Genomic DNA, 70,575 nt, shown 5'->3' with positions numbered 1-70,575 from the left:
CATCTCAAAGATCTGGAAATTCGTATTTATTCCCAAAAAGTCTTATGGATATCAATGAATCAATATCCTGAACAAATTGTTTAGATTTATTGATAACTCTACCATGAAGTTTTTTTTTTTGTTTTTTTTTTTTTTTTTACCATGAAGGATTTTTTTTTTTTTGGTGGATAAAATACCATAAAGTTATAAAATTCTTATTAATTTATTGATAAATAAAAGGTTTAGATTTTGCTAAAACCTCAATATTTAAACAAACATTTAATATCATTTATTACTAGTTTAAAATCTTATTTAATATTAATGACGTGACCAAATTTAAACCACTAATTTATTAATAAATTGTAAAATTTTAAGAAGTGAGTGGGAGAAAATTTGGTAGGAAGATATACCTGCGTGCATTCATGAGTAGCAAATTACTTCTAATATACCAAATGGCTCTGTTTTGTAATGCTGGTGCCTTTTTATTCTGGAACGTATTGTTTCCGGATGCTTTTGGAATACGAATGAAAGTTCGTAGTTTGGCTTTCAAAAAAGAAAAATTGAAGAAATCCGTAATAAATTTATCATAAAAATTCCAAATAATCTCAATGGAAGTTTAAAACGAAAAATTATATTATAATACGGTTTCAAGTGAACTTCTCTCCTAGTATATGTGAATTTTATACATGTGAATTGTAGTTATTGTGAGAATATGATATTGTAAGTTCGTCTTTATCTCTCATACAATAGTGACTTAATTTATTACGAATTAACTTTACTGATAAAGTCTTTTATAATCGAATAAAAGATTTAGAATTCAAACTCCACCTACACCAAAATTAATTAGTATTTTAATATACAATAAGAAAAATCAATATATTCATACGTTGAAATTCTATTATATCCATTAAAAAATAAGTATGATAAAATCCAGGCATTACGACACTCTATTCAAAGGACAGCCAAGCTATTCATGCTTATTGGATCATTATATTTAAAGCTATGATAAATGAGAAGTAATATTGCAACAACCAATGACTAATGAGTAGTAATATTGTAATCGAATAAGATATTTGAAGTTCAAATTTCGACTACACCAAAATTAGTTGGCATCTTAACATGACGATAAAAAAATCATTATATTCATACGTCGAAATTCTATTATATCTATTAAAAAATATGTATAATGAAATTCGGGCATTAAGACACTCTATTCAAAGGACGGCCAGGCTATTCTTGCTTCTTGGATAATTATATATAAAGCTATGACAAATGAGAACTGATATTGCAGCAACCAATGATATCTGGTACAAACAATTGGTCCTCTCGCATGTGGTAGAGCCATCAAGGAATTCTTTAGGATAGATGTATCATATATGGGTCAAGCCATCAAGGTTTCAGCTCTTACAAGTTAGTATATTGCCAAAAAAAAAAAAGGGCAAATCACATGTTCCTCAATAGTATGATTGGAATTGGATACAAATAAACCGTGAATTTAAAAAAATTCATATTTAATTTTATGAAATTATTTTTACTTTTATTTCTGGTAGAAAAAGAAAAAAAAAACTTAAAGAGGGGTAGGCAATTCCTACACGCCACAAATACATATTATAATATCTTTCTCTCATTCTAACTGTCTCACACAAAACGTAAACCTTATGTACCCAATCTATTAATAAGATTTCTTTTGACGTGAGATGTTGGTAACTGTCATAAACCAAGTAAATTCAATTTCGAGATTGAAGTAAAAGCTCAGCTGGAATTATATTTTTTGTGGAGTTTCATATCAATAGTTAAAAAATAAAAATAAATAAAAAACTTGACTTGATCAAGAAACCTCCTACCACTCTAATGCCCCTCTTAATCATAACTTATAAGCTCATGTTACCTGCAAAGACAAAGAAACAAGCTCCAAGCAGACTACCGAGAGAACCAAAAAAATGACATTTAATGCATATACACGATGTTACAAACTAGTTAATAGAAATGGTGAAATCTCACTATTTGCTTCATTGGAAGATCGAATTGCTAACTATTTTTGCAAATGTGATTCCAAACAATAGTTTCCAGTATTAAACACCAAAAACTATGGTTCTTAAAAAAAAAAAAAAAAAAAAAAGTTTGGTAAATGTATTTTTTTAGGAGTGTTTGAGTTATATTGCTCATTTTAGAGTGTTTAAATACTAAATTTGGAATACTTACAAGTTTTTAGACTTTAAACAACATTGCTCAATGGTATTTTTGTAAATATTTTGAAAAATATGGGGTCCACTTGATTAGACAACACATAAATTTGGTAAAGGTATTTTTTTTAAGAGTATTTGAATTACATTGCTCATTTTAGGGTGTTTAAATACTAAATTTGGAATACTCACCAATTTCCAGATTTCAAACGACATTGTTCAACGGTACTTTTGTAAGTATTTTGAAAAACTTGGGGTCCACTTGATTAGACAATACATAAAGCTTCATTCTTCAATTCCAACCAAGGGGCCCACTTGTCAATTTTTTTTTATATAAAAAAACACACATATACCAAACACACAATTATGTTTTTTCACACTTTGAAATAGGGTACCATACACATTTTTTGCTTTATAAATACTGTAAATACGTGTTTTTACAATAATTTTTAAACCACAAATTTTAAATCATTTTAAACAATGATGCTGAAAATCTCCAACCAAACAGGCCTAAATCTGTGTTTGATTTTAGCATCACTTTCAACGCAATTCTCAAAACTCAATTCACCTTTCTCAAAAGTCAAAATGCTATCCCATATCTCATATCTTATCCTCCATTTTCCTCTTATTTTGAAAATCCAATTACCAAACGTATCCAATCATAAAGGTTGTCATTACTTAAAATATGGAATCATTGCAATTATTCACCCTCGAGTATAGGCTTATATGTAATTCTCGTCTTATATGACAAATCAACACCCTATTTTCAAAATTAAAACATCTACTTGTTTTCAAAATTAATAAATTAGTGGACAAATTGGGTGATGGGATAACTAATAAATTAGTTACCAATAATTTGCAATGCCCAACCCATAAAACCTCACTGTTCCTTATTGTAACACTCATTTGAATGACGCCATGTATGGTGTTGACTGTAAAAAAAATATAGCTTATACTGAAGATTACAAATGATCCCATGACATAGGATAGATAGCTGTAATTAACTTTAATATATACCAAAAAATAAAAAAAGATAAAATTTCCTTCAACAATACTTGAAGGTAATTTGATCTCTTAAAAATTTTGCACGTTCCAAAAATCAAATAGTTTTGCTGGCTTTGACATGATTTGCCAACTTATGACCAAAGTTTGGCCAGCCTAATTTTGAAGGTTTCTCATAATTTGATCCAATTTGCCCAACTTTCATTATCTTTTCAACTTATAACCTTGGAGCCCATTTGGTAATATTGTTCTAATAACGTTATTTAAGTATTGTAAAAATATGTGTGAGTGAAAAAGTGTTGTGAAAATACATGTTGTATCATTTAAGTAACGAAAACTGTTATTTAAATAACACAACCAAACAGGTAATCAAACTCATGGTTGACACTGAAAAAGTTTCATTTGTGATATTGTTTCTTCATAAAATCTAATTTAAAAACCAAATGACAATTAGCAATACTTAAATACCTTGCATTTGGTTGATTACAAATCAAATATAATTTGACCCTACTTTCTTTCTTTCTTTCTTTTTTTAATGAAAATTTTGATCCTACTTTCTGTTGTGCCGCATGTCTCATAGGAAGATGAAATTTTAAACTAATTCATTTGGGTCATTGTCTAGCTTGGTTCAATGTTTATTCATTGAAAGGAACGGTGATGGGCCACAAATATAAGATATTGAAAAAGACATACCCACAACAATTGAGATGATATCTATTAGTCAAGGAGAATGGTTGACAATCATGTGACCAATAGTAGTATTTGTATAGAATTGTCTATAGTTCAGATCACGTGACCCTAGCCCCAAGAAAGGAAAAAGATAAGGTAGGGGCTGACAATAGGGTTAGAAAAACAAAAAGCATTAGTTTACCAAAAAAAAAAAGAAAAAAGAAAAAAAAACAAAAACAAAAACATTTTCCAGATGTGGTTTTCTGTTGTCTTTATAATTACGCATGAGAAAAGTCCCGTGGTAGCTCTTAGACTACTTGTTAGAAGAGAATTAGGTTTGATATGTACGACTAGCCACCCAACACGACTCTAGATATGATCTTGGTTGAGATGGTGAAACAAATGAAAATATAGAAAATGTAAGAATGATTGAAATATGGAAGTATAGAAAATGTTTCAGTTTCTCTTACGTGTACAATGGGGACTAGGGGGATGATTAAGTGAAAATAAAAATATTGAAAATGTAATTTGCATAAATTTATTTTTCTTGCCTAATTAAATTTGAAGCAATTTTTTTTATCATTAGCATATAAAAATAATTTTCTTTTCTATTTTGTTATATCTATTAAATTACTGAGATGAATACGTCCCATTTCTTATGTTATATTATTTACCTGTCAATTTTATACAATAAAAATTGTTATCAATTGAAATAAACACATCACAAAAAAAAAAAAAAAAAAAAATCAACATATTGTACAAAATAAAAAGGCAATAGAAATACATACCACAACAATATGATAATTCAAAAAAAACAAATAAAATAGAAATTTCAAAATAAAAACCGTTAGGAGGTCACAAGTTTAAAACAAATATCCACCAATTAAATACGAGTTTTACAATGCTAAATAACTCTATTACTAGTAAAACCTACTACCGTTACTAAACATAGCTCCATCAATTCAAATAAAGCTCGATCTATTGAAACTGGAATTTTTTATCCATCAAACAAGTATCAAAAGCTTATTTCGAAAAGCTGAAACTTGCACAGTGACATGAAGAACCTAAGATGCAATCTTGTCCATACAAAATAAAATTCTAAACTAGATACAAGATTTAATTTGCTCATGGTTAACGAACCTAAATCTACAACCTAACAATAGGAAATTGCTTGAGAGAAGACCAGGTTTGTTAAATCGTGTTTATCTGCTTTGCAAGGACTGTAGGATTGTGGACTATTCCATTATGTATACATGTCTTGCTTGCCAGTTGCCATAGCTGGTACAGATGCAAATAACGTGATGCTATTTTCTTCATTTTTATTTGTGCCCAAGTATTTTGATGGAAAAGCAATCATTTTTATCCACTCATTTACTATTAGTTTCATGCAAACAAGTCGAGTTCAAAGAGACTTTTTCAGCTAGTCAGTATTTCAAACCAGGCTTGAGCATTATAGATTTTGGCCCAATTCATCATTTTATTACAATCAAATTTTGAAGTGTCAATCAATTGTCCATCAAAATTTCTCACCAAATCATTACACAGAAAAATTTTTCCATTTTTCATTCCCTCATTTCTCTGGCCCCAAAGAAAAAAAAAAGGGCTTTTTTGCGGAAACCCGAAAGTGGAATCTAAAAGCTGGATGGGCTAGTAACAGAGGAATCGGAAATAGGATTTGAGAAATTATTGGGCGGTGACAATAAACTTTTTTGGATTGTAATTTGTAAGGTGCTTGGACTAGCAATAAACTTTGAACAACTTTGTTTGGGCTTTACAGTCTTACAAACTCCCATAAGTGGATTGTGTTGTTGTCTTGAGGCTGCTTTGGCACAATCTTTGTTTTGGGCATTTAGGCTGTACTCAACTAAAAATTACAATTGCATGAAAGCTCTGAAACACTAATTTTTAAAGTGGATTTAAGAAGCATATTTATTTTAAAAATAAAAATAAGAAATTATATCCATTATTTTCTGCTTTTCTTTCTAATAGCTTTTATGGTACTTTCCCTCCTTGGTCTTAAGCTCAATCTATTTTTGGTAATCAATTTATAATAGTATTTTTTTTTTATTGCTCGTAAAAAAAAAAAAAAAATTGGTTCTTGTTCTTAAGTGGTTTTTCTAAAATTATTATTATTATTATTATTATTATTATTATTATTTATTGTTTCACTGCAGATCAAAGTGCAAATGGTGGAAACCTAGTCAATCTAAAACAAACTCGTAGAAAAAGTGAAAACCCATTCATTTAGAAAAATAATTTTGAGTTCTTTGTGTTCGTTATTAGACCCTTGAAAAACACACGTTGTTTAACCTAGTTTAATATTCAAGTTGTTACTTAGATTAATTATGCAAACCTAGATTAAACATACTTCACATGCAATCAACACAGCGGAAATTAAAAGACATAAGATTTGATGACTTGGGAAAACTAATGAAACAATCGAGTTTGAAAGTAAAAAACCTAGAAAAGATTTAACATAAACAATTCACAAGGCAACAATTCATTAATAGAATGAAAGTCTTTATAATAGACTTAACCCTATATCTATTGCTACCTCATGTAATACTTACTCACGTGACCACACGCAGCTCCAAATCCACATACTCTTATATTATGAATATGTTTCAAATAAACACTCTAGTTTGTGACTCTTTAGCACAAAGATTTAGATTTTTAGCACCTTTGATGACTAGTGATGGCAGCATCTTTTACAACATTATATCTTGAGTTTCTTCAAAGAATATTGCCGGTAAAAGATTTGAGAGAGTTTTGGGTACAAAATACCTAGATCTACAATAGAAGGCACAATATGCACTCTTCTCTATCTTTTAAAACGTGTCTTAAGGTTTCCATTAAATAGTATATGAATTATATCTGAAACTCTAATCACTTATTGGAAATGAACTGTTGGCCTTAATTAAATTCTACAGATCCATGTCTTAATCGGTCGAATCTGGCAAGTTTCGAATTTTCTAAACATGCAGCTTCCTTGTTCTTGTGTTCTAACATGTAGCACTTTGAGCATTGTTTAATTGTACCTAAAGACTTAGGAATCTATATCAAGATAAGTTTGTGCTCACGGTTTGCCAATTATTCTAAACTTTTAGAACCTAACACTTTGTGATAAAAAATATGAAAGATGTGGGTCATTTGGAAATAAATTTTATTATTCACAATTTTGAGCTTTTTACAAGGGTTATGAATAAATTTTCTCAATTTATATTGCAAATAAACTCCTAAAGATACAAGAATATAACTCATAAAAATGCCAAACCTATCAAATCTTTTTTAGTGCGTTTTCTTTTCCCTGAGCGGCAAGGCTATCCTTAATCCTTGCCTTTCTTGTACTACGTCACCTTATGCAATAAAGGACAAGACTCATTAGCCCTAGCTAGTGGGCTTCAGATAAGTACGAGTCCAATTAGAGTATAAATATGCCTTAATTAGCTTACTTATTTTGGGTTTCCAACAAATTAGATTCCACTAAACTTTGATCATTTAATGAATCTTTTATTTTATTTTATTTTATTTTTTTTATCACTTCAGATGTTGTAGAGATATTTGGAGGGGTTGGTTTTACCTTAAAGTTATTCGATTAGTTATAGGTAATAAACGGCTTGCTAAATAAGTGATAATTGGGTAGTTGCATGGATTTTTTTTATTAGTTACTAGCATGTAATGCACAACAAACTTTAACTTAATATGATTTTTTGCTCTCTTTTATTTTTATTTTTTGTTTAAATATGATTTTTGCTTTTAAATTTAAACTCTTAGAAACTCTCAGACTATTTACTTTTAATTCAAAATTCCACTACTTTAATACTCCTACATAGATTACAAGTTCGTGTTGCTAAACCCCTTTTGTAAATATAAAATTTGATAACTATTGTAGTTATTAATATACATTTATCATGATTGTGACATTGTTTATTTATTTATTTAATGAAACGAAAGGATTTTCATTAGATTAAATCAACTTGTACAAGTTGCACGTCTTTTCTCATATTGTCACAAAGGAAATCAGGTTCATCCTTATCCAAATAATCACGATAAGATGGTCTTGAGAATTCCTAGTAGGATGTACTGAATGATACCTAAAACCATAATCAAGAGATCTAAAGAAATATAATAGGAAACCCCCTCCCCCCCCCCCCAAAAAAAAAAAAAAAGATTTGAGAATCAGAGAGATAATAGCAGAAATTAAGTAAAGAAACGAAAAAAGAAAACTACAAAAAACTGAAGAAAAGAAAAGAATATAAAACTAGGAAACCCTCTCACAAGCCCAAGACCTCACTATAAATTTCTTTTTCTCTTTCCTTCTTTTAAATTTGTTTGGAAGCTTAATTAGAAAGGAAAGAAAATACTAAATTATAATGGAATAGATTGGAATAAGAAGGCTTAAGCATGTTCAGAGTTTAAGAAAATAATAATGAAAAAAAAAAAAAAAAAAAGAGGAAAAAGGAATAACTTTGTCTCAACTAATCAAGCAAAAGAGGTGTTCAATTCCATTTTTTCCTTTGTTGTGTTTGTTTTTTCAAACAAAAGAAGGATTCCTTACTTTCACCCCTCTCAAACATATATTTGTCTCATCTTATATTGTTGTTCATCAGCGTAAAGGAAAAGTTTAGCATGCTTGCTTTACTATCTATTTTGTCATGTTTTTGGTAAATTCTATGATATAATGATATAGTTATAATTTGATGAAATTGTAAAGGGCGTTGTTGATCCTTACAAAGTCACAGCCATCAACTCTTTGCATAGTTTTTGGATGGAATGAATATAGAAAGAAATGACAAATTCTTTATTTTGGAGGTTATAAACTTATAATAGCAAAAGGAATGGAATTGTTAAATTTGTTCCACTCCCACCCTCAATTGTTTGTGGAAAATGTGTTAATGGTACAACAAATTTCATTATAAAAGCTTTACATAATAACATGACAATAGATATCCAAAATAACACAATAACAACATAATTTTTTTTTAAATTTAAAAATTTGATACATCAACTTATCATGTAATAGTGTATTGATTAAAAAAGAATCTTGGATGCATATCTAAATCTAACTTATATGCAGTAAAATTTGCATTGCACCTTTAATCACTCATTTAGTATTGCCAGTGGGAAAAATAGTAAAGTATTTATGAATTAAGTCAAAATCAATTGTTAACCTATTCAAATAAAGCATAGGTAAAAGAAAAAGAATTAAGACGACATTAAAAAATCTCTCTCTCTTTCTCTCTCTCTCCTTTACATTTAACATCCAAAGAAAGAAAGAGATCACCAAATATAAGAATGATAAAAATATGGAAGTATAAAAAATGTTTCAGTTTCTCTTATGTGTATAGTAGGAGAGATTTTTTTTTTTTTTTTAGAATCAGGCCTGACCAACCAGGCCGAAAAAACATCATTTTATTACTGGAATATCAGATACAAAAAACCTATAAATATCCGAAGGAACGGATTTCATCCAAACTGAAACAAGAAAAGACAATCTCGCCCATCATGCTAAGGCATGTGCTAAAAACGTGTATGAGAGAAAGAATAGTACTGCAACATATTGACTGAAGACACGTCTTTAACTAAGTGACCCACCACCAGGCGCTGAAAACAATTCTTTTTGATAGCTAAAATAGCCTCTTCAGAATCCCCTTCCAGAATTGAACCACTGAAGCCAAGCTCACGGACAAACAAAACAGCCCATCTAGCTGCAATTGTTTCCAGCGCTACAATGGAGGAAGGCAGGGGAATAATCTCAGACAAAGCGCCAGGACTTCACCAGAGGAATTATGAACCATGGCTCCAATCCCTGCTACTCCCAAGTCTTCAAAGACCGCGTCGTCAAAATTCGTTTTCAACAAACCTACATCGAGTGGCTTCCAAATGACTTTCCTCGGCAGCCTCTTTGATGCAGGTTTCGCACAATGTTGCTGAAAGTCCGCCAAGTACTTATGTGCCAGCTCTGCGGTCTTCTCAAGAGGTGCGACTGCCTCATTTAATCTGGTTTTGTTACGCCGATTCTAGATGAACCAGCAAACCATGATAAAACCTTCAGCTCCACAGGGATTCTGCAGCACCAACTGAAAAGATCAACAAAAGATAAAGCTTGATTTGTCGCAATATGCAACTCATCAAAGTTAGTACCCCAGACCACCTTAACCTTCTCACAGCCCCATAATGCATGAATTACAGTCTCAGGCTCTCTATTACAGCTTGTGCACCAAAGTAGGAAGTGACTCAGTACAGGCCCGCCACGCAAAGGTCTTAATTTTATTAGGTTTCAACCTCTAAAGGCCTGACCACATTTTCCTATTCACCACATCAGTTGACCCTGAAGCTGCACCACTATTTTCCCTTGCACACAACAGTTGGTAGCCAAGCTTTACCAAGTACTGACCATCCTTAGTTTTTGGCCAAATCAACGTATCTTCCTGAGGAGTCAAACAGAGGGGGATGGACTTTATTTTTTGTGCCACAAACGGCAGAAAAACTCTTTCCAATAGATACACATTCCACCAACCCAAATCAGCATCAATGAGGTCTGCTACCTTCGCATTAGCAGATAGCAAGGAGGGAGGCGAGATAACCATGCCTGACCCTTCTCCTGGCAGCCAGCACTCCTGATAAATCTGAGCTGTTTGGCCATTACCCACTTTGTATCTAGCACCTCCAGCAACTAAATAACGAGCCTTAAGATCCGCCAAGCATAGGACCTGGATTTGACTTGAGCTAAAAAAATATCACTCGAAGGGAAGAACTTAGCCTTGAAAACCCGGTAAAATAGGGATTCTTTATCATGGACCAGCCGCCACACTTGTTTGGCTAACATGGCATCATTAAATTTCCTAAGCTCTTTAAAACCCATCCCACCTTCAGTTTTTGGCAAGCACAAAGACTCCCAATTTTTCCAATGAATCTTCCGCCTTTCACCACGTTGGCCCCAAAAGAAATTCTTTATCATAACCTCAATTTCATTGCAAAGACTCATAGGTAGCTAGAAGCAACTCATAGCAAAGGTGGGAATTGCTTGAACAATGGCTTTCAATAACACCTCCCTTCCGGCTTGTGACAACAGTTTCTCCTTCCACCCTTGGAGTTTCCCCTAAATCGTCTCCTTTATATAGATAAAGCTTTCCTTCTTTTTTCTTCCCACCATTGCCAGCAACCCAAGATACTTTTCATACTCCTTAATTTCCAATACACCTAGGAAGTTCTTCAAATCTGTTTTGGTGCTATCAAGGACAGATTTCCCAAAGAAGAGGTTTGTCTTGGCGCCATTTATTTTTTGCCCGGATGCTCTCTCATATTGGGCTAAGGCAAATTGAATTGCTTGCACATCACCCATCTTTGCATGACAAAAAATCAAGCTATCATTGGCAAAGAGGAGATGCGAAATTTGTGGCCCATTCTTACAAAGTGAGAAGCCCCTAAGATCACCCGCTGCCATGGCTTTTTTAAGCAGCCCATTTAAATCCTCCGAGCACAACAAAAATAGGTAGGGAGATAGAGGATCACCTTGCTGAATCCCTCTTGTTGGCTTGATAAAACCACGAGGAACACCATTGATCAAAATGGAATATGAAACGGATTTTATTGTTGCCATCACCAACTCTATCCATCTACCATGGAAACCCATCTTCCGCATTAAGCTCTCCAAAAAAATCCACTCCACCCTATCGTAGGCCTTGCTCATATCCAATTTCATTGCCATATACCCCTTCTTCCCCCTTTTTTTTTATCTTCATGTGATGTAACGTTTCAAAAGCCACCAAGATATTATCCGAGATAGCTTTATCAAATTGAAAAGCACTTTGGGATTCTAATACAACATAAGGTAAGAGACTTTTCAAACGATTAGCTAACACTTTAGAAATTAGCTTATACAAAATGTTACATAAAGATATGGGCCTAAAATCAGAAACTCTTTCTGAATTTTTTAATTTTGGGATAGGGTGATATAAGTATGATTTATACTGGCTGGAATAGTACCTGAGTTAAGACAAGAGAGTACTGCACAAGACACATCATTGCCAATGGAATCCCAATAATGTTGATAGAAGATGGGGGGCATGCCATCCGGGCCTGGTGCTTTCAAGGGCACCATTTGCTTTAAAGCCATATCCACCTCTTGCTTCAAAAAAGGTTTAACCAAATCAGCATTCATAGAATCCAGTACAACATGGAAAATAGTGGCCAACACTTCCTCCAACTAATTCGGATTTGAGGTTGAGAAGAGCTCACTGTAATAATCAATAAACAACTGAGCAATTTGGTCATCCCCTTCAACCCATACGCCATTAGAATTTCTGAGGCGTTTGATGCCATTTTTCCTACACCTCTAAGAAGCTTTACCATGAAAGTAGCGAGTGTTTTGATCCCCTTCTTTAAGCCAATGCAGCTTGGAGCGTTGCTGCCAAAGCTTCTCTTCCTTGATGAGGAGTTCTCTCAATTCGGCCTTCAATTCATGTAACCGGTTTGCATTACCACTTCGCACCGCTTCCCCTTCCGCCGCCTTAACCTGCTGCTTCTTCTCAACTAATGCCCAAGAAATATTTCCAAAAGAAACCTTACTCCATTCTTTCAATTTTCTCTGATGGTGATTCACGTTAGCCTCAACCACTAACATAGGATTAGATGAAAAAAATGAACTTTCCCAAGCTGCTGCCACAATGGTATGACATGATTAATGCAAAACTTTTTGATTTTTTAGGAGAATTAGTGTAAAACTTTAAAATGATTTGTCTTAACTTTCATAAATTGCAAATAAAATAAAAAGCCTGAAATACATTTTAGACCTTTCAAGTTTGAGGTTATTATCATTTTAGCCCTATAAATTTTAAAATTCTCATTTCACATTTGATTCAATTTTTTGTTTTGCTTTTTCCATTTCAAAATTTTTACTTTGGTCCATCATTTTAACCCTTCATGAACATTAAAATTGTGAAACGTAAGAGACCAAACAAAAAACTAAATCAAACATGAAGGGTCAAAATAAAAATTTTGAAACATAAAAAACTAATATAAAAAAAAAAAATCAAATATTAAGGGTTAAAATAAAAATTTTGGAATGTAAATTTAAGAACCAATGTAACGGAAAACCTATGAGAATCAAAACTTGTCTACTTCAAGAAAAAATAGCCTTGAATTCACAATGTGATAATGTCTAAAATCCACTAGAGAAACTGAGAATAAACTCTAAATTTTATTAATCTGATAACTAAAATGTCTTAGAGGCTAGAACATGTTTAAATAGTAAAATAAAAACCTAGGGCGACTAGGAAAACGCCCACTAAATCCTAATTTGCACTGATCACAAGATGAGGTGGCAAAATAGTAAATTTTACCAAGAACAACAAAATCGAGATAATTTCAGAATTAAAAACTACTTTCTCTAAGGGACATCCTAAAATAAACGAGACAATATTCTGAATTTTAAATTAAAATTTATAAAGGAAATAAATATTACAAAAAATGGCAAAAAAGGAAAATTTTAGGGACTGCCCGAAAAGTGGCTTCAGTTGTGACCTAAGGTGATGATTTGTTTTATTCTAGTGTTATATTTCCCTACACGTCACCAATTTTTACGCGATTTTGTCTTTATCGTCGATGCTTTTTACTAGTACTTTTTATTAAATCGTTGTCACTGTGTATGTGTTTCACGATCAAATGGTCTTACTTGAGAATCCCTAGAAGTATGTACTTTTGTGATACTTGAAACCATAGAATCAAGGGATCTAAAGAAATAGAAATGAACACCCCCCCCCCCCCCTCCNCCCCCCTCCCAAAAATAAAAAATAAAAAAATTAATATTTTCCCTTATATATATATATATATATATTTGTCTCTCATCCTTTAAAATATTTAGATATTGACCTACAAGAAAATAAATAAATAAATAAAATTCATGCCCCTTTAACTACAAAAACAAAATAAAAAAAATAAATATGGACTAAACAAAAATCGCAGATAAAATAAGAAACACTTATTTTGTATGTTATACTTTTTTGATATGTTTTATAATATAAAATGTTTAAGAAATACTTATTTTATATGTAGTGTTTTTATTGAATATGAAATAGATGTTAGTTTTTATTTTCATAATTTTTTTTTTTTTTTTGTTCTAAGCTTTGGCCCCCCACAGGTATGAATCCTGGTTCCGTCCCTGGAGTTTAGAGAGGAAAGAAAATATTAAATTAAAATGGAATAGATCGGAATTAAAAGACTTAAGCTAATCTCCATATTCAAAGTTTAAGAAAATAATAATGAATAAAAAAAAATAAGGAAAAAAGAATAACTTTGTCTCAATTAATCAAGTGAAGAAGGTATTCAATTCCATTTGTTCCTTTGTTGTTTTTGTTTCAAACAAAAGAAGGATTTCTTGCTTTCACTCCTCTTAAGCATAAATTTATCTCATCTTATATTGATGAACATGAATAATAAATAAGGAAAAAAAGAATAACTTTGTCTCAATTGATCAAGTGAAAGAGGTGTTCAATTCCATTTGTTCCTTTGTTGTTGTTGTTGTTGTTTTTTTTTTTTTTCAAACAAAAGAAGGATTGCTTGCTTTCACCCCTCTCAAGCATAAATTTATCTCAACTTATATTGGTGTTCATCATCATATAAGAAAAGTTTAATATGTTTGCTTTACAATTTATTGAGTCATGTTTTTGGTAAATATTTTGATAGTATAATCATTATAAAATGAATTTGTAAAGGACGATGTTGATCCTTGTAAAGTCACAGTTATCAACTCTTTGCATGGTGTTTGGATAAAAGGAATGTAGAAAGAAATGACTTATTGTTTCTTTATTTTGAAAGTTATAAACTTAGAATAGCAAAAGAAATGGAATGGTTAAATTTGTTCCACTTCCACCCACAATTTTTTATGGAAAATGCTAAAGGCACAACAAATTTCATTATAAAAGTTTTACATATTAACATAACAATGGACATCCTAGATTACACATTAACAAGATAATTAAGATATATATATATATATATAAATGATACATCAATTTATCACATAACTGTGTTCAGATTAAATTTTTTTTTTCTTGTATACATATTTGACTTATATGTAGTAAAATTTGCATTGCGCCTTTAATCACTCATTTTGTATTGCGTATGTTCAAAATAGTGCATACTTATTAATTAAGTCAAAATTAGATGTTTATCCCCATTCAACTAAAGAACAAATAAAAAAAAATAAAGAACAAAGGTGACATTAAATTCCTCTCTCTCTCTCTCTCTCTCATTTACATCTAACATCCAAAGAAAGAAAGAGATTACCAAATTTACAAGTTAAGTTTTTCATTCTTTCCCACTCTTTTACACTATCCAAATTCTATTTTGAAATCAAAAGAAAGGAATCATTGGTGTTATAAATATAGATCTACCCAATATAAATTATTCATGCAATTAACCAAACTGATCAGTGGTTATATACTTTAAAAGAGCCAATAATTGGTAGCTTGACCAACGAAGTTTTGAAGCCAAATCCAAGTTCTTGATCAATTCCTACGTGAGTATTGCTAGATTTTATTTTTTTAAAATAAAAAAATAGCTTGTTCTATATTATAGAAGTGAAATACAAAAAGGTTTTGTTGCTATTTTGAAATTAAAATTTATGATAAGTTACTAGGCATTCTTCTTTGCTTATACTCCAAATTTTTTTTTACTAAATTGAGAGATCCAAGCCCTATTTCATTTGGAGATGATCGTCCTTTTAAAATGCAGGCAGCATTTTATTGAAGTGTACAAAAATTTGTACTTGTTGGAAGAGTTCATTTTCCAGGTGAGTATCCAAATAATCCATTAATACTTATTTATTCACATACATATAGAACAATACCTAATCAAATAAAAGTAAAACACACACAACGTATTGATTTTCATTTTATACATATTGATTTTCATTTTATATCGCCAGCCTTTAGGCAAAACATTACTCATTAACTCAGTCAAAATTAGATTCTTTACCCCCATTCAGTTCAAGTCAAGGCACCGAAAAAAAGCAAAGATTATAAATGATCTTGAGTTCTATAATTTTTTTCTTTTTTGTTCCTTCTTTTACATTTAACATCCTCATAAAAGAAAGAGATCATCTGATTCCTTTCTTTCTTAATTATTTCATACACTTTAATTGTTCAAAACTTAAATTCAACTACTAATTTGAATAATAAATGAAATTCAATCAAAAGGTTTGGACCGTCGCCAAACATCCCTGCTCAATTATATATTGATGATAAGAATTATTGTTTTTTTTATAAATTTATTTATTTTGTGCAAAACTAAAATATCTACACAGTAACTTGAACCTAAAACCTTTCTGAAGAAATATGATTTAAGAACAAGACACCAGAAACCCCTAACAGCAAAAGATTACCAGGCGAGGCTTCCATAATACAAACAATAGCAAACTTGACACAAATATTTATTAGTTGAGTCAATTTGCAGACATTCACCATATTAATAATCACTATTATTTACCAGTATTGGGGAAAACAGTACAATACTTCTTCTTAAGTCAAAATTAGATGTTTACCCCATTCAACTAAAGCACAGATAAAAACAGTTAAATTTTTTTTTCTTTCTCTTCTGTTTTTTCCCTTACACTTACCATCCAAAGAAAGAAAGAGCTCATTTGATTCCTTTTTTATTATTATTATTATTATTATTATTATTATTATTATAAGTTAAGTTGTCCATTCCTTCCCACTCCTTCACATTATCCAAATTCTATTTTGAAATTCAAAAGAAAAGATTTGACAAAATGGAGGTTTAAATAGAGATCTTAGCCAACATAAATTCATGCAATCAAACAGATCAGTAGTAATATATTTAAGAGAGCCAACTTGGCAGCTTGACCAGAGAAGTTTCTAAGCTAAAACCAAGTTCTTGTTCCTACGTGAGTACTGCTTTGCTATTGTACATTTTTCTATTAAAAAATTTATAAATAAATAAAAAGTAGAGTAGATTATGGTGTATTATAGAAGTGAAATGATATAAGTATTTGTTGCTATTTTGCAATTTGAATTTATGACAAGTTAATGGGTATTTTTACTTAGCTTAAACTCCAATTTTTTTCACTAAATTGATAGGTCCAAGACTCCAAGTCTAGTTTCATTTGAAGATGATCTCCCTTTTTAGTTCAAGGAGTGATTAAAGGGTGCGTTCTGTTGAAGTGCTCGGAGAGTTATACTCGCTTGTAGCGTTCATTTTCCAGGTGAGTATCTATAATAATTCTTATTCACATATATAATATAGAACACCTTTTCAATTAAAAGCGAAACACCCACTATCAAGTCCAATAGACAAAAGTAGCTAGAGAACCCACCACTTCCAACTCCTGCTGACAAATTAGTTGTGTGTGTGTTTGAGAGAGACACAAAGAGAAATAGAGCTTCAACATTTCAGTGATAGTTATCCTCTTATCTTCAACGAAGTTTCAAAATGCCATTCTCGGTGGTATAATGAATGAGATTGAGACTTGAGAGAGTGGTTTGGGTGAGATTGAGAGAGTCTAAGGGTGAGTACTAAGGAGAGCGATTAAGAATGAGTGAGAAGGAGACCTGAAACCTAGGTCGGGTTCCTTAAAAAAAAAATCATCGGGTCAATCACTGGGCCGTTATAAGCACTCGAACCCAACCCACAACTGACCTAAAGTTGAAAATAACTCAAATGTGAGATCCTGGCACCCAAATTGAACAAACTCAAACCCACCCAAAACATGTTGGGTCAAGCAAGTGGGCCGTATTGGTTAGATCCTGCTTAGCCCTAATTAGATTAGGATAAAATCATAAAAATGACAAAGATAATCTCCATGTTAAGGGTAACTTTTTTAAAAGAATAAAAATGGAGATAAAAGTATAACTTCTGTCTCAATTAATGGGGGGAGAAAAAGGGATGTCATTTCATTTTTCCTTAGGTTGGTGTTTTTTCCTCCAAGGAAGAGAAGGATTCCTTGCTTTCATCCCTCTCAAGCTAAAACTCTTTCCATAACACCGTTCATCATGCAAATATAAGTGAAGTGATCACAATATAGTTGCTTTATTATTTCTTTTGTCCTTTCTTTTTTGTAAAATCTTTGACATGATTGCATAATCATAATTTAATGAAACCATAATGGACAGTGTTGATCCTTGCAAAAGTTCGTCTAATTACAAAGGGTTTTGATTGAAAGAATCTAGAAAGAAACAATCGCATGTGAATAACATATTGTTTACTTATTTTAGAGATTATAGTAGCAAAGGAAACAAAATTGTTGGATATTACCCACCTCAAATTTGTATGAAAAATATTAATGATAATGTTAATTTTACTACAAAAAGCATAAAAATTAATATATTAGTGGATCCGATTAGTGTCACATCCACATAATAATGAAATTTCTTAATAATTTTTAGGTTAGTGCTTATGAAACATCTGGAATTAAACAAAACACTACATATTAATTGAGTCAAATTAAATTTTTTCCCACTCATTCAAAGAACAAATACAATCAAGGAATATATAATGATAGTAAAGTTCTATTTTGGTTTTTTTAAATCCTTTCTTTAACATTGAACATCTACGAAAAGAAAAAAATCATTTGATTCATTTCGTTTCTAGTTCATTACATATTAATTTATTCATTCCTTCACACTCCTTTAAGCTTTCTAGATTTTACTGGTGACACTATAAAATATAAATATAAATCTACCCAGCCTAAACTCATGCAACCAAACGGACAACAAGGTTTTGAAGACAAACCCAAGTTCTTATTAGTGCGAGTATTTCTTGAAATTCTTTTTAAAATAAAAAATAAAAAAAAGTAGCTTGTGTTGTATTATATAAGTGAGAAATTGTATAAGATTCTGTTGCTATTTTTCCATTTGAATTTATGATGAGTTAACAAGCATTTTTACTTTGCTTTCGCTGCAATTTCTTTCAGTGAATTGAGAGATCCAAGCTTGTTTTCATTTGAAGTGTGAGAAGAGTTGTACTTGCTCGTTCAATTTCTTGTTGAGAAAATAAGATAATCTTTAGTGTGTGTGTGTGTGCATATATATATATATATATATATAGAACACCTATTCAATTAAAAGCAAAACACACACAACTATCAACTCCAATAAGACAAGCAAAGTATTCACCACTTTTCAGTTCTCTAGACAAATTAGTTTTGTGTGTGTGTGACAGAAGCATAGAGAAATGGGGCTTCAACACTTCAGCGATGACCATCCTCTGATATTCAATGAGGTAGAAGTTGATTATTGTACGTGTAATGGGTGTGATGAAAAAATTCCGGCTAAGAATTCATGCTACAGTTGCAGAAAATGTAACTTCGACCTTCATCCCTCATGTGCCGAACTAACCCGCGAGTTGCAGCACCCCTTACACAGCAAACACCCTCTCATTCTCCACAAAACACCACCGTATGATGAGGGGACTTGCACGTGCAAAATCTGTGATGAACCTTGCAAAAGGAGGCGGTTTGTTTACCACTGTCCCCTTTGCAAATTTGACGCTCATGTCAAGTGTGTTTTGTTTTCGCTGTCCATTGAAACCGAAATTCACAACCACTCATTGACCTTATTCGGGAAGTTCATCACGTTTATTTGTGATTTATGTGGTAAAGAAGGCAAAAGCATGCCCTACCTATGTGATAGCATTATTTGCGGATTTTGGGCCCACCGTAAATGTGCTTCTTTACCACGTATGGTCAAATGTATGCGTCATAAACACCCTCTCATCCTCACTAATTCTATTAAGGATGATCATTCTGAGCACCGAGTTTGCCAACTTTGCGTGAAACATATAGACACAAACCATGGGGTTTATTATTGCTCAACTTGTGATTATGTTGCCCACCTTGATTGTGCTACAGACAAGAATGGCATGGATGAAAATTTTATGCGGGAATCTAAAGGCAAGAAACCTGCTGAGTTAACAAATATGCTGAAATTTGAAGATTTGGAGCTTGATGAATTCACCAATGAATTATCTTATAGTGTCCAAAAAACCAAGGTGGGTGAGGGTGAAATTAAAATACCCATAGAAATCAAACATTTTTGTCATGAGCATGACTTAAAACTTATTGATGAGCTTGAGGACTACAGAATGTGTGACGGATGTATACAGCATATCTTCCCTCCATTTTATAGTTGCATTGAGTGTAACTTCTTTCTTCACAAATCTTGTGTAGAATTACCACGTAAAAAGCGACACCCACTTCACCAACACCCTCTCACCCTTGAACTAAATAGACCTATATTCTGGTGGAATAGATGTCGTGCTTGTCGGTGTCAAAGTAATGGCTTTATCTACAGCTGCAAGGAATGTGGTTTTGTCCTTGATGTCTCATGTACTTTGATCTCAGAATTAGACACTTTAACTCACATTGGTCACAAGCACCCCCTAATCTTCTCTAGCACAACTAATGATGAGGAGTGTAGTGCTTGTAATTCTAAAGGAAAAATCTTTCGTTGTACTAAATGTGAATTCACTTTGGATTTTAGATGTGCTACATTACCGCATACCGTAAAGTACAAACAACACGAGCATCCATTTACCCTTAATTATATTGTTGAAGATGACTCAGGTGAATATTATTGCGATATTTGTGAAAAAGAACGAGACCACCCAAAATATTGGTTCTACTATTGTGAAGAATGTAGTTATCCTGCTCATTCCAAATGTATTTTTGAAAAACACTTATATTACAATTGGTGGGAAGACTACCGAAATATTAAGTTCGGGAGCAGTTATATATTATATGCACCGTCCACCAACATCCCCTTACTCTTGTTCAGGAGACTCAGGGCGTCTCTCATCATTGTAACGAGTGTGGTCGAACTTGCTGGGATATAGCCTATGTATGTGCCACGTGTAATATCAGTTTTGACAGGCGGTGTGTGGAAGAAATGTGAAAATGACATAATTGGCATCCAGCTCCTATCAAGGATGGACACTGCTTAAGAGTTGTGTTGATAAGACACTATCTATGTATGTATGTATTTAACTTCTTTTCTTTGCATCCATATGGAAAATTGTTCTTATTATCAACAAAGAAGTATCTTTTTCAAGTAATTATCCGTTTCTTTCTTATTTCATTTTTATTGTTATAACTGAATTTGAAATAGTGATGAAATGAATGATGAATGTATTAATGCTGTGCTTCATTTAAAGAGTGAAAACAATAAATTGGAAATATTTATGCTTAAAGCTTAAATGAATACACACTAAAAGCTTCGTGTGAGAGTCAGAGAACATATTTTATTGGAGCTAACCAACTACGTTTCTAGCCAAAAAAGCGATGCTAGCCCATTGGGTAATCTGAATTTATTCATCGACTACTCACGGGGCACATGTAGACCTTTCTTCTCCTTTTTTTTTTTTTTTTGGTCATTGATTCGGTAAACACTACACACATGTCAAATACAACAACGTTGCCGCTATTTAATTGGTTATAAAGAATGTCAAGATTATTGGTTATAGCGATTTAATTGCAGTCTATCCCTTGAATACATATATGGCTAGTCCCACTATGGCTCTATAATCTTATTTATCCGTAAACCTGCCAACACGTACAGAAACCAAATGGAAAAAAAATCAATGAAAATTAAATTTATATTGTTTTTCCCCAATTGTTTCAGATAATGAGAAAATGTCATCATTTACTCATACAATAATATAAAATGTTAACTCAAACATCATAATTGAATTTTCTTTTTAATCTATTGAAAATTCATTAAATCCAATAATTATATTCAATGAAATTATATTTTTCTTTTTTTTTTACAATCATTTCAAAAAGATAAATGTTACGTTCATAACATTTTTATAACACTTCTACAACAATTAAAGTATATCAACACTTTCACAACATTTTTACAATCTGCCACTTAAGATTTATTGTGAAAGTATTGTTGATATGACACTTTTTTTTTCAGAAAATAAAAATAAATAAATAAATATCATAAAATAACGCTCTACTTTCCTTTAAACCTCATTTTTCTAGTCTAAACAGAAAAAATTTACAAAGTCTATGGTAAACTATAATAGATTTTACTTGTTAAATTATCTGATGCCTATTCTAGTTGACTAATATTCACGTGTAAGTACAGTTTCTTCTTCATTGGGAAGAATTTTCTAGCATAATCTTTTTTTCTTTTTCTTTTTTTGAGAATCCAGCAGAAGCTTTTCACCAGATTGAAAGAGACATTTTGTCAAGAATTATAAAACTGTTGGCCTCACGGTGAATATCTTCCCTCCATATCTGTGGAGCATAATCATTTTTAACATCATGCATAAGCAGCTCCTGTACACTTTTTTTTTTTGGGATAAAGCAGCTATGTTAACTAAACTATATGTTTTTCTAAATAAAAACAATTTTAATTTTCCTTTCCTTTATTCTTTGAGAACAACCAATTAAGCAAGCATCACAGCCCTCTTTTGCTTTTCTCTTCTCTTTTTTTGCTTTTAGACTTCAGCTATAATTTTCATGTATGAAAGCTTTCTAAGAAGCAAGCAACAAAGATTCCTTTTGTAATTTTCCTCCTCTTCTAAACCAACATTCACTTGATTGGAACAATTTTACTGCTCACCGACTACCCGACCTCCCTTCCTTCTTACTTTCTCATATAGATATAATAGAGTAAAAGAAATCCTAGAAGCAGTCATGTATGTTTTTAGAAAAACCAAACAAACCATACTCAGCCCTATATAGATCATAATCCCAGGTTCCAAGCAGCTGCAATCAACATTTTATTTCAGAAACTAGGCCAAGCTCATTTGTCTCTCCCACTTAAGGTCCTCAGAGAATTCAGAAAGTGCAGCTCGAGGATTACCATTTGATATAGATAAGTAATATTGAGCAGTCCCATCATCGACTTGCATGCTTCTCTTCAATGAGTCAAGAACCTTTCTCTTGCCTTGTTCGGTTGTCATCTTATTCAACATATAGCTAGAGTTTCCACTCGGACCACCTTCAAGATACAACACTGCCACTTCCCTTTTTGCATAGGTATCTAGCTCGATGTAGCATGCTCCATTTACAAGAATGTCAGGATTGCTTATTGGGATTAACAACCTCTCCCTTGAATATATTCCATGGTCACTCATCATGTTGTTTAAACGTTTTATGTCCATAACCTGCTAACACCAAAAACAGAAAATTAAGAATGTACACATGAGTACACAGACTATGTACAGGACAGGAAGAGCAAACCAACTTTTAGGACTATCAATTTGCATGCAGGAAAGAAAAGTTCAAAATTTATTCTTTAAGTACAATCTAGACCTCAATAACCAAAAGGGTAAAACAATTTCTGTTAGGTATCTCCTGTTGATATATTTTTCTTATATATCATAATTTATGGAATATTATCTCTTTTCTATATCAAACATTCATTTAAAAATGGAAAGAAAATTTTACCTATTTTATCAATGTCTTATTATCTTTTAAGATTCAAAACTTATAAAAGGGAAACAAGCTACATAAAAAAGAAGGGGAAATACAGAACCAAGACTTGTAATCAAAGAGAAAAAATAATAAAGGAACATTACAATTACCTTTCAAAAATTAAAAAATATAGCATCCCATATTCTCAATGAAATATTTTATTCACATTAGTATAAATTTGTGTATAAGCAAACAAATATGGGGATAATCACATTAAAAAAAAATCTAGAGTTTGATAATATTTTCATGTCAAACTCTGACGTTTTAAGTGCACAAATGCTCACAATATTACAATTTGAACATTTTAAGTTTATATTAACCAACATAATGGAAATTCATGTAAAGAATATTTTGAGTCTGTCTAGGTACTAAAAAATCCTTTCATTCATAAGTGGATTTTTTACTTTGAAAAGATCGGAAAATGACATATTTGTACGTAAAAATAAAAATTTATAAAAAAAAAAACCCTAAAAAAATAATTACAATAAAATGAATATTCTATTTTTGTGGGTTTCCTACACTAACATTCCATTACCATATAATTTTTACTCTAGAGTAGTTACATATATATTCATTCATAATTTGATTTCACCTGTTCTCAATCATTCTGCATAAAATATTCTCATGAAACAACCATTACAAAATATTCATTACCCTAATAACGCAACAACAACAACAACAACAACAACAAAGCCTTAGTCCCAAAATTTTGGGGCCAACTATGGATCCTCAACAAATTAGTTAGGGTCAGCCATATGTATGCACAAAGTTAAACCACTTATTGATTTCCTAAAAGCAATGACAGAGGTGTGCACAAAACTAAGCCACTACATGATTACCTAATAGCAATAACACAGGAGTCCACAATCACGCCAGCCAGATAAACAAAAAAAAAAAAAAAATTTGCGTTTACTCATAATCTGATTTCATCATGTTCTCAACCATTATCCATAAACTATTTTCATCAAAAAATACTCGTACATAATACCCTCTGCACACCTACTTTTTCCAATGTCCGTAATAGTGATAACATAAGTTTGTGCAAAACTAAAACCTCTATAGGGTAATTCAACCTAAAACTTTTTGAAGAGGTATATTTTCTGAACAAGACACCAGGAATCACTAACAGCAAAAGATTACCAAGTGAGGGTTCCACAATACAAACAATAGCTAGCTGCTTGACACAATTATTTACTAGTTGAGTCAATTTGCAGACATTCACCATATTGACAATCACCAATGCAAAATGTTGAACATATTGTAGGACCTTATGAATTTTCTCAAGGGAAATGCTTATATCAAAACAGAGAAATCAATCTCAATATCCTTTCTCTTCTTTTTAGTTTCTCCACCAGCATTTTTCTTTGTATCACCCACCTTTGAGAACTCCTACTTTATATTGCAATTCTTAAATTTTTTTTTTTTTTTTGATAAGTAAGCAATTCTTAAAATTTCGAACACCCAAAATGACACAATAAGAAACAATAAGCCTTTTTAGCAATTAAACGACAAGAAAAGAAATTAGGAAACTTGCATCCAAACTTGGTGATCACTGATCACATGGCTTTGAAACACTAGTGCCAATCATACCAACCAAACAATAATCACAATTGCATGCATATTGATCCATCATACATAATCCAGTATCTTAGACAAAATTCCTAACTTATGAACTAAAATTTTTCTTGACTCTCTCTCTCTCAAATAGCTAGTCAACATTTTCTTTTATGTGCACATTGAAAATTTATTCCTTCCTCATAAGAAGTATACCCCAAAAAATAATAATAATAATAATAATAATTTTCCTTTCTCTTTCCCACAGTTTCTAGGAAAACAAACAGCACCTACCCCACATAAATGTACAGTTCATACTTCATACAGATAACATATGTATATATAAAAGCCTCAATCAACGGTCATATTCATTATTTAATTTAACAAAAAATGTTCTAACATCAAAAACTAAGCTATACTATATGCATTAACTAAAAACCTAACAAATTTAAAAAACAATTTCCTGTCCTTTCCCACACTTTCTCGATAACCAAACAGAAATTGAGAAATTGAAAAATAAATAAATAAATAAATAAACCTGAACAGAGTACTTGACAGCGAGACTAGCGACACTATCTCCTCTAACAATCCGATGCGAAATCGCGAACTTCCAAATCCCACTGTCTCTCCAGAAGCTTCCAGAGACAGGCTTTCCGATCACGTCTCCGAGTTTCCACTTAGCCTTGAAGGCCTCGACAACGAGCTCGTAGGCGACCGAGTTCCAGACTCGGCACACGCAACTCGCTCGAGCGAGCTCCGAGACCCCGCCGTCGCCGCCGCCGCCGCCGCCGAGCCTCTCGAGGATCAGGCGGAGAGTGTCGCGGTACGTAAGGACCGAAGAGAGGTTGGAAGAGGTAGTTATTATTCCCGTTGCGGATTCCGATGTGGTTGTCGCGGTGAGGATTTCGTCTTTGTCGCCACAACAACCCATTTTTAGAGAGAGAGAGAGACAGAGAGAGAAAGAGAGATTGGGTTTTTGAAGCTGGTGGCTTGTGAAGTGTCGCCGTAACAAAAATATAAAATGTGATTTTATTTTCGGAGTTTGGAATGGTTGGTGGTGGATAACATTGACATGGAATTAGATGGGCTTCAATTATTACTTTTATTATTTATCTCCAGGAAATGCTAACAACTACTTAAAGTCACTTGTTAATAATCTATTTAAAGAAAGTTTTTATAAAAAAAAAAAAAAAGTAATTAATATTTTGACAATTTTTTTCATTTTTCATAAAAATTGTATTAAAATTTTCTTAAAATAGATTATTAAGGAGTGCTCTAGGAGCACTCGTTAGCATGACCATTTATCTATATCAAGAATTTTTTTTTCTCAAAAATAAAATTAGAAAAAATTATAGATGTACAGTTTGTACACTTTCTATACATAAAATGATAAAAAAAAAATAGTATTAGACAGATTTTGATTAAATTATATTTGATATTTCTACTAATTCTTTAATTTAATTTTTTATTATTTAAATAATTATTCTCTATATCTTTCTATACATAAAATGATAAAAAAAAAATAGTATTAGACAGATTTTGATTAAATTATATTTGATATTTCTACTAATTCTTTAATTTAATTTTTTATTATTTAAATAATTATTCTCTATAAATATTTCTTTGTTAAATTAGTGCTTTAATAGGAAACAAATATTGTATTAAGAGAAATGAGGCAAACTAGAATCTATTTTATCTGCTTCTCTCAGAGCCCAAAACATAGAGGAAAATAGAAGAGATGGTGATGATTCTTTCTCGATTACGTTAGGAGGCCCAGGCCCAACTAGTTAGTAAGTGTGCTGCAGAGTTGGGCTCACAAAAACTATGTTTGGTTGGATAGAAAATATTTTTTGATCTTAAAATAAATTTTTGAAAAAGAAAATATTTTCAATGTTTGGTTGCATTTTTAAAAATGCTCTGCAAAATATTTTCACTTGAACGGTGATAGGTGATGACTGATGGCAGCGGTTGGCAACTGGAGATTTAGAATGTTAGTAGAGGTGGTGGCTGGGTGGCTAACAGTAGGAGAGGGTGGCCAACATTTTTAGTTGCCCCAAATACATAAAAATGCGGAAAGTATTTTTTGGAAATCAATTTCCGTCCAACCAAACACATGAAACAAATATTTTTTGAAAAATTGAGAAACTAATTTTGAATTCTTCAATCAATGGTGCAATGAACTAATGTGGACGATTAGTGGAGCTCTGTATTGGTACAATTGCACAAGAAGCATCCCCTTCAAAAATAACCTTTTGAAGCCCAAGTTTTTAGCTTTATTGACAGCTAGAAGAGCACCCTTCGATTTAGCCCGTATTGCTTCTCCAGTAAGGTCAAAAGAAGCCCATGTGAAGAGAATTTTGTCTTAGAGGTTCAGGTTACAGAACAAGGCAGCTAGACAAGTGTGGTTGTCTCAGTTAGCATCATCATCAGATAGCATAAATGTATAGAATCCATTGGTGACACCATATCCCAAGTTTGAAGATGTGGCTGAAAATATCTTAACCATCTTCAGCTTAGGAAAAATATGTGTATATATATATATATATTTTTTTTTTCTACATTGAATTATAAATATCTTTGAAGGAAAGGAAGGTTGTTCTTTCAAATTTGAATGATTGTAATTGGATTCTGTAAAGTTTTGTCATGCATTACATGATATCATGAGTTTGGATTAGTAGCTAGCTTAATCTTCAACACAAAATGAGAAGTTTAGAAAAAGTAATCAGAAACAATATATTTGACTATCTTAAATCCAGTTCACTTGATAAATAGCTTACAACATTACAGCTTGAAAAGTTCACAATAAAAACCTATATGATTTCAAGCTTCTTTGGTGGTATCTTGCAGCACAACAATATAGAAATACAATCTTCTCCAAAAAAAAAAAAAAAAACAAAGCATCCATGCCATGAAAAGGGTAGTCCCATGACCCAGGTCTAACTCCTAGTCCAAATGCAAACCTTTCCATGCTGGATCCATAAAGCAAAACGCACACTTCACCATCCCTGACCAAGCCCATATGCATCCATATAACCAGCCCCATGATCATGAGCATGATCATCATGATGTTCATGGCCACCATGACCATGATGATGGTGATGGTGATGATCACTGTTTTTTGCTTCATCTAACATCTTTTGGATATGCTCTGGGATAGGCTCTTCCTCAACTTTTCTCACAGATTTGGGTAATGACGATACAAACCGAACAATATTCTCAGATAGTTCATCAGCTGCATCCTCCTGATTTTACCAAAACAATGAGCTTATTAGTATTTTGAAAGCAACAAAACATTACAATCACTACACCATCAAGCCATTCAAATTAAGTAATTGAGTGAAACACGCACCATATAGTGTAAATATATATTAACCATCTTTGGAAAAATGAGTGTAAGTCAAAGTCCTAAAACAAATTAAAACGCCGTGTCAGTGCACAAGGCTCCAACTTAGGCAACCTTACCCCAATTCAAAGTCCTACAACAAATGATGGGTTATTTTCTTTCTTTTTTCTTTTCCTTTTTTTTTTTTTTTTTTGGGGGGGTGATGTGGGGGAGGAGCATTCTATTTCTATATCCTTTCTTATATGCTAGATGGAAATTCAGTATATGTAATCATTAAACAATGAGCAACCATTTCCAACTAGGAACTTTAATTGACTGATTCTATCTATAAATTGTACAAGCTTTATTCAGGCAGATTTCCAAACATCTTTCTCTTTTCGACAATGACCCCAAAATCAAATAATACTAATACCAGAAGCATGTCTGCAGCATCCTGAATCATTAATTTTGATTCGCATACTCAGAGGATTGTATTTTTGTGAATGCTCTGCCTTAGGTCCATCAAATGAGAGTGAGCAGAAACTTGTAGAGGGAATAAATGTCTTGATTCATGGCTACAATGAAGGCAGCACGAGTCTTGAATATGACAAGGAAAGCACAACTAAAATGTATTAATATTAGTTTTATATAAATTCAACTCCATCAAGAATTTCACCAAAGACAAGTCAAATTGGGAAAATAATATTCAGAGTAGAGTTCTTTTTTTCCCCCAAAGCCTACATTATTAAGCAATGAAGATGACTTCCAATAGAGTGTAATCATGTCACAAACTTGAAGCTAGTAACAGCCATGGTAATCCAAGGCTTCTTTTAATGCTGGAAACATGCATCTCTTCATGTTGTCCTAAATTTTGCACACAGCCAATTGTGTGCCTTGGGGAAAGGAGGAGAGAGTTGCGGTAGGTTGTTAGCTGGCATAAAACTTAGTCAATTCTCATGAATGGCTCAAGAAACTGAGATGTACCCCATTTTTTAATGGGGGTGGAGAGAGAGAGAGAGAGAAGAAACCAATAAACAGAAAAAATATTTGAGTTAACATCTCTTTTTCGTTTTTGAACATCAAACATTTTATGAAATTGTAAAAAGTTAAGGCTAAATATATCTTCCTTGCAGCTTGTACTTGTACTTTCTAAGCCTGTATCTCTTCCAAACTATCTCAACTTTTCAATATTTTATGAAGGCATGGAAACAACATAGTGATTTAGGCACACCATCTAAAATGCAAGCCAAGGCACGGCCAAGCCCCTGTGCCAAGCCATGGCTGCCCACTTTCCTGACATGGCCTTGGCTTGCACCATCTGTCAACACTTATTATTTTTGTTTTTGGCTAGTGGCATCCAGAAACTGGAACTAAACTATTCTACACTTACACATGTATTTTTAATCTTTCCTTTGATGAGTTATATATAAATATTTGAAGAAAGCTATACATATTCTAAGTACAGACTTCTTTAAGTCTCTCCACTTGCAAAGAATATAGCAGTCACCAGCTCATTCATTGGCTGTGGAGTACATCACTGATAAGTGATAAAGTGTGTACAAATACTTCACAACCTTGAACCTACTTCATATGGTCTACCATCTACATGTTATTGCAGGCGTTGTCTGCATCTGATTCTAGATGAGCAACACTTCAAAGTTAGCCATTCTCATTAATCAAACAGACTCTAGTCAAAAGAAAAAATTTCAGGTTAACCATAAGTAGTTGAATAACTACAGCCTGAAATCAATATATAGTCACAATTCTCCACTTGATGTGCTAGATATTCATATTGCTTAACTAAACTCAATATCATTCCAAAAAATTGATCAAATCAATTCTTCTGAAATTTGAAACCCAAGCAAATACAACCGGATTCTGAAACCACTGCTCTCAATATCACACAACAAAAACAACCATAACAAGATTCTTACCTGAGCCCACCGCCCACCAGAATGCGTGACAAAAGCTGCCTGGGGAAGTGCATCAGCAACTCGACGTCCCTCTTCACTCCATTCTTTGGACCAACCACCAGACCAGAGCACTTGCATTGGCATATCTTTTAACCCCTCAGAACCACCCCACTCAGCAATATCAAAGCTAAAATTCATCTTCTTCCCCGTTCCCACAACTGCTCTCCTGCCATCCCTTCCCCTCAAAAGAACTCTATTGGCCTCCACATCCGAAGCTCCAATCCCCTTCGAACAACACATCTTAATCAAACTTCTAAACACAAATGAAACCCCCAACATGAGCTCTCTAAGCACCGGGAATTCCAAAACACACAAAGGCAACGCCCCTACCCCTCTAGAATTAGTATCAACAAGTGTCACACTCCTCACCAAGCTTCTAAGCCTGTATCTCTTCCAAACTATCTCAACTTTTCAATATTTTATGAAGGCATGGAAACAACATAGTGATTTAGGCACACCATCTAAAATGCAAGCCAAGGCACGGCCAAGCCCCTGTGCCAAGCCATGGCTGCCCACTTTCCTGACATGGCCTTGGCTTGCACCATCTGTCAACACTTATTATTTTTGTTTTTGGCTAGTGGCATCCAGAAACTGGAACTAAACTATTCTACACTTAAACATGTATTTTTAATCTTTCCTTTGATGAGTTATATATAAATATTTGAAGAAAGCTATACATATTCTAAGTACAGACTTCTCTCCACTTGCAAAGAATATAGCAGTCACCAGCTCATTCATTGGCTGTGGAGTACATCACTGATAAGTGATAAAGTGTGTACAAATACTTCACAACCTTGAACCTACTTCATATGGTCTACCATCTACATGTTATTGCAGGCGTTGTCTGCATCTGATTCTAGATGAGCAACACTTCAAAGTTAGCCATTCTCATTAATCAAACAGACTCTAGTCAAAAGAAAAAATTTCAGGTTAACCATAAGTAGTTGAATAACTACAGCCTGAAATCAATATATAGTCACAATTCTCCACTTGATGTGCTAGATATTCATATTGCTTAACTAAACTCAATATCATTCCAAAAAATTGATCAAATCAATTCTTCTGAAATTTGAAACCCAAGCAAATACAACCGGATTCTGAAACCACTGCTCTCAATATCACACAACAAAAACAACCATAACAAGATTCTTACCTGAGCCCACCGCCCACCAGAATGCGTGACAAAAGCTGCCTGGGGAAGTGCATCAGCAACTCGACGTCCCTCTTCACTCCATTCTTTGGACCAACCACCAGACCAGAGCACTTGCATTGGGATATCTTTTAACCCCTCAGAACCACCCCACTCAGCAATATCAAAGCTAAAATTCATCTTCTTCCCTGTTCCCACAACTGCTCTCCTGCCATCCCTTCCCCTCAAAAGAACTCTATTGGCCTCCACATCCGAAGCACCAATCCCCTTCGAACAACACATCTTAATCAAACTTCTAAACACAAATGAAACCCCCAACATGAGCTCTCTAAGCACCGGGAATTCCAAAACACACAAAGGCAACGCCCCTACCCCTCTAGAATTAGTATCAACAAGTGTCACACTCCTCACCAAGCTTGGATTCTCCAGAACCCAATTTGATCCCAAACCCAAACCCGAATCGTGCAAAACCAAATGCACAGGAGCCAACCCCATTGTCTGCACCACTTGCCCCAACACCCTCCCCATCTCCACAGGACCCAATTCAATTGGCCTAACAACCTTCCTCTTCGAAACCCGGTTCCCAATCTCTTCATAAGGAATCTGACCAGTCTCAATCATCCTATCAAACGCAAAAAACAGACCCTTTTCTTGAATTTCATCATACACATCCATAAACCTCCCTAAAATCCCATTCCCTCCCTCAACAACCTCTTCCACAGACTTATCCGAAAACCCATTTCCTGGGAAATCAATAGCAACAACATGAACCCCTTTTGAGCCCAAAATCCTAATAACTTCACGAAATGAGTAAGAACTAAGACCCAAACCATGAACCAAAACAACATTTTCAGACGCTACAGGACCATGTTCAACAGTGAATACCTCAATAGGTACTTGGTTTGGACTCGTTTGGACCTTAACAATGCGACCTTTAGAGTAATGCTGACGAAGATTACTGGGTAGACTCAAAAACCAAGACTTGGGGTCTTGATGAGGGGTTAGATAAGAGACTGAGATAAAGAAGAAGGTTGCGAGCGAGACCAAGAGAGTGAAGTAAAACCAAAAAGTGAAGGGGTTTGTGGAAGCTGGAGGTGAAATGGGTTTGTGGGGTTTGGGATTTTGGGTTTGGGAGTTTGATTTTTTTGGGGATTTGGGTGGTTGTTGCTCTTGCTCTTCAGTTATGATCGCCATTGCTGATGGATCTGTGAGGTTTTTGGAGCTTTCGGTTTATATAGAGCTACAGCAAATAGTGACTCACCGGAGTTGCTGACGTGGCCGGTGCTCTTGGTAGTGACAAAGTGAAAACGCACCCAGCTCAGTTTTTTCGCAGTGTTCGAGCTTTTTCCCAAATCGAAGAGATTCAAAATGGCAACAGAGAGTCATGAGTGGGGTATGAAATTATGTCGAGGCTTGTTACGGCTAAAATGGTCGCGTTTATAAGTATTTTTTAGTAACGAGCTTTTTATTACAACTCTTTTTCGCTTTATCCAGACTAGGTAATAATTTCAAAAGCGGCTTTGCACTTTTAAGATTCGTCATAATAATTTCAAAGAGCGACTTTGTTGATGAAAAGCATCACCATACTTTTAGTATTTCAATTTTCAACCAATTCTTTTTGAAGAACAAATAAAGTATTAAAAGAAATTAAATATTTGTATTTTTCAACCCGTCAAACAATACTTTGAGTATTTCCAACCAATTAATTTAATTTAAAGTATTAACATTCTTTTTTTAAAAAATAAAAAGAAATAATAAAATATGATTCTTTTTCAAATCTTTTTGACTTTTGAGTTTTTCTTCTAATTAATTTAATCTTTCTAGTTTTAATAAAGGAAATAAAATATAATTATTTTATACACTTTTTAGACAATAAGCATGAATAGATACACCTAAAAACATTATTTCTAAAAAAAAATTCCTTTTTTAAGAACAAATAAAAAAATTAAAGGAAATCGAGTATAATTTATTTAAACACAATATAATTCTCTTTCAAATCAGTTAGACTTTAGGCTTTTCTTTCAATTAATTTAATTTTTCTAGTTATAATAAAGGGAAATAAAATTTAATTATTTTACACACTTTATAGACAATAAGTAAGAATAGATACACCCAAAAACTTTTTTTTTTAATTCCTTTTTAAAAGAACAAAAAAAAAATGAAAGGAAATCAAATATAATTAATACACAATTTATAGACAATAAGTAAAAATAGATAACAACTTATGCTGTTACAAATCTATAATTCAACGAAAGAAAACTTAATCAATTACGCACTTTATAAACATTAGCATGTAAACTTATGCATACGCATTAATACATTTAAAAATAGACACATTCTTTTAATCATAAAAGTATATATAATATTAATCGAATTATTAAAAAAAATTACATGCATATTAAAATTTTTGCCTAAGTTTAATACCACTTATAATCATTTTTATTCTAATTTTTAATAAGATATAAAGTGTGGTGATATTTGTTGGTTTTTTATTTTTGTATATTATTAAAATTAGACTCTTAGTATTTTGGACCCATTAAATTATTTAGCACAAAGATTAAAAAATTTTAATGGACACATGACACAAAATTAACTCACAATTGAAATCTAATAGAATTTTTTTTTTTTTTTAATTTTGGCTTAAAGTATACCATATAGATAAGTAAAAGTAGATACTGCTTAAAAACAAAATCAAAATAATAAAAAATTCAATCTAAAAAAAAAATAAAACAAAAATTCTTTTTGAAGAACAAATAATAAAAAAATTAAATGAAATAAAATATAATTATTTTACACGCTTTTATAGATCATAAGTAAGGAAAATCTTGTCACATGTCCCATCTAATCATAGAAAGCAAAACTTAGTAAAAAAGCAATGCAACATTTTTAAATTATTTTCCTTAAAACGACACAATTCCCTCACATTTCCGAAGTCCCATCTTCATCTTCTTCGTCCTCTCAATCTGTGACTCTTGTTGCCTTCACTCTCTCTCTAGAAAATGGTGACCATGAGCTCACTACCATCACCACTAACGTATTCTCACTCACACGCTCGCTGCCTTCGCTTCCTCTCATCAGTCTCACTCTCACTCCCAATTTTCCACAAATTCAAAACCAGCCCAAAACTCTTCACCAAATCACCGAACCCACCAATCCTCACTGTCCGAAACTGCGGTTCCATCACAGCCAAGCCATCCTCCGATATTAGAAGAAAGAACCGTGCCGGTTCGGAACCGGACGAGAAGCTGCGGAGGCTTCGGGAGCTCTTTGTGAAGCCCGGGATTGACATCGATGCCTATATTGTTCCCTCTCAGGACGCTCACCAGGTTGGGTTTTTTCATTGGTTTTGAGTGAATTTGTGGCTTTTGTGGTTTGAATTCAATTGGGTTTTCTGAGTTTTGCGTGTTTGTTATGGAAATTTGTGATTTTTTGGTTCAGTTTTTGGTTGAAGTTGAATTTGTCTTCAATGTTTGGTGCTTGTTTTGTGTTATAGAGGAGTAAATGGAACTGGGTTTTGGGATATTTAGGCTGAATTATTGGTTTTTGGTTGAAGTTGGTAAATCTTTTTTTTTTCTTTTTTGGGAATAATTGGTGCTTGTGTTGGTTAAGGAGGATAAAATGGAACTTGGTTTTGGAATGTTTAGGCTAATTTCATGGTCTTTGGTTTAAATTTTATAACTTGCTTTTGCTTAAACTTGTGGTTGTTGAGTATGTGATTTTTTTGAGCTTTCTGGTTGAGTTTTTGACTGAAGTTGAGAAAATGCTTACTGGTTTTAGAATGTTTAGGCTGAATTCTTGGGTTTTTGGTTGAAATTTTATAATTTTCTTTTTGAAATTGTGGCTTTTGGGGTCTGGAAGTTTTAAGCGATTGTGTTGAAAATTTTGAGCTTCTTGGTTCAGTTTTTGACTGAAGTTGCAAGTTTCTGGTGCTTTGTGCTGGTGTTTTAGAGGAGAAAATGCAACTGGGTTTAGAATGTTCAGGCTGAATTCTTGGGTTTTAGTTCTTCTAATTTGCTTTTGTTTGAACTGGTGTTTTTTGGGGTCTGGGATTGTGCCTTTGGTCTTTTTTGTTTTGCATGCAAATGGCTATATATATTAGATAAAGTAAAAAGTATTACAGAGAAGTTTAGAGGTAGTATCAGCACTCTGAAATATATATACAGACCAGCTAGTGAAATTGTTAAAAAATTAAGTAGTACGCAAATAGTTTCCCATCATATCACAAAAGTATGTAGTGATCAAAAAGGTGGGGCATGTGTCATATAAAATCTCCCTTTGCATTTCACTGCTTCCTTTAGTTCTTCTAATTTGCTTTTGTTTGAACTGGTGTTTTTTGGGGTCTGGGATTGTGCCTTTGGTCTTTTTTGTTTTGCATGCAAATGGCTATATATATTAGATAAAGTAAAAAGTATTACAGAGAAGTTTAGAGGTAGTATCAGCACTCTGAAATATATATACAGACCAGCTAGTGAAATTGTTAAAAAATTAAGTAGTACGCAAATAGTTTCCCATCATATCACAAAAGTATGTAGTGATCAAAAAGGTGGGGCATGTGTCATATAAAATCTCCCTTTGCATTTCACTGCTTCCTTAATCTACTAGCCAGTCCACTACTCCATTAGCCATGCGGTAAATATGCTTTAGCAAGATTCCCCATGCTCACTGCATTAGGGACCTGCAATCAGTAATTAAATTGGATAGTATAGGTGTATAAGTAGGAAGAAATGGAATTTAACAAAGTTACTGAGGTTTTTGTTGTTGGATGTGAGCTTGTGTGTTAGAGTTGGGCTTTTGTTTTTTGTTATGTTGAGTGTTTTTTCAGTTTTTACCAAATTCAAGTTTTGGCAGTTTATGATGGTGTATATGTTGGGAAATCAAATGGTTTTTTATGTTTGCTGTACTTTTTTCTGTAAATTTTTTATTAAGGTTTTTATCAAAAAGAAAGAAGAAAGCATGAAGGCTTTTAGTACTCTATAACACACGTGCACGCACGCACACACTCACACACGTATGTACATGTATGCTGGACTGTTTCTTTCTGTTGGGTCTGAAATGTTGGTTGCTTCAAAAGTTTGAAATTTGGTACTTTTAGTTTTAATGTTATTTTTAATAGTTCCCCTTTGGTGTTAATCACCTTTGTTCATTAATTCTTGGATTTTGAACGAATTCTATGAATGAATGTTTCATAGTTGCAAAGCAAATTTATTTGCTAAGATAGTATCTGTATTAACATCTTTATAGATTTTAAAAGTGCCATATGGCCCATATCTAAGGCTCCAATGGTTTCTAGGAAACATGATGAAAATGAAAGGAAAAAAAAAAAAAAACCTGCTATTCTTATCCATTGAATGTAAACATCCATTGTTCTTTTCATACTCTTTGGGCACCAACTGAGTGTTAGGAATTATAGGGTTTATGTTGCTTTGCTAGTGTACTAGGGATTGTAGAATTTCTGCATTAAATGTTTCCTCCAGCAAATGTTAATTGCTTTTTTTTTTCTCCCACAGAGTGAGTTCATTGCTGAATGTTACATGAGGAGGACCTACATATCAGGGTTTACTGGTAGTGCTGGTACTGCTGTTATCACAAAGGATGAAGCAGCTCTTTGGACAGATGGGCGTTATTTTCTCCAGGTTTGAGAAAAGGATACTTGCTTCCTGTGCCAACTCTTCAGCTTTAGCTCTGTGCTATATGCGTAGTCAAAACCTTTAGTTTCCCCTCTTTGGTCAGGCCAAATCATTATAGTATTATTGGGGAAGAATTTTTTTTTTTTTTTAAATAACTAAATTTGGAGAAGAAATATCTATTTTGATATCCTCTACAATAAGACATATAGTATTTACTAACAAGTTTTTTCCCCTCTTTGTAATGATAGGCTGAGAAGCAGCTGAATTCGTGTTGGATTCTCATGCGGGCTGGTAATCCTGGAGTTCCTACGACTAGTGAATGGCTTAATGATGTTTTGGCTCCTGGTGGTAGGGTTGGCATTGATCCTGTGAGCAATTCTCTGCTTCTTTATTATTTATTGTTTTTTGCTAAGCATACTCTGCTTCTTAAAATGGCCACACCAAATTTCTTGTTCATGTTTCTCTTTACTGTGCAATCCATACTCCATCACATTGAGTGCTGATTTAGACTTCTCATATGGGCTTTCATTTTAAACTTTGGATTTCGCCTAGCTTTTTTATTTGTAACCATAGAGCATATTCTAAAAAGTTCATCTTATCATAATTTATGGTTTATTTTCATAAGTATAGGGCATTATCAAGTAGGAGATTGATTCACATCTTGTTTTACTTTGTAAATTTCCCTTTCTGTCAAAATATTTTCATTGCTTCTTTCTATTTAGTTTCTTTATTCTTTATTTTCTCCCCATGATAGGCTTCCCTTTCTTTTTGTGGGTAGATATCTGTTGTTGCTTTTTTATGCTCACTGTAGCATTCTGTCTCTGATGCCAGTGTCTTTGGTATTGTGAAGGGAGCAGTTTCTTTTTTCTTCCGATGCTGCGGAGGAACTGAAGCAGGCAATTGCAACGAGGAATCATGAGCTGGTGTACTTACATGATTTAAATCTAGTGGATGAAGTTTGGGGAGAATCACGGCCTAAGCCTCCTAAAAAACCAATCAGAATACATGACCTAAAATATGCTGGTTTAGACGTAGCATCAAAATTGTCTTCGCTGAGGTCTGAACTTGTTGATGCTGGTTCATCTGCAATTGTTATATCAGTGCTTGATGAAGTTGCTTGGCTGTTGAACTTGGTAATATTTCTGAACAGCTTTTTAGAGTGGAGTTGCATGTAGACGTTGTTTCTCCGAATTTGTTGGAATTCTTGCTCCTTTGCTCCTCTTAAAATAAAGGAAAAACAAAAGATATATAGAGCATGGTACTTCCTTAATAGATTTTGTTTTTTTTCTTTAGGATAGGGGTAAGGGGAGGGGGGGATACATTGCCCAATACAAAGCTGAATTTATTAGTTCAAATTAATTTTCCTGCTTATGTCTCTTAATCTTTAAATCGATACTTCATTTTTTTTTTTACAGAGAGGAAGTGATGTTCCCCATTCACCTGTTATGTATGCATACTTAATTGTTGAACTTGATGGAGCAAAATTATTTATGGACAATTCTAAAGTCACGCCAGAGGTGATGGATCACTTGAAGAAAGCAGGCATAGAGTTGAGGCCATATGATTGTATTCTTTCTGAAATAGAAAGGTAAGGTTTGGAGCTCTCTCTCTTTTATATTTTGTGTATGTGTATGTGTGTGTGCGCATGTGTGGGTGTGGGTGTGTGGTTGCACAAGTGCAAATGGAAACTATCAATATGTGTGTGTGGTGCACTGTACTGGAAAGCATGGTCCTTTTTTATACTGGTGAACTGGCTTTGATTTCAATATACCATATGGTATGAGGTTCAGACTCATGGGCTGTGAAAAGAAGTGAAACTGTGATCAGTTTTAGTCATACCTATCAAAAAAAGATCAGTTTTATTCATGTGTATAGTGCTGAAAACACAGATAATCATTTTTTTTCTGGCATAGTTACCATGATATTTTGAGGTTAGACTGGCCTTAGGTTTAGGTTTATTGTTACATGCATACTGAGGTGAGCTCATTTCGTGAGCACTGCAAGCTGTAAAATTACAACAGAGTTTCCTTCTTCAGTTTGGCAGCACAAGGGACTCACCTTTGGTTGGATACATCTTCTGTTAATGCGGCCATTGCCAACGCCTATAAGTCTGCCTGCGACAAATATATGGGGAGCCTCGGGAATAAAACCAAAGGGCAGAGTAAGATCTATGATAGCTCCAATGGTCAGTCTGGTGGACCCACTGGGGTGTATGGATTATCCCCTATTTCTCTGGCAAAGGCAGTGAAAAATCATGCAGAGCTAGAAGGGATGCGGAATTCTCATTTAAGGTAATTAATTGTTTCCCCTAAGACCTGATATCTAAGTTGATGAATTTATGTGACCGTTTTGCGTTTTATTTTTTCAATTTCAATGTCTTGAATGATAATCTTTATTTATAAGTTTTGTATATGTGGATCATAGAAAGATATAGAATGTAAGCATTAGGGTTGGCATGTTTGTTTTTTGCCAAGTTATTTTAGTGGTCATTTGAAATTTTTAGAAGTATTACAAAGTAATATGAAGGAATTAATTGTTGTTGTCATTATTTGGCTGGAGACTCATCACTAGCTAATTTCTATTTTTCTAGTGCCACAAATTATTCATTGGAAGGAACTTATATGAAATTTAGTTCCTGAATGCATATCACTTCATTCATTAATACATATTATTCCTATTGATTATTTCATTAACATGTGTCTTCTATTTCAGGTAATATCTTTCTCTCTTTCATTCTTTGTTTTTCAATGGAATTGCTAATTATCTTTCTTTGCCAGTGTTCAGTCATCTGGGTAGATTTTAATTACTCTGGGTCAATAATCAAATCATGTTATTCATATAGGGTTTATGAAACTGTTGATTCATAATTAATTATTTGTCATTATTCATATAGGGTTTATTTGTCATTAATCCATCAGATTTACTACCCTCTAATTAAATATCCTTCACCGTCTCTTGTATTTTTTTTTTTTTTATAATTAATACAATTCTCTAAGAGCTACTTATCAAAAAAAAAAAAAAAAAAAAGGCAATTTGCTAAGAGCCTTGTAGCTCAACTGGTTAGCATCTCTTGGTGTTTCCAACGAAGACATCCATGGTTCAAATATCCTCTCCCCCAACTATTGAACTATCAAACAAAAATCTTTTATTAATAAATATCACTTCACTTGTCAAAAAAGGAAAAAAAAAAATTTATCATCTCTCCTGTGATTGTGTGGATAGACATAGGTATCTATGGAAATTAAGAGCATAATATTTTCTCACCGTATTGGGATAGAATTTTGAAAAAGAACTTGTAAAGCAAGAGCAGGATACTAGTAGTCTAAGTAGGCTTGTGTGATGGAGCTCTTGTTGGGGATCAAACTAATTATTTCTTTACTGGGGAAGCTTGAGTCTATCTTCTCAATTACATAGTTGAATTTTGCTAAGGAACTTGTGGAAGATGTGACTGATATCTTCTTTACAGGGATGCTGCTGCTCTAGCACAATTTTGGGTCTGGGTGGAAGATGAAATTCATAAGGATGTGAAATTAACAGAGGTGGAAGTTGCAGACAAACTCCTGGACTTTCGTTCCAAGCAGGCTGGTTTCATTGATACAAGCTTTGACACAATAAGTGGTATATCAATTCCTGTAACTCTGATGACCATTTTTTTTCTTTCTATTTAAGGATTTAGATCATATTTTACTTATCACCAAAAAAAAAAAAAATCAAATTATACTTCTAAATGGTATAAACTTTCTGTAATTTTGATTACCATTTCTCAATTCATAGGGAAAATATAGCCATTCTAAATTGTACATCAGCTTGGATACTAATAAATTGAACTGAAATTATGCCCTCTATAACTCTAAACTACCATTTTTTTTTCGCTCCTATGGAAAAAGGATTTGGAAAGTATTTATCTTCATAACATGCTTGCCTGTGACTTGAAGTTTTTGTTTCTTGTACTTTTTAAAGTGGTCAACTTACAAGTTTCAGGGTTCAGTTCCTTTTGGCACTTACTCAAAGGATAATTGTATTAGTTGCTCCACAAATTGCAACTAATGATATATACAGAAGCTGTTGCTATCTGTAATTAAACCTCTCACTGTTAACGGTTAGGATGTTCTTCCAGCTTCTGGTGCAAATGGGGCTATCATACACTACAAACCAGAAACAGAAAGTTGTGCTGTTGTGGATGCAAAGAAACTCTTCTTATTGGATAGTGGAGCTCAATATGTTGATGGTACTACTGACATAACCAGGACAGTGCATTTTGGCGAACCTACTGCACGACAAAAAGAATGCTTCACTCGAGTTTTACAGGTAGTTTTTTTTTTTTTTTTTGGTTATCTGTTTAATTAATAATGCCCACAGAATTATTATGAGCTTATTTATTCCAAAATGCCTAGGGGTGAGGGGATTGATAGTTTGCTTTGGAAGTTAACCCCGAATGGTGTTTTTGATGTGCGCTCTTTCTATAATTCCTTATCTACTCCTCCTTTCTCTTGGAAATTTATTTGTAGAAGATACCTAGAAGAGTGTCTTTCTTTTTATGGACCGCGGCTCGAGATAGTATTCTTACTATTTACAACCTTGTAAAAAGGAACTTTTCTTTGGTTTATTGGTGTTGCTTGTGCTGTTGTGATGGAGAAACAGTGGATCATCTTTTACTTCATTGTAACACGCCTTATGGAGTGAAGCTTTTTTTATGTTTGTATTGCATTGGGTGATGCCAAGGGCAGTTGTTTCTCTTCTTTTTGCATGGGAGAATTATTTGGGGTTACACTTACACTCTTCTTTGGTCTAGAATATGGTTCTAGCCTGTTTAATGTGGCTAATTTGGAGGGAACGAAATACCCATACGTTTGAGGATGTTGAGAAATCTGCTGATTTTTTGAAGTCTTTGCTAGTTGGGACATTGTTTGGGTGGTCTCGTATTTGGGGTTTTACACAATGTATATCCGTTTTTGATTTCATGCAATCTGTTTCTGTTTCTGTTTGATTTGTTTATACTTGTTTCTAGTACAATCTATTCATCATCGTGAACATGGTGTACTTTTATTTAATGAAAATATCTATTACCTATCAAAAAAAAAAAAAAAAATTGGACTTAGAGAAGTATGAATCTCTTGTCACTTCAGAATATTATTGCTTCTCACATTAAAGCAATCTGCTATTTTGTGCATTTTGATCTTGGGTATCATCCCTTAATGATCTCTTGGTTAAATAATCAGTGTGGTTATATATATTGTTTGTAGCATGTGTACTATGGTTTTTTTTTTCTTGTACTTTTTGAGAGTCCAGATGCCTAATTTTGGCAGTTAAGATTTTTTTTTTTTTTTTTTTTTTTTTTAAGTAAACAAACGAATCTGTTGGCTTAATTAAATGATTTCCTTTTCCTTCCATTTTTAGGAACTGGACATGGTGTGGGAGCTGCATTAAATGTTCATGAGGGCCCTCAAAGTATTAGCTTTAGATATGGAAATATGACCCCCTTATTGAGAGGCATGATTGTCAGCAATGAACCTGGCTATTATGAAGACCATGCCTTTGGTATTCGAATTGAGGTACACTCTTCAGTGGCTCTTTTTTATGTCCTTGAAAATTCATTCAGCTACCAATATCACTGGAAAGTTTACCATCAGTGACTAAATCAATTTATTAGGTCCTGTTAGATAAAAATGGGTATGTTTCTTTGACTTGAATGCTATGTTTTCAAGGTTCATTGGCTAGACAAAAATCAATGTAGTTGGTGGTGAAGAAGAAAATGTATGTATGAGCTAAGCAGATACATAAGGGTTTGCATTACCTTCTTAGTGCAAAGATAGTGACCACAGAGCCTGCCTGTAATTTTTGTAACACTTGATAAAAGTTGTTCTTTTCTATATATTTCTGTATGGATGTGTAGATTGATTTTAGATATTCAAACCTTTAACAGGTTGTTATAGAAACATGTAGCACTTAAAAATACGTAGTTTCATTTGTAAATTTCCTAGAAGTTGAGGTTGGGCTCAAATTTTTTTCTTCTAATAATTTTGGTACTTATAGAAAAAATTAAAAAAGAAAAATAGTGTGATGCTTAGCTTACAATTTCACATATTTTTTAGTTAATTCACAGAATATTCTATTTCTCTTTTTTCTCACGGAGATGTGTTTCTTTATTGTTGATGCTGGTGGCTCGTTAAAATTATGATATGTTTTTCTTAATCGCACTCTTCTTAGATGGTGATTTAAGTTTTCTTCTGCAGAATCTCCTTTATGTGAAAGATGTTGACACACCTAATCGATTTGGAGGGGTTGGATACCTGGGATTTGAAAAACTCACATTTGTCCCCATTCAGGTATGCCAACATTTTCCTGGTACATCACATCTTTTGCCATTAACATAATCCTAGTAAGGTTGTGTGAGAAATCAAGATCAATGCATCTGAATCTTTGCTTGGCCCAAAATAGGCAACTTAATTTTACAGTGGAATAAAACCTGCTATGTTTCCTGTGTGGGGAATATCGGCTGTAGCCTTTTTTTTTTTTTTTTTGACAGTTAGCTGTGGTCATTTAATTGTTTAAGTGTTCTACTTTCCTGTAGCCTCTTTGCTGAAACTCAGTTTACATTACATCATGCTCACACATACTGAGCTCCGTTGCTCTAGTGGGCTTCAAAATAGGTTAGGTGGCAACACTAATATTTTCGCCATTGGAGGAACTTAGTCATGGTTAAATGAATGCATTAGTCAAAGAGAGATACTCTAATATATATATATATATATATACACACATACTAGAGAGAGACTCTCTCTCACACACACATATATTTTGAGATTCTTGTAACCTATTTTAGACATACTTCTCAATCCTTTATGCTTGGAAACTTCATCTTTGGTGGTTTTTTTTTTTTTTTTTTTTGGGGGGGGGGGGATATATTTGACAATCACATAGAAACTTTCAGATTATTTTCTGAAAATTCCACTACCTTATAATGTTCTTCTTTCCCCTTTGAGGTAAGCATAAATAGAATATTATTTAAAGAATGAGTGCTAGAACTGAGTGTGATGTTTCTATGGTCATGATATTTGGCCATCATTCTAATCAACATCCAAAATGGATAAGTGGCACTAAATTAAATAAATGGAAAAAATTGACAATCTGTGTTATTTTCGAAATTGTCAATTGCAAACATGGATCATGAAATAATTTAGAAAGCATTTCAAAAGTTCAAGCACGTTGCATCTTACAAGAGGTCCAAAGCTGAGTCCTTTGTAGTGTTTCTTAATTCAATATATGAGAGGCAGGAAAAAAAAAATAGTGGCTACATGGATAAGAATGTCCTCTCTGGATTATATTATTTTGTACCATCTACTTTTGAGTTATTGATTTCCGTTGCAACTTGAATTGTCTGTCTAAAACAAGATTGTGATAGAGATTTTTTTTTTTTTTTTCCTTTTTTATATGCTTCTGATTTGCTATTTTCATCATGCAGAGTAAACTGATTGACTTATCTTTGCTCTCTGCTGTGGAAGTTGATTGGCTCAATGACTACCATTCACAAGTTTGGGAAAAGGTTATATTCCACATCTAGAAACTATTTTGATCTCTATGTACTTTTATTTGGTATATAGAAGTTTGGACTCATGGTGACAAACTACTGAAATATGTTTTTATAAAAATCCATGTTTCTCATAGCTTTTGAAATTCAAAGTAGGTTTCGTGTGATTCATGAAGAAAACATCTATTTTTACTGTACCCTGTTGTATTTAGAGTACTGGATTTAATTTGGTGTTTTACACCTTGCTTTTCAGTCAGTAGAGAAAACCATATAAGCCAAATTTTGCAGACATATGAATATCATGTCACTGGTTTAGAATGAAAATATGAAAACATGTTTTAGAACTCCCATATTTTCTTTCATTTCAAAAGGTGGAATAGAATCATTGCTCTTTCTTATCTCGCAAGGACTTGAGTTCTGCGCACACATACGCATAATCAGTCATTCTGTCTTACCTGCTTCATGTGTTGAATTTCTGTTAAATAACCTAGAAATGTCGCAGGTGTCACCACTGCTGGATGGTTCTGCTTGTCAATGGCTTTGGAACAACACACGGCCACTTGTTAAACAGTGATCTTAAGCTTAGCTTTGTTCTTTGTTGTTCTTTAATAATTGAAGGGTTTTCTTTCATATTTTCCTTTATACATGTAATGTAGAAACCAAACATTGTTTAAAATGATTATAACTTTATACAGTACATACACTGTAGGGATTAGCTTCTTTTTTTCTTTTCTTTTTTTTGATAAAAAATGCAATTTCATTCAATTGCTGTTTTAGAACTATTGATGGTATTCAAAGGTTTTAATTTATACTTGCCAAAGTTAGGGCCTATTCAAGATTTAGTAGACCTGTTTTATTCTATGATCTTCATGTCTAATGCTTCTCACGATTGTGTTCCTTATAGTCATGGGAATAAGGATTTTCCACTGCTTTCTGTGCTGCAACTCCACCATTGTGATATCAGCTCTAGTGGGTTTTTACCTTTCATGGCTCTAACATGTGAGCACTCATGATGGGTCCAATGTGCACCCATAGAAACCAGTTTATTGTCTCTGACTCTCTGGAGGCAGCTCAACTTTCTTTACTTAGGTTTTCTGGATGTTAAAAACCGGTTGGGAAAGTACTTTGCCCATAGGCATCAAGAGTTTTTAACTCAGATTAAAAATTTAGGGATTCGCTGTTCACTCTTTTGGTATTCGCCCTTTACAAGGGAGATTGCAGGTCCCATAATTGGTGTGAGAACTAGCGCTTAGCCTCATTAGTTGGCCAGTCTCAATTTAGTTCACAAACTTTTAATTGATACATTTGACTTCCAAAAATTTGGATTCTAATGAAATTGATAAGGTTCCGCCCAAATTACCGAATTTTGCTTTGCATTTGTTGGACAAATAAATTCCCCAACTGGATTGATTCAATAACAATATAAGCCTACAGGAATTTTCAATTACTATATCTTGACCCCTAGAGTTTGGATTAAAATAAAATCAATAAAGATACTTTAGACGGAATTTAAAATCTTAGGGGTCAAATGTAACATTAAACTTTGTAGACAGAATTGTGATGGACAAATCCACAATCGGGTGAATTGTAACTCTCTCTCTCTCTCTCTCTCTCTCTCTCTCTCAATCTCTCTCAAAAGCTTACATTGTGTAAGACATGGACCAAAGAAAGAAGGGCATTCGAGCCATACTTCCTCCTCTACCTTAGCCATATTTGCCATAACAGAAAGCAGCTCTATTAGCACCATGATTAACAAAAGCAAAAGATAAAGCACCAAAGTGTGCACAAAATGAGCAAAATATCGTCCACTAGGGGTCCCAGATCAGAATAATTGGGGGGGTAGGACCCTAGTAGCTTTGCTGGCTTGCACTGGACATTGTTTGCCACATTCAAAAACAAGCTCTCTCTGAATTCATTATTACCTTTCCCCACCACTGCTTTACTTCTTGCAGAAACCACTGTGCCCCACTGGTTCCTGGCAACAAATCTTGTGCCCACAACTTCATTTGATACTCGAAGACCCACTAGAGTAAATGCCTTTTCAGACAAAGGAATGAAGGATGGCCTCCCAAAAAAAAAAAAAGGACAGGCAAATATTTGGCTTTAAAGATGCAATAAAATAAAATAAAAACACCAGCCTTGTTTAGCCAGGAGAGCATCATTAAAAAACCCTCAAGTCCCTAATTCTATTCCTCTCAAATAACTTGTTTCTCATCGCCTTTTGCAGCTCTTGTTCCATCCATATTCTTCTGTCAGAATATCTCTTTTCAATTAGTCATTTTCTATACAACTTTATTTCCGACGTGCCATCCCCTTAGTAAACAATGCATTTTAACTTCAGGTTTCTTATTTATCGAATAGCATTTCAGAACACACACCCTAAAAAAATAAACAAATAAATAAATCAACTTCGTCACAGAAATTTTGCAGGTTTTCCAGACCAAAAATGTTTGAGCCCATCTTGGGCAAATAGTGGAGTTACCAATGAAGCCTAGTTAAAAACAAAACAAAGAATAGAGATCTTATTCATTCAAGATACAAGCCACAAACACTCGACTTTTGCGATTATTAGGTAAATGGATCATGCTAAAGCTACTATTAATATCAATTTTATTAAAAAATGCCTCATAAATTTACATGACAATGAATATAATAAGTGTCACTCAACAATATAATAAATAAATTCCTAGATTACTTATTTTGTTTTATGTTAAAAAATTAATACATCATTTTTTAAGGTCTATTTAGTAAAGTTTGTAGTAACTGTAAACCTCTCTTAGGTACGTATGCCACAAGTCCCTGCATGCTGCTTACATGAACTTCCCATCATCACATTTTCTACAGTTTTGGATCTGATTTAGAAAGCTCAGCATACATGTCCGATATCACTTTGGCAAAGTATGCTTTTGCCTGAGGCCTCTTGATCTGCAACATAATTCAAGTCTGATACATTCTCAACAACGCTTTGTTTTGAGTGAAAACAGGTGGCAAAGAAACCAGTCCAATCCACTTTCCTTTCATCTTTTGACATTTAAATGGTGCATTAGCGTAATGGGGCCTATGGTCTAAGAGGAAAAAGAATAATCTGCATACCTTGAATGTTGGAGTGAGAAGGCCATTCTCCAAGGTGAATGGTTCAAGCACTAAAGTTACAGCTTTTGCAAATTCAAAACCTCTCAACTGCAGTTATAACAGAAGCTTCAAAACTAAGGACTACTATAGAAGCTAAATAGTTTATCTTCAAAATTACCTGAGCTTCCATTCCAACAGCATCCATTTCAGCAAGAACTGCAGCTCTCGCTCTTGGATCATTGCACAATTGTTCTAGATTTTCATACTGCAGAAATATGGAATTTGAAAAGATCATTAGAAAGGACAAGGAAAAAAGTAGAAACATTCCTTCATTGTCCATTGATGCCTCATATGGAACCATAATGACTCTAGGCAGAGTGCATAAATAATCATCATTGAAGAATGTGGCCTCCAATCACATTTAAGCACTCACACCAACTCAACTCAGCTTCTTGTAAGAATAAAAAGACAGTTAAAAATTAGGGAAATCATTGGACAACTTTTTTTGCATTTTGTAGTGGAAATCATTGGACAACTTTTCCTAATCAAAATTGTATGAATGGGTCTTGCAAACCTTGAAACAAGTTTTCTAAACGAACTAAAAATTGATGCTAACAAGAACTTATGGTTCAACAATATAATATGGTTTATGTTGTGCATAATGGTTAATGACAAAAAGAGATGAAACCATATGTTGATTTCTAAATGGCCTTGAAAAGAGAACTGTTTCAAACAAGAATGTCTTATTCAAGACCTATATGATTCAAAAAAACAGCAAAAGACTAAATTTTGTGGAGTCAACCACCTTGATGCCTTCAGACGCAGCCCAAGCTTCCATTACATCTGGATCCACTGCAACTACAGCTACTAGACTCGAGTTCAAGCTATCGCCTAAGAACAAATCAAGCAGTCAGCATTGACTAGCTGGGGAATTCGATATACAGAATAACTTCCATTTCCTTACCATATATGAAACATTGAGAAACAAATTTGCACTTGGTATATACATTCTCAATCTTCTCTGGTGCTATGTACTCACCCTGTGCCAACTTAAATATGTTCTTTTTCCTGTTATGAGTTGACAACAGAAATTCAATAAGATCATACAAATTTCAGATTTTATTCATTGTCATATTTCAATAAAATGATTTCCGGTCAGAAGACACCCAAAAAAAGGAATTATTTTTCTTAGCTATCGCCTAAGAACAAATCAAGCAGTCAGCATTGACTAGCTGGGGAATTCGATATACAGAATAACTTCCATTTCCTTACCATATATGAAACATTGAGAAACAAATTTGCACTTGGTATATACATTCTCAATCTTCTCTGGTGCTATGTACTCACCCTGTGCCAACTTAAATATGTTCTTTTTCCTGTTATGAGTTGACAACAGAAATTCAATAAGATCATACAAATTTCAGATTTTATTCATTGTCATATTTCAATAAAATGATTTCCGGTCAGAAGACACCCAAAAAAAGGAATTATTTTTCTTATGGTTTAAACTTGTGGCAATGAGACGGACAAAGACAGCCCAATAATTTATCCAAAAGTTACCCTGTATCTACCCAAAAATTATCTTATTCATAATAGAGCAGGCTTAGGAGATACTTTCTCATATCTACCAGTGTGTATTTACAGTCCTGTTACCACATACTGGATATACAGAGGCAGGATTAGCTTATTACTCATGCCCAAAAAAAATCTTAATTGCCCTCTCCCCTAACATCTTTTGTATCATGCACATTTTGCAAGCATGCAGTGGACTTAGAATTACATTTTCTCCCCATGCTTGCCATGAGTGCCAGTATGTCAAATTGTTATTGAGTGAGAAACCGGCTTATCCATATGGTTATCCTCATCATGAAATTTCAAAATTTATTCTGTGAGCTTATGGATAATGTGAACTAATAATGTGATATTTAGCATGCATCACATGCACAGGAGGGTATTTTCTGACAGTGAGCATGACAATGGATCAATTTTTATTTAGGAAAAAGATAAAATGTTTTACTATTACTTTTGACTATCCCATACAAAATCAATTAAGTGTACAGCCAAATGCCATGTCTTTCCCCCATAAAGTTATATGTATTCATCTTTCATGGAAAATGATCTACAACGTAGTTAGAACTTAGAAGATTGACAGTTCAACTAGCAAACTCCAAATCTCAGAGATAATAGTTCTTGACTTTACATTGCAATTTAGATGTTTAAGAGCACTATAAGCAATGCTATTTATTTTCGAACAAAAAACCAAGTTGTGCCAATATCAATTCTTTTAAATATCATGATTAAAATTATTAAAACACTACCTATCAATAATCTTAAGGCGGCCTCCAGGTAACCATGACCCAATGTCTCCTGTATGCAGCCATCCATCATTATCAATGACTTCACTCCTGTCCAATCAACTTTACAGTCAGGTAGATTCAAATAATAATATATGTTAGTTCCATAAAATAGTAATGAATACAAGAAAAGTACGTTTGGACTTCATCTTTGTAGTAGCCTTGAAACACAATCGGACCCCTCACACAGATCTCACCACGAGGATGAGGCTGATCTTCGGAGGTGTAGTTCATTTCAGGAACATCCACAAGTTTTATTTCTGAAACCGAAAAAAGGGAAATACAGCTAAGCACAAAGAAACACAAACATACTGATGAAGGAGAATCTGAATCCGGTAACTAGAAACCAAAATCCAATCAAGCATGATTGCACCATAATTTTCTTTGATTATCTTCAATGCCATGAGTCAAGAACTTACCACAGGCAGGACTAGGAGACCCAACATGACCAGATAAATTGTCACCCATATCCATTATGCTTATGACACAAGAAGTCTCGGTCATGCCATATCCTTCAAGTACTTGACAGCCAAAGCACCTGTTATTTTTGGAGACATCAGTCCTTATTAACATTCAAACAGACAACCATTCTACATTCTATAGCGCATTCTCCAACTTACACCCTCAAAAAGTCCATGATAGCTGGAGACAATGGTGAAGCACCCGATCCCAGAAAACGGACCCGTCCTCCAAGCTTTTCCTTTATTTTATTGAATACTAATCTGTCCCACATTGGTGATGGATTCCGGCCTGAAATCATTACAATTTATTTCTTTCATCATGTGAACTCTATGTTGTTCTTGTATTTTATGATAATGGAGGGCATGGGACTTAATAAGAAGATTATGCTATAATATGAAAAGGGTATAGTTATGAGCACCAATACCACTCATTATGGCTTGCTTCTTAGAGTTGTAGGCAGCTCTAAATAGTCCCTCCCTTAGCTTTCCAGAATTTGCTACAGCATTTGTAATTCTATTACAATAAACTGAATTAGGCCTGGAGTAACAATGCAAATAGCAAACAAACGAGAAATTTAAGCAACACCCAGCCCTTAGCCATGATTACCCATCATATATTCGATTATACAATCGAGGAACACTGCAAAATAATGTTGGTCTGAGAGCAGCCAAGTCATCCATCAATTTCAAATTGTCCTGAAAACAAGGACACAGTTACACATGAACTGGAATAAAGAAATAACATGAACATTCTTTAAACCTGTTAAAAAAACCAAAAACGTGCAACACCAAGGAACTTGCTGTATACTGTGGATCAACATTTATAAAGCACTGAATACTTGTTTTGACAGTAAATCAAATTTTATAACCATCTGAGCCACATTACACTCCCTTACTCTATGCAGAACAAAGCTATACTGTTGTGCTATATTTAAATAGTGTATTTCTAAATGAATTGCCATTATGTCTGGTTAATGTGAAAATTTGAACATTGAATACTTGCACGTTCATAGGAACTGAAACCAAAATAGCAAGTTTTGTTAAAAGCTGCACCAAGAGTACTAAAGCATTATACTAACTCAGGAACTAAAGCTATTGTTGTATGGAATACTGTAGAAATTGAGTGTCAATGGCCAGGACCAACACTAGCTTGAATACTAGAATCCAGAAGTCTTTTTTCTTCTTCTTTTTTGGTAAGTAATGCAATAGGACTCTCATCAACTCAATGTTTAGAAAAATTAAACCTTAAAAACTTATCACTATGTATTGTGAAATGCCAGACTTTTAATATGACAGTTCAGTCAAACAATAAACAGGAATATATGAAAAAATGCAATAGCATTTGTGAAGTGCCAGAATTTCGCATATTGTATTATGTAGTTCATATATATACTCTTTTGAGTTTTGACAGACTAGAATGCCAAAATAACATGCTGAACCCATGTTATAGGAAAAAGGTACAAGCATAAAAACATTATTTAGTTTCCTCCATTTGTATGACATATACAGTGTAATTTAACTGATATTTATGCTCAAGGTTTTCAACCTCGAGTTACTAAAAATTCAATATTCAAATGTACCACATACCCCTTGGTAGAAACCAACAGCACCACCGTAGTACACTAAGATAAATTGGTTTGCTCGTTCATAGATGTGTGCCAAAGGAAGATACGAGAAGTAACTGTGAAAAGTAAGATATAATTTAAATAAAAATAATATTTCAAGATTAAAAAAGAATTGAAACAACTTTCAAATTGACTTCAAATTCTGTAAGAAATTATGGCACTCACACATCAGAGGAAGTGAACTTGATTGCACGACAAAAACCAGCAGCACTCGCAATCAGGTTTCCATGTGTCAATACGACTCCCTTTCCAAGAGGAGAAAAGAAAAATTGAAACATAAATCTATACCATTTAGCACATGGTTTATGGTTAAAAATGTAGGTAGCAAAAAATAGTCACAGTTGAGAGTTAACATTCATACACAAGTTCACTACCTTTGGTGTTCCAGTAGTACCACTTGTGTAGCATATGGTTGCAACATCTTCAGGCTTAGGAGGGCAAAAAGGCTGCAGACTACTGCGGCCCTAAAAGAAAATCATCTGTAAGGTGATGGAAAAATATAAACTCCTTCACATAAATACACTCTCACGAAAAGAAAGAAATTAAAATATCAATTTTGCATTTGAGATCAATGATCCACAAGACCAGTTATGGATTGTGAATGGAGTAAAAAACTAATCAGGTTTGTGAATGGAGGTAAAAACTAATCAGGTTATAGTATTTTGCTTACATATAATCATTCTAAGAACATCAAGAGGATAGTCAGAACATCTGAAAATTTTATAACAAAAAAGTCGAATCAACAGAATTGAAAAATATAAAAAGACACTGCTTGCATGAAGCAGAAGATTTGAATGTGGTAAATCAAAACCAAAAAGGCTAGTACCCTACCAATTTAGTTGTGTTCGACTTTTAATACATGAAGAGTATCCAAGTGAATAAATGGCTACATTGGCATTTTCCATGGTTTGGGCTCACAGTCCAATAATCCCAAAATTATGTGATTCAAATGAATTCAAAGCACGTCATGACCAGGCTATGAGTATATTAATACGATCAGAATGTCTAGTACCCTACCAATAATCCCTTATATATCTATGTTTTCCTTTGGTCAGGCTATGAGTGTATTTATATGATCATCAGAATGTCATTCTTAAAAGAAAATAAGAGGGAAAATTCCAATCTTACCTGACTGATTAGTTTCAAATATGAGACAAGCTTCACTCCAGATCCAGAAGGAAGAGAAGGCAAATATTCGTCTACACCTCCCACTACCTATGTCATCATGGATGCAGGGAAAAAATATTAGAAAACTGGGTTACAAGGATCAAGCACTGTTTTGACTTCAACAAGAATACTGCAAAGAGATTTGTGGAGTACACACCACTATAAGACGTACAGATGGAATCCCAGATAGGAAGCTCAACAACTGCAAGTTCCAGGAAAATGGATAAGATACATTTGCAAATTGGGAATCCAAATTTATTTTATCAGTGATTAAAAAAAAGTCAAAGAAATGTAGAATTGAGATTCAATCAAGGACAAGAAGCAACATCAATGTGGTTAGGGAATCCACTTTCAACAAGATCACTGAAGCATATGAGGACTGGCTGATGGAACTTCAAAATAGCAGGAACAACTCTGTTGTATGGTCATAAGGTATACTAGGAGCTAAATCTTTGACAAGAAATACTGAAATAGATCTTAAGCAGAAAAAAACATCATGCTTCTTAAAAGATGAAAAAAAAATTACACATGCGAACTAAACCTGAATCATTAAGCAATCTATTTGTAATGAGCAACCTAAAATCCAAATCACTGACTCAGCATTTTCAACTGGAATTCCATTTTTTTTGGGTAAGGTCCTTATGCTGAAAATTGTAAAGAATTGTTATACGGAATTGATTTGGTTCAAATAAGAAAAAAACTACAACAATTCACATCTTCCCCATGTTACATTCCCATCATTATCTTTTTACTTGTGAAGCCTAGAAACATGCTGAAATGTATTAGAATTCCTTCTCAGCTAGCAGCAATACACACCAATTTAAACACTCGTCTTTAGCTAAGCATAACCAAATGTATGCAGCTTAAAAGAAGAAAAGATCAAACTCACAGAGTTCAAAGTCTGTGGGACACAAAAAATAGCCTGTATATCAGCATGATTCACAACATACTGAACTGCATCTGGGCCTGCACTAGAAATTACACAGTCAGAAGTCAGAACTGGGCTCATAGATTAGGAAAGATAAATCTGGACTCATAGATACTCACCAAGAGTGTCATACAGGGGAACCGAGATATATGAATAAGATGAACAGGCATGATCCACAATCAGCCACTCTGGTCTGTTTATAAAATAAAGTCCAATGGAAGCTCCCTGTTCCATGAGAGACCAGACAATGGAATCATATTTACAGTAATAAAATATTTCACGATATGACAACTTCTAGCTGAGTATGCAGGTACCTAACATAAATTGAAGTTTATATACAGGCTAAATACCAGACACAAGAACAGGAGTTATGAGCTTGTTCAAAATATGTTCAATAGAAATGGGGTCCTTAAAAAACAAGAATCTAAAGTGCTCTAGAAGTTAGTCACCTTTTGAAACCCATGATACTGAAGGCCAGAACCAATTGCTTCACAAGCAGTCCCCGCTTCTCCATATGTCATCCATTTGTACCTTCGTTTGTCAGGAACATGCCACACAATCTTATGTGGAGAACACTAATAATGTACAATCAAACTGATCTACATGCTTGAGTAATTGATAACTTACTCTCCAACTGTACCGTCTTCCCAAATTCGTGTACCCAGGTATTTGTAATCACGGAAAGATTCAACAGCATGCCTGTATTCACAATGTTCCCTTGTTTTACAGTAAATTCAGGCGAAAATCTCTAAGCGTACATACAGTTGTAATTACAAAAGCAAAATGAGCAAACAGCAACAAGCACATTGTATTTACAAGCAAGAGAGTAAGAACACTCACACAAAGTTATCATGCAAAGTCCCAATTTCAGGATGGTCGGCAAATCTAGTTACAAGCTCCAAAGGAGAACGCGCTGATCTGCCACCAATGAATAGCAAAGTCCTCACATTGTCAGAATAAAATAAAGTAAAAAAAGTTAGCTACATGACATGAAGCTAATGGAAGTGAAAAATAGAAACAAGCATTACCTATACACATTCCATTTTCCTGTTTGCAATTTTTCTGGAAGAACTACACTGTACCCCTGGCCTGCTCAAAAGGCCAAACCCAACATTTTGATACAAGAGCATGCATTAATACAAAGAACACCAAATAAAAAAATAAAATTTTAAAAGCCAATTGCAATCAGGGTTCAAATCTACTGTAATTATATATCAATAAATTTTAATACACACTTGCTATTGCACACCCAATACGCGCTCTTTTTTTAAAATCGTGTTTTAAAACACAATTTCAGTTATTAATTAAAATTCAACTTAGGTCAAGTCTTAAAATATAATCTCAGCCAATGTGGCAATGCGTAATCTTATTACACACTTGTTATTGCGCACCCAATAAGCGCTCTTTTTTTAAATCATGTTTTAAAACATGATTTCAGTTAATAGTTAAAATTCAACTTAGGTCATGTCTTAAAATATAATTTCAGTCCATGTGTCAGTGCGTGTATGGGGAGCATAACAAACATATATACATTTGGGTCCCAATATAATTTCAGTCCATGTGTCAGTGCGTGTATGGGGAGCATAACAAACATATATACATTTGGGTCCCATTAATGAATGGCTTAAAATATTTGATAATAAACCATTTTACTATTTTAAGAAGGTTTTGATACCATATGTATAAAAATAAAAATATATAAAACAGCGTCAAAAAGTCAATTCTTATTTTCTTTTACTATAAAAAGTTCCTCAAAAGGGCATTGGGCATTCGTTAACTTTTTCTTATATACATCACATAGAAGCAAATGAGAGGATCTTTATCTTTTTATTTTTATTTTTCAGCCCAAAAAAAAAAATTTTTTTATTTTTATTTTTTAATTTTAACGCTTTATTAAGAAAACAAAAACGCATGGAAGAACAGAACACTCAAAACGACAGCATTTCATTGCTTTCGCGGTTTTTCAGGATTTTATTTTTTAGAAGAAAAAAAAAAAAAACAACTTCACGAGAATCTGTTAATTTCGAGCTACGAACCAAACGTGGCCTAAGCATCACAACAAGTCTCAAGTCACATAACTCCAAAACTCAAAATTCACACAGCTACAACATCTATATTCAGAGCTTCCATACTTCAACTGCTTGTTATGCTTATCAAACTCCTACACACACACATACATACATATAGGTAGAGAGAAAGAGACACAGAGAGAGAGAGAACCGTGAAAGAACTCAGCAGCGGTGAGGTTTGGTTGAACGTGAGAGGAAGAGTCGTCGTCGGAGGCGGTGGAGGAAGGGAGGAGGTGGCATTGAATTGCATGGAGGCGACGGTGGGCTTGTGATTCCAGCATTTTCTCGGGAAAATGTTCGAGAAAGAGAGACTTTTCTCGGAGAAGGAGAAAAAAGAAATTATTGGTGGGAAAGTTGGTCTATCTTGTCTGTGTGTCGTTTGCTTTACGTTACAAAAACTTATCAGAATTTAATAAATAAATAAAAATATATAATAAAAAATATGAGAAAGTGGAAAAGGCACGCTTTTTAATGTGATTATTTAGATGATATAAATAATTATATATCATATGATTGATGACCATGACAGTGACAATTTATAAGGATAGGCTTGACTTTTGCTAAAGATTAGGCTATTTATTGGAGCATCAGCAGCGGACAGAGGGAATCCCAAATGTAAGCCCATTTTACAATTCAAGCCCAAAAGACCCACTCCATTAAAAGATGTAAAATATAACTATTGCAAAAAAATATACAATTATGTTACAGTGTGACTCTAAATGTTGAATTGTATTGTAGTTCAATGGTAAAAACAAAAATTATTCTTTAATCGGTTTGGTCTTCTCTCTCCTTTTTCTGTAGATCATAATTTTCATTATCTTTCTCTCTTTTTCTTTTTGCTCTCTCTTCTTCAACGGCATGGAGGTGATAGCATGAAGGCTTGATCAGCTTCTGTGGTGGAGGCGTGGAGGTCATGGTTTGTTCATGGATTTCCAGTGTGGGTTTGTTCATGGGTTTCTAGCATTTGGGTCAGATTTGGGTGGCGTTTGGGTGGTGTTTGGGTTGGCATTTGGGTGGTTGGATTTAGGTTTGTTGGTTGTGATTTTTTCCGATGGGTTGAGGGATTTGTTCCAATGGGTTTGATGATGATGATGATGAGGAAGAGTTTGTGAGAACAAATGGGTTTGGATTTTGATTTTGATTTTGGATTTTGATTTGGCTGGATTTTGCACAACAGAGGTGGGTGGTGTGACTGAGAAGCTAGACGGTGGTGGTGGTGGGTGGTTGACAGAGGAAGAGAAATAGAGATCAGAGCGAGAAGAGAGAAATATTTTTATATTATTTTTAAGTGTAGTATAGTAAAATAAAAGTTAGGATGCTTGTGTATTGTATAATTGATAAAATGGTTTTTTAAGACGGTAAAATAGGATAGGATGACATGAGCCATTGTGGATGCTCTTAGCTTGTCCATCAGGGAGACTATAGTAATTTAGTTCGTACCGGTTGTGCTGTGTTTTGTATCTTATGGTTAAATAGGAAATTTGAGATTTAATTCCCGCATATACTACAAATTTATTGGTATCTTAGTCAGATAATAAAAAACAAAATCACCAAAAAGCGGACGTTATATGTTGAAATTCTATATAAAAAAAATGTCTAAAATGATTCTTAAAAAAAAAGAAATCAACAAATCTAATAAAATCGATTCTCTTGAAAAATGAAAATGCTTTTTCTTTTTCTTTTTTTATAGAAAAAAAAAAACAATTAATATTTTGATAGTTTTTTTCATTTCCCATAAAAAGTGGTGTCAAAACTTTCTTAAATGAATTATTAACCAATGCCCTAATGGCACTTGTTAGCATGACCCTTAAATATAATATAATGCAAGTTCAATTACAACTACTAGCATGTAGTCCATACAAATGCATAGATGCATTTAAAATTAAACACAATTTTTATTATAAAAATATGAATAATTAGTCAAATTATTAAAAAAAAAAAAAGCATGTAAGACATGCATACGTATAGATACATTTAAAATTAAACATATTTTTTACCATAAAAATATAAATAATTAGTTAAATAATTTAAAAATAAATAAACGTAATTAGTCACATATTAAAATTCTTACATAAATTTAATACTACTTATTATCATTTTTTTTTCTAATTTTTAATAAAATAGAACTTGTGGTAATCTTTGTTGTGTGGTAATTTTTATTAAGTATACGTAATTGGTTTTTATATATATATATATTTAATTTCATAGTTCATCAATATTAAATTCTTAGTATTTTGCACTCATTAACTCACTTGACACAAAGATTAAAAAACTTAAGTAAATACATGACACAAACTTAAGTGGATAATTATGATATGGTCCTCGCATAAATTTAGACACATGACGCAAAATTGGATTATAATTTCACATTCTAATTGAACTTTTTCTAAACTTTGCCTATTAATATATATATATATATTATATATATATATATATATATATATAATATATATATATATATATTTCATTAATTCTTACTATACTCTCAAATAAAGGAATCGAATGGACATTATTTTTATGCAATTGTATTTTTTAAACAAAACGGATCTATTTAAATAATGTGACCTAAACAGTAAACACATTCTAAAACCTCCATGTAATAGATATGGATATGAAAACAACATATTGTACTAGTATTTATGGTTTGCTTACTCCTATCTCCTATTGGAAGCTAGGGGACGAAATAATATTCACAGAGAAACAGTCATTGATCTATGTTTCTTTCTAAGTAAATTTGACTACTTCAAATGCCCTTTATTAAGTTAGGTTCCACACTTCTGCCTTAATTAAAAGGGGTGAAAGATTTCACACCCTTTTCTTCAATGTGTGGTGGTTCTCTTATGGCTATTAATTTGACTTTTGCTCCATTATCCACCAAACGCATTGATGATGATGATGATGATCCTATCAAAAAAAAAAAAAAAAATGCATTGATGATGATCACACCATGCTATGTCTTTTTTGATCAATCAATGCAAAAGTAATGTAGATCATTATTACGTACAAAGAAGGCCAATGTGAATCTTGAATGCTTTCAAGAAAGAAAGAAAAGTAGTATATTTAACCCATAAGTTTGTCCATGAATAACAAAAAGTAACACTATTAGAGGGGTTTGGTATAATATTCTTGTAATATTGGAGGCTTCCAGTCCCAGTTTGCAAAAAGATCAAAGCTTTGGACCACCAAGTTTGTGAGACTTGTTGAATAGGCTAAGAGGAATAGGACATTACACCATGGTTCTGGGGACTCGTATATTGTCCTTTCATTTTTGGTAAATCAATGAATGGATTTTATTGATTTTCTATAAAGCTTTTGGTGACCTGAATCCTGATCAATCAATCCCACGATGGGCATGGAGTTAATGCATCACCTATATGGCTCTTGTAATTGGGTGTCTCGTACTCTCTGAGGACACAAATAAATATTTGGCAATTAATGCTTGAGCAAATTTTGGGTACAATTTCATTAATAAATTTAATCATGAGGTTGTATTGACCTAAAATAAAAATAAAAATATTTAGTTAAATTTAATTGTTCTTGAGAAACATAACACAATTTATATTGCATTAATTAATATAACCATGTGATTGAATTTAATTTGTGTTGGGTTTGAGAGCCTAATTAAGGTAACATCAATGGCCTACGNTATTTTTTTTTTTTTTTGGTAGTGCAATGACATGATGGTCACATTTATCACAAGTGACCCTATTCCGTGGACAACAATTTGTACCATTTATCCAGGAATCTATCTTGGCATATGATTGAATTCCATGAAATAGAATTACAAATGAAATTCTTCTAAAAAAAATCACAATGAAATGAAGTTGTTTTGTCATAGAGAAGTAAAAATGAATTCTTGAATTGGAGTAAAGCAGAACTTTGGATGCCATAATGATAATGGCATCGATGAAGGAGAAGAAAAAGAAGAGAAGCAAGTGAAGTCATAAGAAAAGGAAGAAAAAGATTAGAAAGCAAGAGTAAGAAAGAAGAAAGTGGCCTTGGTATAGCCATTAGGAGCGTCCCCGTATTTCTTTCATTAAGGTAGCTTTTGGATTGTGCGTTTGCACATCCAGCGTCTGCGTTTCCTTTTTTTTTTTTTTTTTTTTCAGCCATAATATTTGATTTTTTAGCAACTTTTTAGCAACACCAGTGGGTCTTATACACTGTTTACGGGACCCACAAACCTCACTTTTCAACAATTTTTCATTAAAAATGGGTCCTACGGCACTATTTACACATTTAAAAATTATTTTGCTATAATGTTTTTCAATTTTCAGTTTTCAGTAAAATAAGTTATATCTAAACGGACCCTAAGAGACATTAAGGAGTTTTTATTTTATTTTTTATTATTATTTTTAATCGATGCAAGAAAGAGATAAGAATGGAGATGGCATAAGTATATATTTGTTATTTACATGTCATTATGCCGGGGGCCATGACCTTGATTGCCGACCAAAAAAATGCTTTAATAATGTTTTGGCAAAAAATGTTAAGAGGGTGTTTGGTTCGTTGTGATGTGCCATTAATATGATGTGCATTATGATGATGTGACGTTAAGATTTTTGGATTATTTTATTTTATTTTTTCTAACATTTTCATAATTTAAAATTACAAAATATATCACATTATTTTAATTTCATCATCTTCCTAAATAATATAATATTGTATTTTTGTATTAAAATTACATTAATGTAAGATTACAATAACGCAATATTATAGCGCAATGTAACATTACAACGAACTAAACACCCTCTAAAACGAACTAAACACCCTCTAAAAGTATTACAAGTTGTACCACATCAAACATACAAATTGATGTCACAATAAATATGATTATGGACTTCAATCAGCTCATAAATGAATATTTAAATTATCTTTTTATAATTTGTAAGTTGTATATAGTAAAACTCGCAACTAGTACCCAAAGTATGTATTACTTTTTCTTTTTCTTTTTCCATTTTTTAAATGTTTGGTCGACTATGGTCTACGTTGGAAGCTACTTTAAAAGTACCCATAGCATGAATTACCTTTTCTTTTTCTTTTTTTTCTTTTTATTTTTAAATATTTGGCATGATTAGAAGACTTTGGCCCTTGTTGGAAGCTACTTTAAAGTCCCAAAGCATGTATTACTTTTTCTTTTTTCTTTTTTCTTTTTTTAAATATTTGGCAGGATTAAAGGACTTTGGTCCTTGTTGGTAGCTACTTTAAAAATACCCCTAGCATGTATCACCTTTTCTTTTTCTTTTTTCTTTTTTCTTTTTTTAAATATTTGGTGATGATGCCGAAAATCTCACCAGTGAGTTGCACGACACTTGTACGCTCAAAAAACAACACCTGCACAAAAAAGAAAGGACCTTACAGAGAGCACCGGTGTGGTGCCGGCCAAATACCCTCCGAAGGTCAAGTTAGAACTTCTTTCAACTCTAGAGTGCTAGAGAGGGGTTGATTATGCGTACCTCGGCTCATGAGGGTATTGGGGCTTTTATAGTAGTAGTGGGTGGACCTTTTTTCCTTGGAGTAGAAGTCTTTTCCTTGTAGGAATCCTTATGCGCGTAGATTGCGGAATCCTTTCCTTATTGGAATACAAGCAATTTCTAAAACCCATGCGTGATGACCAAGTTATGGTCTTCACAGAGCCGTCAGCCTTTAAGGCGTCAGCCTGTCCTTCCCTTCAGCTAAGCTAGTGTCAGCCTTCATGCTTCGTTCAGTAACCTAGGGGCTTCAAATTGCCGTCAGTTGGACTTGGGGGCTTCAGCCCGTCAGTTTCGTCTTGATCTAGTCAGTATGCATCTCATTACTTTTATCTTTCGTCACAACTTGACCCGTCAGCCAGAACAGAAGCTGACGGGTTAAGTTCATGGTACTTGTCATAATTCTTCTATATCAGTTCGAGAAAGAAAGAATTTTCTCGGAGAAGGAGAAAAAAAGAAATTATTGGTGGGAAAGTTGGTCTATCTTGTCTGTGTGTCGTTTGCTTTACGTTACAAAAACTTATCAGAATTTAATATATAATAAAAAAATATGAGAAAGTGGAAAAGGCACGCTTTTTAATGTGATTATTTAGATGATATAAATAATTATATATCATGTGATGATTGATGACCGTGACAATGACAATTTATAAGGATAGGCTTGACTTTTGCTAAAGATTAGACTATTTATTAGAGCATCAGCAGTGGACAGAGGGAATCCAAATGTAAGCCCATTTTACAATTCAAGCTCAAAAGACCAACTCCATTAAAAGATGTAAAATATAACTATTACAAAAAAATATACAATTGTGCTACAGTGCGACTTTAAATGTAGAATTGCATTGTAGCTCAATGGTAAAAATAAAATTTTTTTTTAATTGGTTTGATCTTCTCTCTCCTCTCTCTGTAGATCATAATTTTCATTATCTTTCTCTCTCTTTCTTTTTACTCTTTCTTCTTCAACAGCATGGAGGCAACAGCGTGGAAGCTCAATCAGCTTCTGTGGTGAAGGCGTGGAGGTCGTGAGTTGTTCATGGGTTTTCGGCATGGGTTTGTTCATGGGTTTTTGTGGGTTTGTTCATGGGTTTCTAGCATTTGGGTCAGATTTGGGTGGCGTTTGGGTGGTGTTTGGGTTAGCGTTTGGGTGGTTGGATTTAGGTTTGTTAGTTGTGATTTTTTCTGATGGGTTGGGGGATTTGTTCCGATGGGTTTGATGATGATGATGATGAGGAAGAGTTTGTGAGAACAGATGGGTTTGGGATGAATAGAGACAACAACGGGCGACCCTCTCTTTCTCGCCATCGTTGTCGGTGAGAATATATGGGTTTAGGTTTGGTGAGAACATATGGGTTTGGATTTTGATTTTGATTTGGCTGGATTTTGCTCAACGGAGGTGGGCGGTGTGACTGAGAAGCTGGACGGTGGTGGTGGTGGTGGTGGGTGGTTGACAGAGGAAGAGAAATAGAGATTAGAGAGAGAAGAGAGAAATATTTTTATATTATTTTTAAGTGTAGTATAGTAAAATAAAAGTTGGGATGCTGGTGTATTGTAAAATAGTATTGTATAATTGATAAAGTGGTTTTTAAGACGGTAAAATAGAATAGGATGACATGAGCCATTGTGGATGCTCTTAGCTTGTCCATCAGGGAGAATCTAGTAATTTAGTCCGTACCGGTTGTGCTGTGTTTTGTATCTTATGGTTAAATAAGAAATTTGAGATTTAATTCCTGTATAAACTAAAAATTTATTAGTGTCTTAGTTTGATAATAAAAAACAAAATCATCAAAAAGCGGATGTTATATGTTGAAATTCTATATAAAAAAAAAAATGTCTAAAATGATTCTTAAAAAAAAAAAAAAAAAAATCAACAAATCTAATAAAATCGATTCTCCTAAAAAATGAAAATGCTTTTTTTTTTCCTACATTTCTTTGTTCAGTATTAGGCTATATACTTACTACTTACTATTTTTTTTTTTTTTTTAGGGGGTACTACTTACTATTAAGTGCACTAAAAAAAATTAGTACACATTAAAAACTTACTTTATCTATTTTAATACACCATTTTATTATATTCTTCGCATCACATTTTCTATTCTCTTATCACTTTATTTAAATTTTATTTTTTATTATTCTTTATTTCTTTTTATCCTTTTTTTTTTTTTTTATAGTTCCCAAGTCCCCACAATCATATAAGAGAGAGAAAGTTTGAGTAATGCCCAACCATCACATAAATGACATAAGAGAGAGAACAAGTATGAATAAAAAAAATACCCAAAATATTAATAGTATTCTTGCTCATTGCTGCTACTATTAGGATGCTGTTGTAGCAAGCATTTGATACATCTTAGGAAGGTGATTTTTTGTGTTTGGTGTGTCTGATGCTAGTGCTCTAATGGTATTTGTTGTGATATTCCATGATCATCAGTTCTTCAAACTCCATTCCCTCCTCCCAATGGCGGCCCAACAAATTTAGAGGCCTAAGCCGATATAATTAAATGGAGCATTTTTGTTATTACTTAAATAATATTTAACTAGTATTTAATATCATAATTTTTTTTATAACAAAAATCTATTCCTTTCATTTTATAACAAATTTTACTAAAAAAACTTTCAAACAATGTAAAAATGAATGCAATTAATGACACCTTAAGAAGATAATAAACAAACATTTGAATGAATGATATTATGGATATTATAAATTTTATAACATTAGACTTACAAAGATGTATCACTAATCACAAAAAATAATTCAAGAATGCATTTAATATGTTATTGATATTCACATATTATATTAACTATCACATCAATTTGTAAAGTTTTCAAGTAAAATTAATAATATTTCTAACATTTTCTTATCTGAATTATTTATTGTGATTAGTGAAACATATATGTGTAAGGGAAAATGCTAAAGATACAAATTATTTTACAAAAACTTTTACAAACTGATGATGTGGTAAATGATTATAGACAAATAAATAAATGATGGTATCGGTGAGTCTAGATGAGAATCAGTAAAAAGTTAGCTATAACAATAATTTGTAAAAATGTTGTAAAATAGTTTGTAACTGTAGTATTACTTTATTTGTAAGACCTATGTATTTGAAGTTGTATTACCTCTAACATTACTCAATTATTTGGGACTTCTTAAAAGTAGAAGAAAAATATAAAATTAAATTTTTTTCGATATCTTTTTATTTATTTATTTAAAATATATCAATATTTCCTCCAAAATTTGGGACCTTCATCTAGTAGGGGGCCCTAGGCAGTGGCCTAGGCCTAGGGCTAGCCCTGTCTCCTCCACTATTTACCAATCTAAAAAATAATTGCCTTTTCCTTGCAATTTTGTTTTGATTAGGGTCTACTTTTGTCTAATAAAAAGCAAAATGTATTGTAATTCTTTTTTCTTACACTTTCATTACATATTTTGCAATTGTTTGGTTAGGAATCAGTTTTTACATTAGCATTGGTCCCTTAATTTCCTTTTCAGGTTCCTTGAGATGAATTCTCAATATTTTTGTTGCTGGCTCAAAGTGCATATTAGGGATTGGGGTTCAAAAATAGCTAATTTAATAGGACTTTTTGTGAAATGTGCTAGTTTCAAATGAGAATGAAAAATCCTAATTGACCAAGTTACAAATTACTTGCTTAAAGTTACCAATCTACTTCAATTGAATTGAATCAAAGTGCATCATTTCGAAATTAAACAGTGTGAAGTAAATCATCTCAAATTGAAGTAAGGTGTAGGAATGTGAATTTTTATGATTTTTTGTAGTGCTTATAAAAGAGCTTTAAATATAGAAAATACTAACGAATGTCCTTAGGGCATTGGTTAATAATCTATTTAAATAAAGTTTTTATAGGAAAAGAAAAAAAAAACAATTAATATTTTGACAGTTTTTTTCATTTCCCATAAAAAGTGGTGTCAAAACTTTCTTAAATAAATTCTTAACCAATGCCCTAAGGCACTTGTTAGCATGATACTTAAATATAATATAATGCAAGTTCAATTACAACTACTAGCGTGTAGCCCATACAAATGCATAGATGCATTTAAAATTAAACACAATTTTTATTATAAAAATATGAATAATTAATCAAATTATTAAAAAAAAAAAAGCATGTAAGACATGCATACGTATAGATACATTTAAAATTAAACATATTTTTTTATCATAAAAATATAAATAATTAGTTAAATAATTTAAAAATAAATAAACGTAATTAGTCACATATTAAAATTCTTACCTAAATTTAATACTACTTATTATCTTTTTTTTTTTTTTTTTTTTTTTATATTTAATTTCATAGTTCATCAATATTAAATTCTTAGTATTTTGCACTCATTAACTCACTTGACACAAAGATTAAAAAACTTAAGTAAATACATGGCACAAACTTAAGTGGATAATTATGGTATGGTCCCCATATAAATTTAGACACATGACGCAAAATTGGATTCTAATTTCACATTCTAATTGAACTTTTTATGAACTTTGCCTATTAATATATATATATATATATATATATTTCATTAATTCTTACTATACTCTCAAATAAAGGAATAGAATGGACATTATTTTTATGCAATTGTATTTTTTAAACAAAACGGATCTATTTAAATAGTGTGACCTAAACAGTAAACACATTCTAAAACCTCCATGGAATAGATATGGATATGAAAACAACATATTGTACTAGTATTTATGGTTTGCTTACTCCTATCTCCTATTGGAAGCTAGGGGACGAAATAATATTCACAGAGAAACAGTCATTGATCTATATTTCTTTCTAAGTAAATTTGACTACTTCAAATGCCCTTTATTAAGTTAGGTTCCACACTTCTGTCTTAATTAAAAGGGGGTGAAAGATTTCACACCCTTTTCTTCAATGGGTAGTGGTTCTCTTATGACTATTAATTTGACTTTTGCTCCATTATCCCACCAAATGCATTGATGATGATGATGATGATGATGATCCTATAAAAAAAAAAAATGCATTGATGATGATCACACCCTATGCTATGTCTTTTTTGATCAATCAATGCAAAAGTAATGTAGATCATTATTACGTACAAAGAAGACCAATGTGAATCTCGAATGCTTTCAAGAAAGAAAGAAAAGTAGTATATTTAACCCATAAGTTTGTCCATGAATAACAAAAAGTAACACTATTAGAGGGGTTTGGTATAACATTCTTGTAATATTGGAGGCTTCCAGTTCCAGTTTGAAAAAAGATCAAAGCTTTGGACCACCAAGTTTGTGAGACTTGTTGAATAGGCTAAGAGGAATAGGACATTACACCATGGTTCTGGGGACTCGTATATTGTCCTTTCATTTTTGGTAAATCAATGAATGGATTTTATTGATTTTCTATAAAGCTTTTGGTGACCTGAATCCTGATCAATCAATCCCACGATGGGCATGGAGTTAATGCATCACCTATATGGCTCTTGTAATTGGGTGTCTCGTACTCTCTGGGGACACAAATAAATATTTGGCAATTAATGCTTGAGCAAATTTTGGGTACAATTTCATTAATAAATTTAATCATGAGGTTGTATTGACCTAAAATAAAAATAAAAATATTTAGTTAAATTTAATTGTTCTTGAGAAACATAACACAATTTATATTGCATTAATTAATATAACCATGTGATTGAATTTAATTTGTGTTGGGTTTGAGAGCCTAATTAAGGTAACATCAATGGCCTACGGAAAGTTTATAGTGTAAATGCAACTGGCAATGCACCGTGCACTTCAAAACATAGTAATGGCCACTCTTTAATTATTATATATTGTTATAACTTTAGTCAAACTTAACGAAAATTTAAATTTCTAATACACACTGTATTTATATATATATATATACACGATTTTTTTTTTTGTTGATATTTTTGTCAAATTTAATGAAAATTCTAAAGAATAGGAGATGAAGTACTCATTAGTTATTACCAGTAGTTAAAAAAATAATGTCCAATTTTGAAAATTGAAGGACAAATTAACCTTGCAAATCAAATATATATGTAATAATCAGTTGAGTCATTGGTACATAAGTTTTCAATCTAACAAAATCTTACAACATTTTCTCAACAAACTGATGTATCAATCCGCGATAAGTCAAGATAAAATGTAATAAAATAGAAAGATTATTGCTATTTTTTATAACAAATCTTAGATAGTAAATTGTTATTGAAAGGTAAAAAAAATGATGTTATTGGTGAGTTCATATTGAAGAATTCTGTGTTTAATTGTGTAACACAGTCACAGTAACAAGAATCTAGAATTTGAGTAAGGTAAGCTCTGTTTGTGAGATAAGAAAAGACTGACAGAAAAGGAAAGAAAATGAGAGAAAGATCAAGAACGAGAGAGAGAGATTTGACAAAAGAGAGAATCTGTATATTTTGTATTGAATGAATAATTTGTGTATACAAGAGTATTTATAAGTCATTGAGTCTAACTAACTACCTAACTATCATTCCACAATTTGTGGAACTTATAACAGAATTCATAACAGAATTTTAACTGCATTTTGGCGCCAGTTGTAACAGCTTCAGTCCACAAGTAATGCTAAATGAAACGGTGCGTTGCAGTGGTCATTTGAAGTGCATCTTCAACCTTGCGCCCACTGTGTGTAAGTCAGCCATTGTCATCCTCCTTTGGTTTCTTCGAACTTGATTTACCATGAACATCAACACATATTAGAATCTTTTTTTTGATGAACAGAAAAGTGGGGGCGGGGGCGACCATATGTGGCTAACCCCCCAGGGCGTGACCTAATAGGGGCACCCACCGCTAGGGAATGTTGGATTGAGTCATAGCTACTGTGGCCGAGGTGCCACAGACCTCACCCTAGCACCCCAAGAAAGCCAGCAGATGAGGCGCAATGCATGCTAGGAACCCACCTCCCACACAGTACCCGCCACGACTCAAACGATGGACCTCATGCATGCACGCGGGATCTCATCCAACTGGGCCACCCCTCTTAGGGCGAGTTCATATTAGAATCAATAACAACTTATTACCTAAGATTCATTGTAAATTATTTGTAAAAATATTGTAAACATAATATTATTTAATAAAACAATAATAAACACGGTGTTGTAAAAATAGTTGGATTTTGTTGTGCTTATGAACTTTCTAATGCTATATTTGATAAATATTCCTAATTTTCATCTACAAAATTATCAAGACAAACAAAAAAAAAAAAAAAAAATTTCAAAAGAATATTAAAATGTAATTTAAGTAGTCTGGTTGGGTTACTTGTTAACCAAAAAATAAATAAAAATAAAAAACCGCTTTAACACAAGCTTGAAATTATTGTGAGAATCCAACAGATTTGATCAGACATTCAACATAACAATAAATGAGAGCTGTGAGTGTGAGATGAGAGAGAGGAGCTTTGGTCTGAGAGAGCAGAGAGGGAAGTAACGAGAGAGAGAGATGAGCTGTGAAACGGAAAGAGAAAAAAAATAAATGTTATTTTAATGAGAACTGTAATAAAATATTATTATTATTTTTAGCTTCTTGCTACAGTACACATTTATAAATAAATGTGCACTGTAGCAAGAAGCTAAAATTTGTTCCTTATACCTCCACTGTTGTAGTGTAGTTTTGTGTGTTTTGGTGGAGCTAAAATAGCTATATAGCTATTTAGCTCCACTGCTGCGAGTGCTCTTATCTCCACCTTCATACAAATGGACACATCCCACGTGGCGTGACCAGCACTGTTAGGAAGTCATAAAACGACACTGTTTGGACCTAAATGTGTTCAAACATTGACATGGTAAATTTGAAATATAGTTGTTTTCAGTTAAAAATATTATTTTGATGCTACAATTTAGGGTCATGGGTTATTAGCAATTTGGTACTTACATTTTGTTAACAGTCAATTTGATCACGGTATTTTAATAATAGTCTAATTCAATTTTCTTTTCTTCCAACTTGTAGTTACTTTGATCCATATTATTATCAATTTACAATCATTCTAAATCCAAATCTGACTTTATTTTAATTGTTGACTGCTAAGTTGAAATTTGTGTTTGTTAGAGTTGGAAATTGGTAAATTAATTTGTATTTTTTGTGTTTAGTTGTGCAAGTAAATTTGTTATTTAATGATAAGAACCAAATTAACGAAAATTTAAAAATAACATAGATCAAATTAACTACTACTCAAATATAAGAATGAGGGCAAGGATTTGCAGTAACTCCTGTAAAATACACACGTGTCAAGTGGTAATTTGGTGAAAAATTCAATTTTGATAAATAAATTTTTATTTAAATATAAGTCTAGATAGGTGTCTATTTGAGGCATTGACACATGTGCATTTTTGCAAGAATTACTGTCGTGTGTATTTTAAGACACTAATTAATTTTTGGTATAGACAATATTAAACTATAGATCTTTTATTCAATTGTTATAAACTTTACCGGTTTAGTTAACTAAACTTACAAATTACTGTAGCTTAATTTGCGACAAAATCCTTGCCGGTAAAAAATGTTGGACCAATATTTAATACAGTACGAGTTTTAACTTTTAAACAGAAACTCACGTAACAAATGCAGACAGTCCGCGTGGGGCAATCAGGACCCGGCCCCACCCAAAACTTTCAAAATACCAAAAATACCCTACCCGTACACTTCTCTCTCAAACTAACGCACCGACAATACAAAAAGACTCAAAAGGACTAATAACACATTGAGAACTCTCTCTCTCTCTCATTTCTGAGCGAGTCCAGACTCGGTACGGAACGCAATGGCGAGTATAGGGAAGACTCGGCTCGACTCGGGGTGGCTTGCGGCGAGGTCCACGGAGGTTAGCCTGAGTGGGACCCAGCTCACCACGACTCACCCTCCCTCCGGCCCCACCTCCCCTTGGTTAAACGCCGTCGTTCCCGGAACGTAAATTCTCTCACTCACTCTCTCTTCAATCGTATTTTCCTTTAATTTTATTTATTTTTTTGGGATCCAAATAAGTATGAGTCACTCTTAGAAACTATTA

General features: G+C 33.1%; 6 protein-coding genes and 1 long non-coding RNA gene across 7 annotated transcripts in view; 4 read left to right on the top strand and 3 right to left on the bottom strand.

Annotated features, from left to right (window-relative positions):
* The first annotated feature begins 15,282 nt into the window (after positions 1 to 15,282).
* On the top strand, positions 15,283 to 17,207 carry LOC136068732 (uncharacterized). Its single transcript, XR_010630031.1, has 3 exons — positions 15,283 to 15,354; positions 15,570 to 15,627; positions 16,934 to 17,207. It is a non-coding gene; the product is annotated as an uncharacterized LOC136068732 (long non-coding RNA).
* Positions 17,208 to 18,859: 1,652 nt separating this feature from the next.
* On the top strand, positions 18,860 to 20,806 carry LOC136068731 (uncharacterized). Its single transcript, XM_065776254.1, has one exon. The coding sequence runs from the start codon at positions 19,026 to 19,028 to the stop codon at positions 20,682 to 20,684; it is 1,659 nt and encodes a 552-aa protein (XP_065632326.1). The 5' UTR covers positions 18,860 to 19,025; the 3' UTR covers positions 20,685 to 20,806.
* Positions 20,807 to 22,337: 1,531 nt separating this feature from the next.
* LOC112037506 (F-box protein At1g55000) lies at positions 22,338 to 25,833 on the bottom strand. Its single transcript, XM_024070344.2, has 2 exons — positions 25,370 to 25,833; positions 22,338 to 22,967 (listed from the first exon to the last, which is right to left on the bottom strand). Exons 1-2 carry the CDS (start codon positions 25,760 to 25,762, stop codon positions 22,593 to 22,595), a joined length of 768 nt encoding a protein of 255 aa, XP_023926112.1. The 5' UTR covers positions 25,763 to 25,833; the 3' UTR covers positions 22,338 to 22,592.
* A 1,706-nt stretch (positions 25,834 to 27,539) lies between these two features.
* On the bottom strand, positions 27,540 to 32,671 carry LOC112037493 (protein AUXIN RESPONSE 4). The gene is made up of 2 exons (XM_065776274.1): positions 31,280 to 32,671; positions 27,540 to 28,073 (listed from the first exon to the last, which is right to left on the bottom strand). Exons 1-2 carry the CDS (start codon positions 32,468 to 32,470, stop codon positions 27,828 to 27,830), a joined length of 1,437 nt encoding a protein of 478 aa, XP_065632346.1. The 5' UTR covers positions 32,471 to 32,671; the 3' UTR covers positions 27,540 to 27,827.
* Positions 32,672 to 34,181: 1,510 nt separating this feature from the next.
* On the top strand, positions 34,182 to 45,273 carry LOC112037503 (aminopeptidase P2). The gene is made up of 12 exons (XM_065776246.1): positions 34,182 to 34,602; positions 36,784 to 36,909; positions 37,152 to 37,271; positions 37,761 to 38,036; positions 38,319 to 38,491; positions 38,940 to 39,194; positions 40,370 to 40,521; positions 41,021 to 41,214; positions 42,273 to 42,455; positions 43,137 to 43,229; positions 44,366 to 44,446; positions 44,934 to 45,273. The coding sequence occupies exons 1-12, from the start codon at positions 34,276 to 34,278 to the stop codon at positions 45,003 to 45,005; spliced, it is 2,052 nt and encodes a 683-aa protein (XP_065632318.1). The 5' UTR covers positions 34,182 to 34,275; the 3' UTR covers positions 45,006 to 45,273.
* Positions 45,274 to 47,018: 1,745 nt separating this feature from the next.
* Positions 47,019 to 56,501, bottom strand: LOC112037504 (long chain acyl-CoA synthetase 7, peroxisomal). Its single transcript, XM_065776273.1, has 23 exons — positions 56,259 to 56,501; positions 55,067 to 55,127; positions 54,879 to 54,956; positions 54,666 to 54,737; positions 54,488 to 54,569; positions 54,158 to 54,263; positions 54,000 to 54,076; positions 53,268 to 53,312; positions 53,072 to 53,158; positions 52,318 to 52,407; positions 52,109 to 52,188; positions 51,906 to 51,999; positions 50,926 to 51,014; positions 50,744 to 50,832; positions 50,478 to 50,607; positions 50,277 to 50,395; positions 49,994 to 50,117; positions 49,822 to 49,908; positions 48,776 to 48,879; positions 48,309 to 48,394; positions 47,682 to 47,768; positions 47,525 to 47,611; positions 47,019 to 47,356 (listed from the first exon to the last, which is right to left on the bottom strand). The coding sequence occupies exons 1-23, from the start codon at positions 56,386 to 56,388 to the stop codon at positions 47,270 to 47,272; spliced, it is 2,091 nt and encodes a 696-aa protein (XP_065632345.1). The 5' UTR covers positions 56,389 to 56,501; the 3' UTR covers positions 47,019 to 47,269.
* Positions 56,502 to 70,253: 13,752 nt separating this feature from the next.
* LOC112037497 (mannosylglycoprotein endo-beta-mannosidase) overlaps positions 70,254 to 70,575 on the top strand; it is an 11,606-nt gene continuing 11,284 nt past the window's right edge. The window contains 1 exon segment of the mRNA XM_065776272.1: positions 70,254 to 70,475. Coding sequence (XP_065632344.1) covers positions 70,330 to 70,475 — 146 coding nt within the window. The 5' untranslated portion in view covers positions 70,254 to 70,329.

This window comes from Quercus suber, unplaced genomic scaffold (assembly GCF_002906115.3).
Source record: "Quercus suber isolate HL8 unplaced genomic scaffold, Cork oak 2.0 scaffold_131, whole genome shotgun sequence".
NCBI lineage: Eukaryota > Viridiplantae > Streptophyta > Magnoliopsida > Fagales > Fagaceae > Quercus > Quercus suber.
This window is presented reverse-complemented; position numbering and strand designations above follow the sequence as displayed.

Bases quoted from the DNA above. Each gene is read 5' to 3' on its own strand.
- LOC136068731 (XM_065776254.1), top strand. From the start codon at position 19,026: ATGGGGCTTCAACACTTCAGCGATGACCATCCTCTGATATTCAATGAG.
- LOC112037506 (XM_024070344.2), bottom strand. From the start codon at position 25,762: ATGGGTTGTTGTGGCGACAAAGACGAAATCCTCACCGCGACAACCACA. The intron at 22,968-25,369 runs GTTTATTTATTT...TGGTGTTAGCAG, and splicing joins CTGTCAAGTACTCTGTTCAG to GTTATGGACATAAAACGTTT.
- LOC112037493 (XM_065776274.1), bottom strand. From the start codon at position 32,470: ATGGCGATCATAACTGAAGAGCAAGAGCAACAACCACCCAAATCCCCA. The intron at 28,074-31,279 runs GTAAGAATCTTG...TGGTAAAATCAG, and splicing joins CTGGTGGGCGGTGGGCTCAG to GAGGATGCAGCTGATGAACT.
- LOC112037503 (XM_065776246.1), top strand. From the start codon at position 34,276: ATGGTGACCATGAGCTCACTACCATCACCACTAACGTATTCTCACTCA. The intron at 38,492-38,939 runs GTAAGGTTTGGA...TTCCTTCTTCAG, and splicing joins ATTCTTTCTGAAATAGAAAG to TTTGGCAGCACAAGGGACTC. The intron at 43,230-44,365 runs GTATGCCAACAT...TTCATCATGCAG, and splicing joins TCACATTTGTCCCCATTCAG to AGTAAACTGATTGACTTATC.
- LOC112037504 (XM_065776273.1), bottom strand. From the start codon at position 56,388: ATGCTGGAATCACAAGCCCACCGTCGCCTCCATGCAATTCAATGCCAC. The intron at 52,408-53,071 runs GTAAGATTGGAA...ATTTTCTTTTAG, and splicing joins ATTTGAAACTAATCAGTCAG to GGCCGCAGTAGTCTGCAGCC. The intron at 47,357-47,524 runs GTATGCAGATTA...ATTATGTTGCAG, and splicing joins TTCTCACTCCAACATTCAAG to ATCAAGAGGCCTCAGGCAAA.